Source organism: Gopherus flavomarginatus, chromosome 3 (genome assembly GCF_025201925.1).
Source record: "Gopherus flavomarginatus isolate rGopFla2 chromosome 3, rGopFla2.mat.asm, whole genome shotgun sequence".
Taxonomy (NCBI): domain Eukaryota; kingdom Metazoa; phylum Chordata; order Testudines; family Testudinidae; genus Gopherus; species Gopherus flavomarginatus.
This window is the reverse complement of record NC_066619.1, coordinates 79,903,949-79,976,037: the sequence shown is the minus strand read 5'-3', so window position 1 is coordinate 79,976,037 and position 72,089 is coordinate 79,903,949.

The window sequence follows — 72,089 nt, the reverse complement described above, 5'->3', positions numbered from 1 at the left end:
GGACTGCTGCCTGTAGGGAGGCGCCCTGACTCCTCGCCGTGCCTGAGAGGGACGAGCCCCAGCACCGGACCCTTACACCACCCCTACATGCGAGGCCTAAACAGCTTAATTTATTATGGGGCTGTTGGGATAAAAATCCTTCCCCAAGTTGTGGAGCAGCTGCTGAGTTCCTTACAGTTGCTACCTTCAACTTGGTACAGCCACAGTAGTGTCCTTGGAATTTGCATTCCCCTTCTTTAAAAAAGTAGAGTACATTTGTGGATCAGCCAGCCTCACTGGCAAATCATCACTCACAGGAACACCCCACACCCACACCCCAAAGCTGAGTTTACCTGTAAACGGAGTGTGAATTGGCTCCTCATATCCTGACCACTCCTATGCAAGCACAGGGGAATTGTGTTAGTTCCACAGTGGCCTGGGTTCCCACAGATATATAGGAGATGGCAGGATTTGCTTTCCAGTGAAGTGTTTCTTCACAAATATAGGAGAAGTTCATACTGGTAAAGGACTCACCACATCACTTCCTGTATCCTATTTTCTGGTCTATTTCAAGTTTTCTATCCGTCATTGACATGGAGTTTATTGATCATGCCCCTTTCACCCTGGAAGTAGAGGCAAGGCCTCATTTTACATCAAACCATACTTGTTTCTTTGTTTGTTTTTCACCAAAAAGCTTAGTAACAATTGGACATCTAACTTAATGAATGTCAGTGAAAATGAGGTAAGATCAAAGGCTAAACAACATGTTAAAAATTACTTAGACAAGTCACGAGGGCCTGATGAAATACATCCTAGAATACTCAAGGAGTTGACTGAGGAGATATTTGATTAACTAGTAACAGCCATGCAGGGCGTGGTGCAACCACAAAATTGATTACTGTAATGCAGTGCATTTACTGTGTATGACCTATTACACATGACCTATTGTTATTACAAACAACCTCTTTATTTGATTTTTTCCCCCCTTCTACCATGAAAATTGGAATAGTTGTATTGAGATTAAATCTATTTAATTTTGTACAATTATCAGTGAACGAAGCACCTTGATGAAGGTAATGACAGGATATTTTAGAAATAAAATTATTTTAAGATAATTAAGAAACTGTAGCATCTCTGACATCATATACCTTAGTCTTGAACTGAAACTTTTTTACCATTGTGTAAGGAATCTACAGCCTTATTCATTTTCCTCATCTTTCATTTCCTTTTTGCTTTTTTCACTGCTTGAATTCACAGAAAATAATAGTTCTTATTAAAACAATGGAAAAGAAAGCATTCTAATGGCATCTATGTGTCTTTGATGTTCCAATGATTTATTATTTGCAGATCCATTTCAAATCTCTGAAGTCTGAGACACTGATTTATTCTTTCAGTATCACATCATCTGGCTTTTCAATCAGCACAACATAGTCCTGATCTTATTTGTAAATAGTATGTCTGCATGAAAGAAAACTGTGTTCACTTTCCATAGATATTCATATAATAAAGATTTTACTGGTACAAATATGTGTAGAAACCAAATTTCAAATCTGAATTTGGAAATATTTATGGGAAAAGAACATTCAGTTTACATATCTGAAAACTTGCTCCAAAGACGGTTGCATATTCATTCACTCAGAAAACAGAAACAATACCATATGACTTCTCTGAAGATTAATTAAAGCAATGCAACTCAAGTGTTTAAATATTGATGTCAAATACTCACAAGCTTTCCATGGTTAAATCAGAAATAGATTTTTAATTTGGGGAATAAATACTGTTGCCCCTTTTTTGACCCAAACGGCTGGTCAAAGCTTAGGCCATGGGTGTGTGTCATTTGGAAGTAGAAACTGATAGTTTGGTATTTTCTTTGATGGATTCTTCTTTATTACAACCAATGTATAAAGTCCTGTTCCTCCAAATGCAGGAGGAAACAAAAACAGGTTCTTAACTTACAGGCCCAGAGCATCTCAAGCCAATACCAGATCCAAAAGTGCTCTCTATAGGTTTTATTCCAGAGTCACGCTGTCAGAGACTCTGGAATAAGTAGTGGTTAGAGCAGGAATGAGTAGGCCAGGAATAGATGCCCACTGTCCGAGTTGGAGTCAGAACCAGAGTCAGAAATTGGAGCTGAGGGTCAGAGCTGGGTTATAGGGAGCAAAGCAAGTCAGAAGCAAGGTTGCAGTTCAGCCACTCCATGAGCCCTGTTTCAGGCCATTATTAAGCCATGCTCCTTACATAGACTATCTATCATATAGAATCTGAGTGTCTGGCAATCTTTAATGGATTATTATCACAGCCCTCCTGTGAGGTAGGGAACTGAGTCAGAGAGAAACTAAACAACTTGCTTAAGGTCACACAGGAAGAATATGGCAAAGCAGGAAATTGAACCCAGGTCTCCCAATTAGCACCTTAGCTTCTGGACCATCCCTCCTCTGTTCTTCTTCTGGACTCTATATGGCTGTGGATTCCATGTCTTTTTCCAGGCCTATTTCCCAAAACTTCAAAACACAATGGCCTATTTAGAGTGAGGACATAAAAAGAACCGCCCATGTGGATGGCACCAACTCTGGCTTAATCATCCCCTTTCAGTATAGACCCATTGTGCACATCTGAAAATAGGCAGCCAAAAAAGGAGGCAACCAAAATTAGTCACCACTTTGCGAAATGCTGGTTTTGATCTTTGCTCCCAATAATATCTTCAGGCCAACTCTTTAGTTTTATTAGGAGGTCAAACATTTGTTTTGAAGTGTGGATTGCCAAGCTGAACAGTCAGCTCAAAGACAGACTTGCTTTGTTGCATTGGAAATGTACATGCAAAGATTGTGATCTCCATTATGAGTATTAGAGTCAATCTAGCATAAGAAATGGGTTCTTCAGTGTGGGGCTTTTTTTCAAAATTAACTATGTAAGAATATTAATCAACCAGCAACATAGTCTTGAATGAACAAGCACACTGAAAGCATTTTAGCAAAGCCCACCTAATTAGCTTTGAGCAGTGGCATCGACTAAAAACACTTCTTAAGCACGGCTGCCAAAATGTGCACGGGGAGTACAGTAGTCATTATAACCAGGCAGTGGCATCTCTGGGACTACAAAACTTTGCTGAACACTGGGAAGTCAGTTATATCAGCCTGCTAAGCAGTTAATGTCTTGTCACACACATCTGTGTTTACTACTATCAGATACTCCCAGATGTTCAAATTGCCTATTTTGATGGTCATTCTGGGACCCTTCTGATGATGAGAAGCAAGTTATTAGAGAAGTACAATTCCTCACTGAAGATAGATCAAGGACTGTCTTTAAGATTGGGATATTGGAGTGATATAAGTGAAAGATTGTACACCAACAAGTATAAAAAGAAAATTAATTTGGTAACCTTAATTAATGCTTTTTATATAGTCTCTTTCTCTCTCCTGATTTTCATAAATACAGTGATTATTTTTTAATTTGAATATTAATGCTCATGAAAGTGAGGAACCGATCGCACTGCCTGGAGCTAGGCAGAGCGCATCAGGAACTGTTTAAGGTTCCATACGCAACTCTACTGGTTAATTAACTTCAAACCTGACCTGCAATATCCCAGCTATCACAGTCCTGGCTTTCTCCTGAAATGACTCTGCCAACAGTGCTAAATTGTTCAATGGTTTTGTCATTTAGGCAAACCTGATGAAACCATCAAACACATTTTAAAGAGTTTTGAAATGTTTCCTTCCACGTGTTGCGATATGTAAACACTCACATATTCTTTGTCCACTACCAGCTAAAGCTTCTGTATCCTCACAGTGCAAACACGCATGTAAGGAGTTCCATTGAACATAACAGGAATACTTGCATGTAAAGTTACTCACCTGTATATGTGCCTGCAGGATCAGGATATAAAAATGTACCTACTTTTCACATAATACCTGCTTAGTTATTCACAGACTTCTGAATTGGTTGTTCATTATTCAAATAAGCCTCCAGAGGAATATATGCACCAAGTGTTGTCTAAAAGAACATTTAAAATACTGTGTTCACATAGGTAATATATTTTTTACAAACAAAAAGCATTGGGTTTCTAGGTATTTGACTTCATTGTCTATAAAATGGATCCAAACATACCAAGATTCAAAGGCCAGAAGGGACCACTGTGATCACCGTGTCTGATCACCTCCTGTATTATTCCCAGAGCATACCTTTGTGAGTGATGTAGAATCCACCCTGACCCTTGGTAAATAAAAGACTTTCAGAAAGTGCCCATGAGACTTTTTGTATTCATTTTAGTACTTGAAATGAGTAGCTCTGCAACACCCATAGTCTATTACTAGTGGCTTCTGAGAGTGCTACCAAATATCTGCAGGAACAGCATTATTTTATTCTGCCACTTCTTAGAACTGTCTTCTGGGAATCATACCTTTAGCCAATCAGTATTTCTGACATTAAAATATTCTTGAAGCATCACTTTCCAGGACTTAATTTGTAGGAAAAACATCATTATGCCACTGTGGGTGTGCCTTGCCAAAGACTAACAACCATCCTATCTCACACAGAGTGGTAGGCACGCCAGGATTACAGGTATCTGAATCCTAGTCAGGTACTTTGATTGCTACTGGAATCTTTTCTTTAAGGGCCACATTATGATCTCATTCACACTGTTGTAAATCAAGAAAAATTCCACTGAAGCCATTGGAGTTCCTATAGATTTAAACTGGTTTATATATGAGCAAAATTTGGTCCAGTGGATTTATGCCACTATGAGAGCAAAATCATGCCTGTAGGAATCCACATGAATATTCTAAGCCACCACCACCCACCCTCTGCATGACTTTCATAGTTATAGTTGTGACCGGATATGGTGAAAAAAGCAAACATTTAATGAAGATTTTGGGTAGTTGTTTACTGAAAACCACATTTTTTAAATAAATGATTGAAAACACAAAATATAGAAAAAACCATTACCAGCTCTAGTTGTGACTCATAAAAAGGCACATTAAACAGCTTTAAAATCACCATGGTTAGGGGAGAGATAGCTAATTGTGAACCAAAAATTGTATGTTCATTTTTTTCCTTATTTAAAAAGACTCAAATGAGAAATTTAGGGGGGAAAACCCAAACAACAAACTCACAGCACAACTTAAGGGTATTCCTAACACAAGTGAGCGTTAAAGCTTATCTCCCAGAACTCACTGGGAGAGAAGTTCTCACCTACTCCTCTACATCCTTGCTCCCGGTGCCTGGGCTCTTATACTACCTTGCTGCTAAACTCTGACCTCACCTGGAAGAGATAAAGCTTCTTCTTAACTTGGAAAAATACCCATTTACTCACACAGGATATAAACTGAGCAACTAACTTGCCAAGTCTACTGGTTTTTCCCAAGGGAAAAGAACATTTGCAATTCCCCTCATAAGAGGAGAGGCACAACTCAGGTGTAGTAAAGACAGAGGGAATTGTTTATTCAGATGGTAGTCACACAAACACTTGCTCTCCCTATCTGTCTAGGCCATAGGCTGAAGAACACAGCTTGTGCTGCACAGTGATAAAACACAGAGTCTACCTAAATCTTGGCCTAGGTTAAACAGTCACCAGATGGCTTGTTGACTGTACTGTAACTACCTCTACAAAACCTTTGATCCTGCTTTGGGCATCTTACAGCTATGAGCTTCTGCAGGAATTTAAACCACTCTGTTTGGGTCAGAGCAGTTGATACAAATAAGTGTGGATCATCAGAGTAATTCATCACTCCAGATGAACGGGCAAAAGCAATTTTAAAAATCACTGTGCTGAATTACACCAATTACAAACACAAATCTAAAAGCAATATGGCTACCTGTCTCCTAAACTACATTTCCCATAACACCAGTGGCTTATGGTCAAGGGTTGAAGCCTCTTCCCAGCTTTAAAAGCACCTTCTTGGAAGAGTTTCTGCCTTGTGTTTTCTGTGGTAGATACTAAGTGTGGGCAATGTTGCCCATGTATCTACTAGCCACAGTATAGTATAAGAAGTTTCCACACAAGCAGCTTCAACATCAGCATAGCAAGGTACCTTATTGACAACTAATGCATTGTTTCTGATAAATACTAGCTCTAGCATATAATCAGGAATGCTCTATTGTGAAAATCAAAGCCTTCAATTCTAATTATCAAGTTATGTGAAATAGAGAGGGAATAACAAAAACACTAAATGTTAAAGTCTCTATTCTGCTTTCTTTTCAGTTTAGTACCTAATAGCTCAGTCCAGCAACTGTTAGCTGTGGAAGTTAACACACTGAGCTTAATTCTTGTTTCATAGCAGAATAAATCAGGAGCAACTCCACTGAAGTCATAGAAGTGATACCCCTGCAAAAGAATGACTGAGTCCCATATTACCTCTAATGGGATTATTCGTGCAAATAAGAACTGCTAAAAGAAACAACTTAAAGGTTTGGGCCCTACATTTTGAGGACACACTTTTGCACATAAATGTCATAGTCTGTTCTGGTTCAGATGAATATTTTAATGCTTACCTCACTATATACCTGCAAGGTGATACTTTGCCCCTTTTTGCACTGAATGGGAAAAAGGTGAACAGGGCTGTGGAATTCATGAATGTATTGCTAAAATGGCTTCCTGATTTGAATATCTTTCTGCTATTACTAAAGCCACAAAAATCTGGAGTAGAACAGGAATGAGCTTATTCAACTTGCTATCTGTTGATATGTGACAGGATCTATACTGCTTGAAGCAATGTCTTTTTTTTCCTTTCTTTATTATGAAAGGAGATTAGCAAGTTTTCCTTCCCTGTTTGGCTGTAGCCTTATTTTGCTTTACAAATGTTTCTTTGGGTATTGTCAGGGCTGTTATTTTTTTTCTTTGCTTTATATCATATATATGCATGGTGAACACACTACAGAGAAGTTGTTTACATTACCCTGTGTGATCATGATAGATTGTTTATTTTGACATCTTGAGGAAGTTATAAATATGCATAGGTTTTTAGAATGGGTTGTCGGTCAAAATGGTAAAAAATGGCTGCTGATTTGGCAACTGTTGAAATAATACAATTTCAGTACAATAGGACTATGGAATGAGAATAATGGAATTGTTTTGGAATGCAGTTAAGAACTATGCCTGTAGTATGATATTTTTGTGTTCATGCATAGCTACGTCATATGGAAATATTGGGTTTAATTTTCAGAAGCACCTACAGCCTCCATTGTGCAAACACTTGTTCTTAACTCTGACTGCGAGTACTTCTATTAATTTCAATGAGACTAGTCATGATAAGACAGATGATAATACACTCTATCATCAGTAGTTTTCTAGCCCACAATTTTACAGACAGGGAAAGTAAGGCATACAGAGAAATGATTTGTCCAAAGTCATCCAGCAAGCTAATGGCAGAGCTGGGAATAGAATCTGGGTCACCAGAGTTCTAGTTCAGTGTGCCATGCCTTGGTACGCACTGCCATACATTTGTTTGCAGGATCAGTGCCATAATGACTTAGTGGCCTCAGTCTTTCAACCATTTAAATGCTGTTCAAAAGTGTGCCCATGGCTACTAAGTAAGGCCTCTACTCTGAAGTTAGATCCATGCAGGCAGATCCAATGGAGCCCCATTGATCCTAGGGGGTTGCCTACCTGGATCTGACCGCAGCTTTGGAGCATGATATGCTACTTTAGAGAGAGATGATTTTATGGAAAATAAGAAATAACCTTACCTTTAAAAAAAAATTGTTTAAAATGTTTCTGACAGGCCTAGTTCTTGTCAAGTATGTTTCACAAAACTTGAAGCAATTTACAATAGAGACTGCATAAATCTATTTGGTAATTTTGGATTAAAACTGTGTTTGAAAACAATGCTGCTATTAGGAAATATGCCTTTTCCACTGATCAAGTGATGCTATAGTTTTGTTCACTGAATTTACTAACATTTAGAGAGTTAGAACAGCAGACTCTCTTTTCAGAGAATAGCTACATAATTTCATGCACCTACCATAAAAACAAGCAAATTGACACCCTGCCAGGAGTAGCCAGAGGAGATCTTAGAAGGGAGTTCATAATGATACTGTTGCCATATTGCATGCCTGTAAATAATTCATTAAGTCAACCACCCTTTTGTTTTAAGCAAACATGAGCAGATGCCTTTTCAAATTGGATGCAGACAAGAGTTTTCCGCATGTGATTGTAATATGACTCCTAAAGTAACATTTTTGTCTTATTGATTTTTGTAGTGTTATTGACTCTGATGATTCACAGTGATTATGGCTATTAACCAATGAGAGACAAGATGGGTTTCCCCTGCCCCTGCCTTGTATTGTTTTCATTGTTTTGTGTGGGTGCTAAATTTCATAGTGAAGCATAGCAATGCAGAAACTAACAAAATTTAATTCATAAGCAATTAAGTAAACTAAGGAGGCTTTCATGGTCCTGAAATCTTAGCATTATTTGTATAATATGAAACTTGCTATTCAGACATGTTTAGCCCTGTTTCTGAAATCTTTTTGCTTTCGTGTTTGGAAAATAAGTATATAGGAATAGCCTATTCATTAATAGACATGAAACCATAACAGGGAATGGAGAAGAAGGTTAAGGTAGTATTTGCAAAACTGATGACTCTTTAGTATGCAGTTCATGAAGTCATGTAATACCATGATTATAAAGTGTGGAGGTATATAAAATATGTCCTTATCTCTAACCTTGCTCTATGTCCTTTCCCCTCCCTGCAAAGACCTAAGTAGTAAAGCATTGCCTCTTCATCCAGTTGGGATTTTACAACCCCCTTTTTTACATTAACATATTCCCACTTATACATTCACATAGCATCAATTTTCTTTAGAAATTCTGATTCTAAGCATGTAGTGAAACATTTATACACACAAAAATAGATACCATGTGTATCAAAAATTAGACTAGAACCTACTGAAATGTGGCTTGCTTTAATACATAAACATGTATATTTATATGCTAACTCTCTTTTAAAAAGATTCTTAAATCCTTATTGTGAAATATTCTATGGTACAAATTCCATTCTATTTTGAGTAGCAAATAGTATACATTTTAACTTTTTACTGACATAATTTTACCATGAAAGCTTGCTATCCTTCAGAGTCTGCTTTAAGGATAAACCCCAAACAGATGTTGAGTATTATTAACCAGAAAATAAAATGGAATGTTTTATTGGTCCAGCTAATGTTTCAGAAAGGTTACAGTCTTTTTACCCATTTGTAAGAATTTATGAGCTATAAACTACAAATCCTTTTGCATATGGGTTACACAACTTCTATGCTGTAGCAAAAGCACATTAAAATGTTTTTTAAAAATCATTGTATTTGATATATTGGAACTAATTCATCACTGCCTTATTCTGGTTTTATATCAGACCAACTGAAGTAAAGCAGAGGCTAATCAGGCCCATTGTTCCTGTTTCTTTTTTTATATTTCCCTATTGTTGTCTGGCTTTTAAGAACTGAATGGGAATATGCCATTTCATTCTTCAAAGGAACTCCAATATTGTGGACAAAGAACCAGAAATGTAACATAAAATATATAATACATAATTAACAGAGTCATAGATTCTAATGCCAAACGGGATCATGGTCATCTAGTCTGACCTCCTACATAACAGAGGCCATAGAACCTCACCTGATAACATCTGCATCAAGCCCATTATGAACAACGCAGGCTAAATGCCAATACAAAAAATGCAGAACTTTATTAGTCTAATTTGACTGGCATACTGGCATAGGGTAGTCATGAAATACTGTGTTAGGCCCTGACCCTGTCAACACTTACCCATGCGCTTAATTTTAGAATCATGAATGATCACACTGACAACGGGTCCACTCACATGTGGAAAGTTAATCAAGGCTAAGTGTTTGCAATTTCAAGGGTTTAGTTAAAATTGAAAAGCAGATTAAGAGTAATTATTCAGTTAAATTGTACAAATGGTGTAAATCAGTCTCGATCCATAAAATTCTACAGACAAGAACGATCAACTTTTTGGTGTATTAATAAAAATGTCCCAATCTTCTTGACTACAATGGGTAAATCAGGCTATCATGTTTATGAGAGCTGGACTTGATGCTGACCAACTTGAATTGATAACATTTGTTTTAATTAAAAAATCATTTCAATTTTTCTTAAAACTGCCTTTTATTATATCCAAGGTTAAAAATAAATGATTTAATTTTTTTCCCAACAGAGCTTGAAATTGTGTCACTTATGTGAGATGTATAATATGCTGATTTTCTGAGTGCATGAAGAACATGTATTGAAATCTCTTTCAGAAAGATTTACAGTATTAACCTCAGGCTGTTTTAAGTCACAGTCAATCTTTATGAAAACAGCACAGAGATTACAAAGATCCTTTTTTTCCTTGTGATTGCAAACCAATATTTTAAATGCAAGCTGTTTGAAGAAAATAGTTCTGTATGTTCATACTTTGAAAATACTCCCGAGGTTGTGACTTTTTTCTTTTTTTTTTCTCCTTAGATGCTTGAACGTTACATGAGTAAGAGAGACTGTTACCTTGTGTCAGCCAGAACTGAACAAATGGCTTTAAAGTAAACTGATTCAATTGAGAATCAATCATTCAGTTTCAACTAGATTGCACTTTGTGTGAACTAGTAGGTAGTCCTAAAAGGTCATCTAAGTATGTCTATAGTTAAAAACAAATGATGAGGTTATATTTTTTCAGCTACCTTTACCATGCTTAGACCCCAGTCCTACATATACTTTTGCTGAGATGTAAGCACTGAAGTCAAACGGCATATTTTCACATGCGTAAAGTTAAGCACAATATAATTTTTTTGTAGGATCATGGCCTGAAACTACAAGCTTCAAGCATAAACACCAAATGTGGGGGAAACCTGACTTCTCTGAAGACACTAGTGAAACTCCCATTTACTTCAATTGGGCTAATATTTCACCCTAGACATGCAAAATAGTCTTCAAAATGTAAAATTCAAATATTGTTCTTCCTTTCATATATTGTTATGGATTGAACAGTGAGATAACTTGAGCAGTGAGACAGTGTCCCTGAAAAAAACTTCCTACGATACAAGGACTAATGGGGCAGTGAAGAGAAGTTTCTCTTCACTGTACCAGACCTTAGGTGCCCCCAAGGCCCCTTAGGTGCCTCCAGCTTCTTTGGGAGATGCCCTCTCCTAATCTGCTTCCAGTTCTGGTTTATCAGAGAACTGGACTTCCTACTAAATGGTAACCTACACTGTGCTATGCGCCTATCACAGTGCAACAAAATGAATTTTACAACCTACTTGCCAGGTCCTTGGCCTACCGAGGGGAAGGTGACAAAACACCACACTTCCCAGAATACTCTGACAGTGAGGGGGAAATGCCTTCCTATCAACAAAAAAGTGACTAGCATGATAGCCACAGCCAGCAGCATATTATTGCCTAGGCCAACAAGGCCAAGACCTAGGCCTAGGGTGGCAAATTTGCAGGGGGCTCGTGACCCCTCCCCAACTCCATCCCTTCCCCAAATCCCCGGCCTGCTTCCTCCCCCAGGCGCGCCGCGCTTCCATCCTTCCATCTCCCTCCCAGGCTTGCTGCGCAAAAGCTTTGGGAGGGAGGGAGAAGCGAGTAGCGGTGTGCTTGGAAGAGGAAGAGCAGAGGTGAGCTGGGGCCTGCAGGCGTGGGGAGTAACCCGGGAGGGGCCGGGAACCGCTCCTTGCCCCAGCTCACCTCTGCTCCACCACTGCCATTCCCCAAGCATGCCGCAACTCCCCTTCTCCCCGCTCTTTCCCAGGTTTGCTGCGTGAAAGCGCGGGAAGGAGGAAGGGAGGGAGAAGCGAGTAGCGTCACGATCGGAGGAGGCGGAGCAAAGGTGAGCTGGGGCCAGCGGGCGCGGGGAGTAACTCTTGGGGGTGGGGGCAGGGAGCTCCCCCCTCCAGCTCATCTCCACTCCACCGCTGCCATCCCCCAGTGCGCCACAACTCCCCTTCTTCCCCCTCCCCCCCCAAGGCTTACTGCAGGGGAGCAGAGGTGAGCTGGGGGGACGCAATTTTTTGAGGGCCTAGGGGTGCCAAATTTGTTAACCCACCACTGGCCACAGCAAAGTCCAAAAATATGGTCCCACTCTAATCCCCAGGGGAGGGGCTCAGCAGGGAGTTTTTTTTATAAGCCTTCCTCTTTGGTGCACTGAAGCCAATAGGATTATGCTGCACTCTTCTGTCCAATCAGTCAGCCAGAGATCCCCTTCTTCCTTCCTCAAGCTTACAATTGTCCATGAGGAAGGAAAACGGCGGTGGTGCAATCCTTAAAGGGGCCAAGGGTTTTGTTTCTCTGCTGCCTCAGAGACTGCAGGGACGGGGCATTCTTTTACCAGTGTTGATGCTTTTCTTATTTCACATCATACTAAATTTACTTTCCTGAGGCTATGGCTACACTACAGCTTAAATCATCATAAGTTATGTCACTCAGAGGTGTGAATTAGCCACCCCCCGGACTGACATAACTTATGCCGACTTAAGCACTGGTGTGGACAGCACTATATTGGCAGGAGAAGTTTTTCCACCAACATAGCTGCTGCTGCTCTCGGGAACTGAAGTAATTAAGTTGATAGGAGTGCTCTCTCCCATCAGCTTAGAGCACCTGCACAGAGAGGTTACAGTGGCACAGCTACATTGATGCTGGTGCTGCACTACTGTAAGCTGTCTAGGGTAGCCATAGCCTGAGATAGGTAACCCTTACTCCAAAGCCTTGCTGGTACCAAAACTTATCAGAACATCTGGTAGGCAGGTTGTCCAATGCTGACCAACAGAACTGGTGCTGATTTCTGTGAAACGTGGTTTGTCTCAACATGACTCCCTCAAACACTTCATTATTACAAAGCTGTTGTTTAGTTTCCTGGAGGCTGTTACCACCTGCAATTTTTATAGCATATCAAAGTTTCAGGGTGATCTGCCTTTTTGTGGGCCATAGTATAATAGATAATAAAGTCATATTTTTGCAGTTTGTAATGAGACTGACAGCTTTCTTGAGTCTTAGTTCAATGTGAGCCAAATTCAACAAATATTGTATTTACCAAATGTTTTTTTTTTGACCTAGATATTTTTAATCGCTTATTAAATACTCTTTCCATATTGTTGGATGCAAATGTGAAGTCGTCTTACAAAATTTTGAATGACATAAAAGCAATTTTTGTTTTTACTGTCGTTAGCACTCATCAAAACATTAAACCTGTCTGTCTCATGCACATTTAGTTGGCTTGTACTCTCATTGACTGAGAACACTGTGTAGCTAACCCACAAAGACTTCCGAATGGCTGATTTCAGCAACATTGAGGAGTGCATCCACCTCCAACTCAAGACAATGGTCAAAGCATTGAGAAGTACACACCAAAGGGAACTTTTTTTTAATAACATGTACAGTCTGTTCTCTTTCTAGTCATTACTGAGGTCCCATCTGTCCATTCATTCTGCTGCTTAAATCATTCTTCATTAGCTTTCTGCATAGTTCTCATAGACAGTAGTTATTGAGTGTTGCCTTTGCTGTAGGGTTTTATTACTTCCACACGGACAAGAAAATGTTTTTACTGTTGTTCAGAAACAGCACAAATGTCAAAGTATGATGGCTGATATTCCAAGAGAGGAATACTCTCACTAAGCATGCCAAGAACAGAGTTGGTATTAACAGCACTTTCACATAGCTTATTTTCCATTTCATTGGCAATATGGTATGCTTTCTGATGCTCAAATATCTGTAATGAGAACAGTGGATCTTCTCAACCTGTGCTTTATTTAATCTCTCAACTCACGAAATATACTGTGTGGAAAAGGAAAAGGTTTTTTTGTGTGTGGGGGGGGGGTTTGGCAACTACTTTGCAGTATGTAAATTGTCCTAAAGCAGTATTTGCTTTCTGCAAACAGCTTGGAGCTGTATCTACCGCAGAATCTGCCAAAATGTGCCTACTCCTTTCTTCTTGCTCTAGGAAGAAGAACTTTTTGTGAAGTTTTATGCCTTGTGTTACTCATAGACTCATAGACTCCAGGACTGGAAGGGATCTCGAGAGGTCATCGAGTCCAGTCCCCTGCCCTCATGGCAGGACCAAATATTGTCTAGACCATCCCTAATAGACATTTAACTAACCTACTCTTAAATATCTCCAGAGATGGAGATTCCACAACTTCCCTAGGCAATCTATTCCAGTGTTTAACTACCCTGACAGTTAGGAACTTTTTCCTAATGTCCAACCTAAATTTCCCTTGCTGCAGTTTAAGCCCATTGCTTCTTGTTCTATCATTGGAGGCTAAGGTGAACAAGTTTTCTCCCTCCTCCTGATGACACCCTTTTAGATACCTGAAAACTGCTATCATGTCCCCTCTCAGTCTTCTCTTTTCCAAACTAAACAAACCCAATTCCTTCAGCCTTCCTTCATAGGTCATGTTCTCAAGACCTTTAATCATTCTTGTTGCTCTTCTCTGGACCCTCTCCAATTTCTCCACATCTTTCTTGAAATGCGGTGCCCAGAACTGGACACAATACTCCAGCTGAGGCCTGACCAGCGCAGAGTAAAGCGGAAGAATGACTTCACGTGTCTTGTTTACAACACACCTGTTAATGCATCCCAGAATCACGTTTGCTTTTTTTGCAACAGATACATGATGATCACAGTGGTCTTTTCTGGCCTTGGAATCTATGAAATGGGTAAGAGCAATTTACCTTTGAAATAATGAAGGAGAGAAAGGTAGAACCATGTTTCCTTATAAAAGGCCACCCAGATCACTGTTCACTTGGATATCAACTACCCAGATACCTGCAACCTGCTCAGAGCAGGTTTACACACCTTAGTGCTTCAAATGCCTTAGGCGACTGGTAGCTTGTCTATACTCATGGTTTCCCCATTGCTATCACCACTGGAGCTGAATCAGTGGGAAATTTTAGTAAAGGCTTCCTATTCTAGAGAGAGGCTGTAAGGATATTCCCCCTGAGCAATACTAGTGCTGAAGCTTTTGCTCTGCCCATTTAGTGTAAAATACTATTAAGAAAATTTATTTTTCTTAGATTTTGTTGTCGTTGTTGCCTTTAGAAAGTTTATTTTTAACCTACGTGATTGATGTCAAAGGGATGGAATAAGACTCAAAAGTGTTTACAAATGTTCACACTGTAGGAAATTGTATTAATGGTCATATCAACAAGAGAATAAAACCTTGAGTAGAAGCAGAATGAAATATTTTAGACAACATTCTTTTTAACTTGAAGAGAAACCGATTTTGAAAGCAAATTACTTATCTTTTAAAGGTACCATTTGTGACAGAGGGCATTTTCCTGCAATATTCTTGGAAGATTATTGACTTATGTTTAAGTAGATTTGGGATCCATTGCATGAAATTAATGATTTATGTGTTATTGAGGTTACTGTGTAGTGGTATTGAATGTAGAGAAGAGAGATGTGAGACATTGGGGGGGGGGGTTCAAAGGTCTAGGTTGAACTGTGTGCCAGACAAGAATGCACTCTTAGAACAAAAAGTTTTAAGTGTTTTTACTGGGGAATATCTAAGGACAGGTAAATGAAAATTCCCCACCTCCAGTTATGCAAAAACCCAGCCATTTGAGTAAGCCATTGTCTGCTGATCAGCTGTTACATGAAACCAAGCTCAAAGGCCCAAGCTGTATAATGGAAAAGACTGAACTATTCCTGGTGGTTCTGGTTCTGAATCTGAAAGTTAAGAACTTGTAGCCCTGGGCAAAATTCATTTGTATCTTTTGAAGGATTGACACATACCAGAGTCTGAGATTGAAGTTGGAGTGACCTCTGGAAAGCTTTATAGCATGTATAGGTTCCTAACATTTTGTTTTTCCTAATGATTTCACCTTATTTGCTTAAAGAGCTGTATGGTAACTTGTAACTGCTGGCAATTAGACTGTTTATGGCCTTCAAAGATAAAGGAAAGCACAGACAATAACCTGTTTAGGCAGACTGGCCTGCTGGGCACATTGCAGTGTAGACAGGGAACTGTACAGCCTGGAAAAAATTCTGGGCAGAAGAGAGTAAGCTGCAGATATCTACCCAAGAGAGGTGATGGCTGAGGAATCAAGAACCCAGAGTGGGTGCTGTTAAGTGACCATGGAGGGAACATATAGGTGCATTTGCCTTGAACTGTGACACCATTTAAGGTCTATATTTTCAAAAAACTGGGTTTTTCATTTTGTGCATGTAAATTTCAGTCCTGGAAGAGAATAAAAGAGGTGGGATAGGGGAATAATCATTCACAGGAAGAGCGGGAGGGAGGGGGTGTTTAAGTTGCAACATGCATGCACACATGCACAAAAATTCCAGCCATTTTGTGCCTATGTAGCTGAAAAATTTACCTTTAAATAAAGTAAGTCAATCTTCAAAATTAACTTCAGTGAATTTTTGTTGAAAGTTCAATAAAATGAATAGATTTTTTCAAAAAATTCTTTTGAATATATGTACCTTCTTTCTCACCTGCACTGCACTATCTCCTCGTTTACTAGTTAGGCAACTGGAATATATTTTTAAAGCATTTGAATCTTGCATATTTTAGAACAATAGCATACGAATCCTACCTGAACAAAACTACTGGCATGTAGCATTGGTAGAAACTGAGCGAAAACATTCAACTCTTGTCAATGTGTACTGCAGTCAAAACTGCCTTCATAACAGTTCAGTCTGTCTCTTACACATCCTTTTTGTATCAAGTTACCTCTTTGCAAATACTGGTGTTTCAAGATGCAACCTATCAATCACAGCAGAAATCCAAGACTTTTAAATGGAAAATTAATTTTAGTACAGAGCAGGACATCATCTTCAATACTGTAGCCCCTTAAAAAGGGGAGATCAGGATATAATAGAAGCCGTCAAACCTACATGAATCACTTAATCATGTTTATATATAACGTGCATATTAAAAAGCAATATCCGATGTCAATGGCTCAGATATAAAAATATCTTAATAGTCAGTAACTGACTAATGAATACTACAGTAATAACAGTTTAATTTGAAGAATTCTGACAGCTGGTTGCCTTGATGAGAGCTGTTACCAAGGAGCCCTAGTCCCATGCTGAGAACATCCACAGCATGCTGATTTATAGCAGCAATGCAGAACTGTTTAATGTCAGCACCTCTCAGCTAAAGTAATAATAAACGGGAATGTTATGGTTTATTTTTCTGTATGAATTGTTCAGGTGCTGTATGGTAAGCACCAACTCAATAGGGGATAATAGCTGCCATTCCCCAGGGAGTTGTAACTGAGGTTTAGGCATTTTTATTGGCAAGGTTAGCGTATCAAAATGAATCCAGAAGAAGTTGTTTTTCTTCTCTCTCTCTCTTTTGATCTCTTGTCCCATTCTGGTTAGCAAATATAATTCTTATGGCTATGAAAGCTGGCTTTAGGTTTCCACTGCAAACATCTCCTTGTAATAGTTTAACTGTGTGTTGTGAAATATACTGCATACACTCCTGTATGATTTTTGCCTTTGACATGTAAGCTCCACCGACTGTGACTTCAGAACATTCACTAAATTCATTGACTTAAAAGCAGACTATTACTGCATATATGCCAGAAACTTCATATTAAGAAATAGTGTGTTGAAGAGCGTAAGGTGAAAAATAATTTTTTGGATGGCTTAATTTTGACTGTTGTCTTTGTTCTTGTCCAACATTACAAACATGTATTCCTGAAAAGCAAACCTCTAGAATCCATTTTAGTTTAAATCTGCCATCTTGAGCATTTAGGTTTTCAGAGATTGGTTATGAGATTCTGCATGACATAAATAGATATGAATATTTTCTCAAAGAAGCATTAAGATTTTGGTGTTTCAAAGTACACTGTATTTGATTATATAGGCAGGCACATACTTACATTAACTAGAGTCTCTCATATTTTGCCATAATTTTTGGCTAAAGATGAAAACTGCAGATTAGTAACAGGCTAATGCACAGATTAAATTCATATTTTGCTGTTTGTCAAAATTGATGTCTCCTAGCTACTGAATTGGGATTATGCCAGGACCCATTAGGGTTCAGCCCCAAAAGCTTGGGTTAGAGATCCAGAGGCTTTGAGGTTGTGGGGGAAGAATTTCTTTCATAAGCCCCTTTTATTTTACTGCTGTTCTTCATTTTCAGCTGAGCCACTAACTTCACTGATGTGACAACTTCCACAGTGGGTATTTATGGATATTTGGGCATACGCCTTTTATCATTCAAATGCATATTCATGGGGGCAGAAATAGCAAAAACCAGTGAAATTCACATTTTAATACTAAAGCACGGTGGTTATAGCCCTAGCAAAACATTTCTTTCTTGATTACAGGAAGGATGCCATCTGTTGTGGAGGATAACTGTGGAGTAAGCACTAAGACCACGCCCAGCATAATATATGTGATTGTAGAACTGGAAGGGAAAAGGAGGTATTACAAGGAAATAAATGACAGTTAACTGGTACTGAGAGGGGACTATAGAGATGTCCATGTGGTTAGAATAATTAGATCTTTAAAATATTTGACGTATGGTACAGCATATCTTCCAACGAGATTTAGCCTCTCTTTGAAACTGTGCACCGCCTCTTTGTTAGAGGTGTAAATTGCATGCAGATGTTGTAACCACAATTTGATGCCAAGTCAGAAAAATACTTAAGCCCTTCCCTATTCAGGAAAGCACTTAAGTGCATGCTTAATGGTAAGCAGTTGAGATTTCAACTCTTCTTTCTGTCTGTCTAGGAACTGCTATGACCCACATCACTACCGTGTCTGAATGCAGCCCTTTGGGAACCCTTCTTTAATTTTGTGAAAAACCCTGCTCCCTGTAGAAGTCTTGCCATTGACTTCAATGGGATTAAAATCAGACATAGGAAGAAAAATCTGTCTCTTTCTCCACAGCACCAAAGGCTCTAATGCTACTGGTTCCAGGGATTGGGGGTAAGCTTTGGATAGCATGTGTGAATAGATCTTCTTTTCCTCCTCTTATTACACATGAGCCAACACCCCCAACCCTGGAGGAACAGTTCTGTCCCCTGCACATAGCCAGGCTTTAGACATTATTAAATAATTGACTAGCTTGTACTATCATAAGATATATCTAGTTCATTTTTAGTAGTTATGATTTATTCCTCAGTGTTTAACCTATACTTTTATTCCTTAGTGTTTAACCTTGTCATGGTATAATTCCCCACTCTGAACCTTAGCGTCCAAAAGATGGGGTACCAGCATGAATTCCTCTAAGCTTAATTATCAGCTTAGAACCTGTAGCGCTGCCACCAACCAGGAATTCCAGTGTCTGGTACACTCTGGTCCGGGGACCCCCAAGACCCAATCCCTCTGGATCTTAACACAAGGAAAGTAAACCCTTTCCCTCACTGTTGCCTCTCCCAGACTTCCCCTCCCTGGGTTACCCTGGAAGTTCACTGACATTCAAACTCCTTGAATCTTAAAACAGAGAGGAAAATCCACCTTCCCCCCTCCTTCTCTCTCCCCGTCCCAGATTCTCCCTGAGAGAAACAGTAATCCTAACACAGAGAGAAATTAGCCTCTCTCTCCCCCTTCCCTCCTTTCTCCCCACCAATTCCCTGGTGAATCCAGACCCAGTCCCCTGGGGTCTCACCAGAATAAAAAAGCAATCAGGTTCTTAAACAAGAAAAGCTTTTAATTAAAGAAAGAAAAAACAGTAAAAGTTATCTTTGTAAATTTTTAAAAAATGGAATAGGTACAGGGTCTTTCAGCTATAGACACTGGGAATACTCTCCCAGTCTAATTATACAAGTACAAATTAAAATCTTTTCAGCAAAATACCAGTTTGAACTCCTCCCAGCCAAATACACATTTGCAAATAAAGAAAACAAACATAAGCCTAACTCGCTTTATCTACCTCGTACTCACTATTCTGAATCTATAAGAACCTGTATCAGGGAGATTGGAGAGAAACCTGGTTGCACGTCTGGTCCCTCTGAGCCCCCAGAGTGAACAACAACCAAAACTAACAGCACAGCACAAAAACTTCCCTCTCTCAAGATTTGAAAGTATCCTGTCCTCTGATTGGTCCTCTGGTCAGGTGACAGCCAGGCTCACTGTTCTTGTTAACCCTTTCCAGGCAAAGAGATATGAAGCACTTCTGTTCTATTAACTCTTACTTATCTGTTTATGACAAACCTATACATTCCAAAGTTTTATTTTTCTTCTATTTTCTCTAAAAATTACATTTTATTGCTTTTATGTTGTGTTTAAAGCATTAAATAAATGTATATATTAAAATAGAAATATTTAGATATTTTTAAATGGTCACTCTTATATTAAGGTTCCATTTATAAATTAAAGGGTTAATAAATATTTAACATGTTTTAATAAATGAATCCTCAACTGATTCCGACTGTTAGAGTCCAGCAAATTAGCAAGTTGCTTATAAACATGGCTTATAACCATCTAAAACACCTACTGATGTGCTTAAAACCATCTGTAATGCCATGTCTGCAACATGCTTATAACTAGTAATTGTCTGATAACCCTTTAAAATAATTATAAATAGAATCCTAATATAAAGTCTTAAGGTCACAGCTTGATTTTAAGACAGTTATGAAGAGCTCTTTCGGTGATAGGATCATTACATCAGAGATAATTCAGCCAATTACTGTATCATACAACTGACTTTAGTTCATTTTATATTGCAGTCCTATTGGTTCAAGTGATGTAAAACTTGTCTTGAGCACTTCTGATATTTTTAAGGTGTCATATTTCACAACCATAAAATATAGCTTTCTGAAGGCAACATAGCCATGAATATAAAATGACCTTTAATCTTTAGCTAGCATCAAGCGCCAAAAAAAAAAAAAAAACCCTACTCATAACTATGATTAATCTGCCAGCTATGCTTAAAATCTGAGGAACAATCCAAGTCAATTTTGAAAGCATTTTTCTCCAATGGTTGCAAAACATGAAACAGATTGTGATTTCAGAAGTAACTCGAATCAATAATCTCTCCAGCGAATAAAAGCTGTTTGAAACTTTCTTGAAATCAAATTAAAGTGATGAAAAAAAAATTCTAAGGGGTAACATCTACTTATCAGTTATACCCAAACAATCATTGTGGTTTGCATCAGTGTAATAGGGGGAGGTAGGCGAGAGGAGAGGCCTAAATATTTTCTCCATAATTCTCTAATAAATAGAACTTTCCAAAAATAACATTTTCTGTAGGAGGTCAGAGAAATTTTCCATATGGTTATAAAACTGCAAAGAAAAATATCTGAACATGCTCCAGATGTATTAAATGTAACGATCTGAACACATTTTGGGCAAAATACTACTTGTTTTCCAAAAGTAGAACTTCTAGTTCAATGAGACTATCCATGTGAATAAGGCAGATTGGAATTTAACAATGGTCATCAAGGCAACAACAATGTAAACTAAAGGCTGGGAGAGGAAATTAGGGCCTCTTCGCATCCCTCTCCCTGTTTTTTTGAAGGTCTGAGGAGTGCAAGTTGCCCTGTTGGAACCATGACCCCTAAAGGAATTAGTTGCCCGATTTACTGATGATGATTGACATACACACACAGCTAACTCTTTAGTTGCAACCTACCAACCCTTGAATAAGATCCATATGTGTAGAATCCACAGTACAAATATGCAAGTCTCTTTTTTTTTATCCCAATGACCTGCACAAGGTAAGTTGAATTAAGAGAAGCCCAAGTCACTGGGAGCTTTCCTGAGTCTGGATGACAGAGTTTTTTCAGCCATACATAGCAAGGCTATTTTTCAGATATCTTTACACACAGAAAAAATTGCCACTTTTAAAATTAAGATATTCAGAGCGAGCTTCTGATTTTTAAGACAGGGCCTGGGCTGGAAGTGTACAAAGGAGCCATCTGAGATCTCCCAGTGGAAGTGCCCAGACCCAGAAAGAATTGTGCTTGAGTCAGCCATAGGCACAGTTTCACTGCTATATTTGTGGGGGGCTGCATGCTGAAGTCAGTTCCCCTGACTCACTGGCTCTCTCTCCCCCTGCCTGGAGTGGTATCTGGGCTGCCAGTGCTAGTGGGGGAGGAGATGGGCTGGCTTAAGGGGGAGCCTCAGCTGCTGCTCCTGCTGCTGTCCACTGTGGTGACCTGAGCATGGGAGCTGCGGCCACTCCAGTACCAGCTGCTGCACCAATGCCACCATTCTGGTGTCTCCAAGTGCTGCTGTAGGCGCCTTCCTGTTGGGGCGGCTGCTGCCACCGAGGGGATGCCACAAGCCAGGCTCCTGTTTCCCCTAGATTTCCTTATCCCTTTCCCCTTACCACTGCCCCATTCTATCCCCCTTCCTTTCTCCACTGTCCCCTCCCCATTCCATCTCCCTTCTCCACTGCTTGTTTTTCACCCACCCCACCCCCCTCCAGGCACTCACCATTGTACAGGAAACAGAATGGCGGCCATGTGGGATACCTGTAGAAGGCAAAGATGACTGGCCCTAGGACCTGGCAGAAGGTGGCATCCAACTGCAGAGGCAACGACCCCAGAGCAGACACCCTCGGCAGGAGAAGTGTCTCTTTCCCACCTCCTAAACTCCCTGCTCAGGCCCAGCTGCCAGGGAGAGGGGTGAAGCAAGCTGGAAAAATGCTGGGGGGGGCAGTGTGGGAAGGACAGAGCCTCTCCCTACCATTCCCCCCATCAGGCTGAGCAGAGCAGGTTGGTGCTTGCAGAAATCGGGCTGGGGAAGTGGACAGTGGCATGTGACCCCTCATGCCCACCTCTGTTTTGGGGGTTGGGGTTAATGCCCCCACCTGTCCCCTCCCCCCAAACTATGCCCATGGAGTCAACCCAAATTCTTCCTGGGAGCTCTTAGAGAAACCCATGTGGCAATGGCAGCTGCACCACTCTTTCATTGCTGGGCAGCTCAGAGGAGTGGTGGGAGCCAACAATCTACTCTTCTCTCGCCCCTGCTGGGTAACTAGTGTCTGTGGGAGTCCCAGTAGAGAGCTGAGGCCTTGCTTCTCTGCACACAGTTCCAGGTTGGAGGGGAAGCACCTTGTGACCTCTCTGCTGTTTGCATGTTTGAGCAGAGGTCAGCCACAATTGAGTCCTCAGTCTTTGCTGCAATAACATTTAAAATGCTTCATTCTAACAAGTACAAAGTGACACTGAAATCATGCATGCTTTTAATAAAGGGCTAGAGATTACTTGGTTCAAGATTTTATTGACAATCTTTGTCTGCCTCCTTATTAAGATGCCTAAGTTTACACTTTTCTGCTACTTGACGATTAATCTGTAACAGAGTGGACATTAAGGGCTTTAGTCTGGCAGACACATTTTTCACACTGGAGTTTACCTCCTGGTTTGTGCATGACTTTGACCCTGCCAGCAGGTAGGGGATCTTGGGGGACAACTACTGCACTGGTGGAGTGCAAAATAAACTTTATTAAGAAAATGCAAAAACAGGGAAAATTCAGTAGTGAGGGGTATGGGGTTTGTTAAGGTAGACAATTGGGGAGGGGTTTCTTTTAGTAAATAGTATAGGGGGTTTCAATAGTGGGGTACAATACAGTTGGTAACCAATTAACACTGAAGTATAAATGTAACAGGTAGCTAACAATTTCTATGTAAAGGGTGTGTCATAGCAGCATATACCCAACTAAAAGTTATGGGTAAAATGTGTTAAATAACCAACAACTCTAGGTAAAAATGTGTCACAGTGGTGTAAATGTAAAATGTGAGATGTGTCAGAGAGAAAAAGGATAACCAATGGGGTTTTATGCTAGACTTCAGTAATACAATTGAGGTTTGGCAGCAATAGGAGTGGGGTGAACATGTGGGGGAAGGGATTAAAAGACAGAGAGAGAAAGGCAGTGGTAGAGGAATGAGGTTGGGGGATGGGGGAAGAGGAGCACGTGGTGGAGCAGAGACCAAAGGCAGAGGCGCTGCGGAGGGAGATTTAAACTCAGGGAGACACAGAGAGCAGACAGGCTGCAAGTTTAAACAGCAGAGAGATTGCAACGAATGACTGGGGAGCTCAGGGGGAGACATGGGCAAGCTTGGGGTGGGGGTTAGGGCAGCAGGAAGACAGACTTAACTACAATTATACAGAACACAGCAAAATCTTATTTATGATCTAACTTAACCAAGACTACACAAATTAGCAAGTAACAGAACACAATGCAACAATTCTTTTTTAAACCTAACTTACAGAGCACAATACAAACAATTCTTTAAACCTAACTTAAACACAGTTATGCAAAATGAAATTACAACTTATCTAGACTAAGACCCTGATTCTAATAGGTGCACCTTACACTATGCCAATTCTTTGATTGGGAGGGGGAGCAGTTCCAGAGGGCAGAGTGTGCCCAGGGTACAGCCCCGGGGGTGGGAGGGTCGCTGTGGCAGTGGGGCGGCTGCAAGCCGGCGGCCTAGGATACAGTCCAGGAAGGCACAGCTTAGCAGCGGCACAGGCTTATTTTTAGCAGCAAAGGCGCTGCGGAGCAAGAAGCAGATTACAGATACAGACCAAGGAGTTAGCTTGGGTCTGTCTGCTGGGGAAACAAGGCCAGCAGTTAGGACAGGGGGAGTCTGCAAGAAGGAGTTCTTACCAATCCCCAGGACAGCAGCAAGCACAGAGGCAGGAACAGCAGTAGCATTGGAGGATGGAGAGAGGACTCGATTCGCTTACAATAATCAGGAAATCTCCAGGCACAAATTCGTTGTTCGTGGGAGGGGAGTTTAAAAACGGGGGTACGCTCAAAAACAAATGAGAGCGGGGAGAGGGCCCCCCAAAGACCCCTAGCTGATCAGACCAGGTGGCAAAGCAAGGACCTTCTCTGAGGTCTGATCAGAAAATGTCCGGCTTTAAAGCCAAACTCAGGCAGTTTCCCACCAGTACTTTTGATTGGCTCCTCTTGATACAGGGGAGGGGAGAAGGCAGGGAAAGGCTGCAGGTAAGCATAGGCATGCCTGGGCATGTTCTGAGCCACAGGTATGACTCATATGCTTAATTAGTTGGCCACTTCAGGTCTTGCATTTCTGAGCAGCACCCCCCACACCGAGCCCGGGTCTGAACAAAGGAGCCAAACAAAGAAGCAAGAAGCCCCCTCCCTAGGCAGAGCAATGGCTCCAGTTAGTCTGTACAAGCCATTCCTACAAATAGGGCTGTGACTTTAGTTAGCACAATGGCCGGGAGGGCGGCCACACAGGACAAACAGAAAGGAGAGAGGAAAAAAGAATGCAGCAGGGGGACAGCTGTAACAGACAGACTTGAGTTGTTTCATTTACACACACTTTTATGGCTTGTTTAACAAACAGACCCACTCACAAATCTGTACAAATGATTTTATTTTATATATTATACTGCTCTTGGTATAGTTTGATTCTGTATTCACTGTCTACACTTTCTTGGCTGAATTACCCTGTAGAGAGGACAAGAAAAGACCTTTTCTTATTTTCCATGGTTCAGTGGTTAAAGAAAAGGATGAGGAGTCTACTACTGACTTGTGGGATACTGTAAAGACAAGAGAGATGGAAATGAGAATGGCTGAAGTGGATGGAGAGGGAAAACATCAATGTGGGTATAGCATTGAGAGAGATGGGATCTTGGATGAAGGAACAGGAAGGATGGAAGGGGAAGAATAGGTATGGGTGACTGAATGTTTGAGGTAGATAGAAATAGAGATTGGGGAAAGGAAGTGTGCACAGGAAGACCAGATGTAGAAATGGGAAGGAGAGAGGAGATGTTTACATTTTTTTCTTTTGAGTGGGAGGAGAGAGAAATCAGTATCTTGACTATTAGTTTAGTTAAAACTGATGTACACCCCTGTGTACACACTCTTATTTCAGTCCCAGTGGCTTACTTTGGCTTAGGTCAAACCTGTTGTTTATCAGTGTAAGATAAGCTGAAGCAGGTCTAGTTTAAAATGAAATCAGGCTGTCCACACCACCTTTTCCACTGGTTTAACTAAACAGGTTCTAAATAACACCTTACATTAAACTGAGGCAACTCCCTAAAAAGAAGGAACAGGAGGAAGATAAACTAAGGGAGTCAAAATAAATACAAAGGAAAAAATCTAAGCTAACAATGCTGATATGGAAAAAGACAGAAGAAGCTAAAGAGGAAATGACCTAAGATTCAAAGTGTGCCTTTCTGGAGGTAGGGGTGTATGTGTGTGTGTGTGAGAGAGAGACAGAGAGATTATTCATTTAGGGTTTAGATCAGTGGTTTTCAGCCTGTAGTCTGTGGACCCTTGGGGGTCTGCAGACCCCCAAGGTCTGCACCTCCATTTGAAATTTTTTAGGGGTCCACAAATGGAAAAAAGTTGAAAACCCACTGGTTTAGATCATTACTGTCCCTGTGATTCTCTAGAACACTCTTGTGAAAATGTATTCAAAGTGTGTTTTCTTTACAATGATAGTTTATGAACCTAAACACAAACTGACAGTAATGAGAAAATAGTGTTGCTAAATCTATTTTTACGTAAATTACCACATTTAAAATATTCTGGAAGTTGTAAGGGCACTTAATGAACCTTACCGATATTCTTGTTAGAAATGCCTGACTTAGACCCTGATCTTCTCTTTCAGCCTTGATAATGATCATCCTTTCATAGTTTAATGTGTTTGTTTCCCTTCATGATACTGTAATTATAACAGTTTGTCTCCCTGACACCCCAAGCATCTAGCAACCCCAATTTGAATTAAAAATGAACAAATCTTTGTGTGTTAAATGTAAATCTACCTCCAAGGCTGTTGTTTGTTGTGCACATAGCGGAGGAAATTATGATGTAAGAAGCATAATTTGTACCTGTACCTCCGACTGCCTTGATAGGGACAATTCTGTCAGCATCTCCACAATGAATAATGATATCGGTGCCATTAATCATATTAAATACCTTTCTGTAGTGGTTTTCTTTCAAAGCAGCTTTGGAGTATTGCATGGAGTATCAATTTAAAAAATAAAACTTCATTGGGCAAAAGAGGGGAAAGGAAGTGATCATGTGGCAGAAATGATAATTATTAACTCAAAGACCCCTGTCCTATGAACACTTGCACACATGCTTAACGTTAAACATGGAAACAGTTCCCCTGAGATCAAGGGACTACTCATATGCTTAACCATTTCCATAAGTTTGCAGGATAAAGGCCTATCTGACAAGAGTTTATACACAAAATAATATGTTTATTATCAAACTTTATGGGCTGGAATGGTCACATTGAAAAATGGGTAGCTGTTTTTCTTTTTGTATATAAATAAAGATCATTGCATTTATGCTGTCTAAGGAAAGAGTATATAGATAAAAGGAAAAGCTACGTTTCTGAAGAATTGTTCTTCTAGAAATATACAAATTAAGGGCCAGATGGTGGTGTGAGGCCACAGAATTTCTTTGGGATTAAGAACATGCAGAGAAGCTGCAATGCTTCCCTGGAGGAATTCTGGCTCACTCTGTCCTTTCTGCTACCATGGGTGGTACTATGTCGGGGAACCAGGTCAGATGGGGGTGGGTATAAAGGCTCTGCAGCACTCTTTCTCACATTCCTACAGAAGCTCCTGCCTAGGTACACTACAGTGTTAAGGCTCCACTGGCTGGAGGGAGGTAAGGATGTGCCTGCAAACCAGTTGGCATTCATATATGTATGGTAATGTGGATAGGGTCAACCTTATGGCTATCCTTTCCCCACCTTTTCTCTGTAAAACTATCCCCTGAGTGAGGTTCAAGGGTATCTGCCAATGGGGACTGTATAGGAGCATGGGATGAGGCCTAGAATTCTGTTCAGAGACACTGGTCCTGAACTCCGCATGTGTCTTGAGAGAGACCTGTATTTCAGCTCATCTGTGGGTTTGAAGGACCAACCCTCTTGCCAGTTCCATGAGAGAGAGAATACACATGAGTGCGCACACAGACAATTCAGCAGAAACTCCAAACAATATAGCATCTCAGTGTTTCCAAAGCGATACGTTCCATCCATAGCTTTCTCTGTGAAATATTGCTGTCCTTTTGTATTTAAAGCAAAATCAATAAACTGCCTTTGCTCATAAGCATACTTTTCCCCATGAACATGGAAGTGCACCTTTGAATTCACAAGTCTTTTCTGATTTCTGTTCATTCAGCAGAGTATATTATCACTCAGGTTAATTGAGGACAGGGACTGTAATCGATACAAGAATTGGTTTAATAAGATTATGTTTATTAAATTGATTAAAGAACTGTTCGTCCTTATAATCAACTATGAGAATGTTGTTTCTAGAATTAGAAATGGATTAAGAGACACTCAGCCAAATTAAATGTTTTCTATAACAAGTTTTATTTGCAGTGTGTGCAGTGATGTTCCCCCGCACACACTGTAGAGCAAGGTGCATTGGCTCTCATTTACTTAGAAGGATACAATGTCATTGTCCCACTCTAATCTTTCAGCTGGGCAAATGACTGGTCTCTAGTAGTGTGACAGCATGATGATCTGCCAAGGGACTGAATTGCATCAGGAAACCTGGCACAGCTTCCCAGTCCTCCACAGAAGGGGGATGGTAAGCAAGCACAACACAGAGGTGGCCATTATGCCTCTTAAGAATCTGTTATAACTGGCTCTGTCTGCAGAACATGAGGAGTTAAACTCAGCTCTTGGTTCCTTCTTTTGCTTTAAATTGTCCAGTTCTTTTCTGAACCTGCAACCCATTTTGAACAGTGGAGTTTTTAATTGCTACTTAGTCTCTGTGCTGCTCTGACCTATATGCAAACACTGGGGGTGAACTCAAGCTTTGGTATGAAAGCACAGGATATTGACAACCATAGGGTGGGAAACTTGTCTACTCATATCTAAAAGCTTTTTCAAGTGCCATAATGATCAGGTGAAGGCAAACAAAAGGAGGGAGAATGAGAATTTGCAGATTATTGAGAGGAAATTTTAATAGCTTTTGTTCATCTTGTGCTGAGAACTCATTTCTCTGATTTTTCCCCAGTTTTCTGCTTTCTTAATTTCATAATCAGCTACAATAAAGTGAGTCACTTAAAACTGAAATGTCAACTGTAACTTTTTTCAGTGAAACACTTATTTCTGTTCAGTCCAATGAAAACCCAATAATTGTTTTGGGGGTAGAAAAAAAATTAGTGGGATATTCTTATTCAGAATGTATGATCAGCATTAATGAGCCAAATCATAAAGGCAGGGAAAAGGAGTAAAGAAATTCTTAGGCCAGAAAATGATAAAGGTGAAATTCATCTTAAAAATGTAATCTACTATCTTGAAAGGGGAAGTGCAAAACACAGATCTATATCTATTGAGAGGTATGAACCTGGAAAGAAGGAACACTAATCCAGAGTTGATGGTGAACAGCAAATTAGACATGAGCTTTCAGTATGATTCAGGGCTGCATCAGCAAAAACATCATGTTATGGAATGGTAATATTTCCAATTGAAAGAGCCACGGTGTGACCACACCTGGAATATTGCATTCAGGTCTGGGATACCACATTACCAGAAATACACTGAAAAACTAGATGGCATTCAGAGAAGAGCAGGGGGCTGAAAGAGACTGTCTTACGATGAAAGAGTGACAGAGATAACTGTGCATGGTTAGGTTAGATGTAGAGCTGGCCAGGAAGTGTGGTAGATGAGAGAATTTGAAATGGTAATCAAGGATTCTCAAGCAGGCAAAGAAATAGAAGAAATTTGTTCTTAAAAATACATTGTGAATACTCCCTTGAGTAAACAGGGCGACTGTTTTGAAGATAATCCTATACTAAAGTCTGGAAAGAATGACCATTAGATTTTTCTTTTTAGCAGTAATACCCAGGTACAGTAAGCACTGAATGGCAGCTGAACAATGACAATGGCAAAGATCCTTTAAAATCCTCAGATATATAGCTCTCATTGACTGTGATGGGTACTGTGTAGCAGCATCCAATGGCAGAACTTGGCCTTTAGTCACAAATCAATTAAAATGTCATGTCTCAGTAAACCCTTAGTAAGTTTGACATTATTACATTGTTTATGCATTCTTGATACATTTAATTAGAAACAATATAATGAGCCTAAGCTTCCAGATATAGGCTATTAGTGACAAACGGTATTCATTAATGGGTGTCTTCTGAACTTTTGGGGTTCGACCTCAAAGCCACTATATGGCTTGAGGGTTTTCATGCTCTCCAGTATTCTGAAGTGTAAAATGCCAGGGGCTGTATGCGTTTTAACATACTCTGTGTATGGTCAGCCTCACAAAGTACTCCTAATAGTAGAAACCATTAGACATTTCCTAAGTATTAGTACGCAGTTACCTCTGTCTCCTTCTCTAACTGCACGGAAACTGTGGTAGCTCAGACAGTAGTAACTGAGGGTAAATGCTAATGGCTCTTTAAATGACAATTTATTCTAATGACAAGACTTTCAAAAGCCCAGAGTCCGTGTAAATGCTTCCAAGATGCTGCAGCATGAACAACAGTGAGAGTCAAGGGAGGTCAAGTCTGATGATTTGCTGGCTGCCGCAATTTTGTCCACTCATTGTAGGCTCTGCATTTGTTTCCTAGCTTATGATGTTTCCTCTCCTACACTCAGTGCAAAGCTACTTTTAGTACCTCCTCTCTCTGCTATAAGACTTCTTTCTCATACCTAACCTTCTCCTGTATCCTAATATGAACCTCCAAGTTACTCTTTCTATCCTCTTTAAAATGTGCTGTGAGCTGCTGCTCTCTTCTCCAAACCCCAATCCATTAACCTCAGAACTATACCTGGACTACCTCTAGACCAACACTACCACTGCCTGTAAATCCATTGCTGTTCTATCGTTGTCATTCTTTTACGACCGTTATTGTAAAAGGTTTTTTTTTCTTTCCTCTTTTATTTCAATGCTGTAATGTAGTTTACCCATTGCAATGTGAGCTATGAGTAACTAACACTTAAATGTTTTCCTTCCAGCCAGTCTTAAGGGATTAGCTTTTCTAAGAGCTCTCAGATCTCTAAAGTTTTAGTTCTACTGGGAAAATCTTGAGCCTATGACTTCCAAATGGGTTTTTAAATTCCTATAAAGTGATGTCCTCATCTTTAAGATTCTCGGCTTATTACCTTGTGTCAAAACAAATCCGAAAAGTGAATTTTCTGTTGTTCAAGATACTTAGATTGTGTCTTTTTTTAAAAAGACCAACTTGAAACATTTTCATTTGTTCTTGTGAAACACACATGGAACATATGCTCATTAGTTACAGGAACTAATTTAAATGATAATGTTTTCAAATGGCCAACATCAAATAAACTTAGGGAGGTAAACATCACTGCAACATGGTAAACAAGCTATGAAATGCAGCTGAGTGTGAAGATGATTATCAAGGGACAGAGTTTGTGAGTACAGGGCAAGTAAACCAATCTACTTTCAGATAATAATGTAATTTTCTCATGCAATATGCCAGATTACTTCTCCCTCAGCTCTGCCCTTGCTCCTCTCTACTTCAGTAATATCATCCACTTTGTTCACTCAATTCCTGAGCCACGGCTGGCAAATCTTGAAGCCCATCAAACTGTGTGGGTCTGTGTGCATGCTGCTAGTATACTAATGTATCTGGTTGCTGTGAGATGTTCACAAATGCCAGAATAGCCATTGATTTTCTTCAGCAAGCAGAAGCCACTAAAGGGCTTGTAAACCAGAGCACATGAAATGTAATTAATCCTTCTCTACTGGTGGAAAAGATTATAAATAAGGCCACCGTACTTAAAATAACTTTTATTGTATTTTGTTTCATTTTTGGTTTAATTTTCATGTACTTAATAATTAGACAATTAGAGAGCAGTTTACAAAATCTTATATATAGTACCGCAAGTAAGTTAATGTCACTTTTGTAGCAAAAAGTAAACATGTTGTAGGGTACTACCAAATGCATTTATCAGTTTTCCTGAAATTAAAATGCATTTCTGCAGCCTGTAAAACTAGGATATTAACTTGATCCAACTTTTGCTTAATGTTGGCCTTCTGTAGTAATTTTCTATTTATTTTGTGCCATTCATCTGATCTCAAACAGCTGTACATCACCAGATAATCATTACCACAGATAATTGTTGTTGCATCCATTTTACAGATTTGCACTATAAGGCACAGAGAGGTTAATGAAGGAATTTACAGAAACTTGCACAGATGCAAGTGGTCTATTGTGTGCTCCAAATGGGGCCCCATGTATTTTAGGAAGCTCACAGCAGTTTTTTAGTCATTCTCAGTTTAGCCTGAGAACGAAGTCTGAAGCTGAGCACTTCAAGGCAATGTGTCCAGGACCAGGTTAAGGTCTGGGCACTCAACTGGGATTTTGCAAATGCAAGCTGAAGCCTCCTCACTCTTGGCCAGTGATGCAGCTGGCCAAGTCCTGGCAGGGATGTGGCTAGGCCATTTGATCTTCACAACCACCTGTCTTGGAAGCCCACTTCACACTGATTCCTCCTATTATTTATGAGCGTTTAGGTGAAAGGAAGATTTTGACATTCACAGCGAAAGGAAGTGTGATGTTGCACTCTATATAATTTTATAAAAATATGCCAATGAGTGAATATAATATAACTGGAATATGCTTCATGAAAAAGGTCTCTTGTAAGGTATCATTACAAAGCTTATAATCTACTGAGTGTGATCATCCTATTTGTATAAATGTATCACTCTTGTATCTGAAACTAGAAATACTAAATATAACTCTGAGGGCCTATTGTAATTATGCAAAGTTTGGGCTATTAATGCTGGTTTGGAATCTTGATGACTCCCATTAACCAGGACAATTGTCTGCAGATGGGTGTGTTTTACCTGTAAGTCTTGTTGTATACCTGTGTGCTGGCAAGTGGGAATGAAGTCTTGCAGTGACATGTGATCATGCCACCTGAACTAGAATCCATCTTTAACCTGGTGTCTTTCTATTGAGAAGGAGGGAGTGGGAACCCAGAGAGGGACAAAGGATTCCTGCCTTATGCCAAAGATATATAAAGGGGTAGAACAGAACAAAGAGGAGAGAGGAACCATCATGAAGAATCCCCTAGCTACCATCTGAGCTGGAACAAGAGCTGTACCAGGGGAAAGAATTGAGCCCAGGTATGGAAGGTGTCTAGTCTCAGGAAAAAACTTATTGATGCATCTATAAGGGTGAGATTATCTGTATTCGGTTTCATTAGACATAGATTTGCACATTTTTTTTATTTTGCTTGGTGACTTTGTTCTGTCTGTTACTACTTGGCACCACTTAAATCTTACTTTCCATAGTTAATAAAATCACTTTTTACTTATTAATTGACCCAGAGTATTTATTAATACCTGGGGGAGCAAACAGCCGTGCATATCTCTCTATCAGTGTTATAGAGGGTGAACAATTTATGAGTTTACCCTGCATATGCTTTATACAGAGTAAAATTGATTTATTTGGGTTTAGCCCCCATTGGGAGTTGGGCATCTGACTGTTAAAGACAAGCACACTTCTGTGAGCTGCTTTCAGGTAAACCTGCAGCTTTGGGGCAAGTAATTCAGACCCTGGGTCTTTGTTGGAGCAGACAGGAATGTTTGGCTCAGCAAGACAGGGTGCTGGAGGAGTCCTGAGCTGGCAGGGAAGGCAGGGGTAGAAGTAGTCTTGGCACATCAGGTGGCAGCTCCCAAGAGGATTTCTGTGATCCAGCCCATCACAGGAAGCAGTTTTCAAGGGGGTTTTGAGTTGGGTTAGGCTCAGGATGTGCATTAGATTAGTCAAATTTCTGGGAGGGAGCTGCACCAGCTATTGGCTACAGCACAATAGTCAGCTATTCTAAGGTAGTACATGTTGAGTCAAGCAATGGATAGGAGGAGGTGTGCAAGACTTGCCCTGACTCAGAAATGGAGGAGATGCCAATCACAGGCGCCGACTTTCTCCTTTCCCCAGGGGTGCTCAACCCTCCCCCATTCCACCCATTCCTCTAAACCCCCACTCCCACCCTGCCTTTTCCTGCTCTGTTCCCCCCCTGCCCTGCCTCCTCTTACCCAGTTCCACTCCTTCCCCCAAGTGCACCCCATCCTCGCTTCTCCCCCTCTCCCTCAGTGCCTCCTGCATGCTGCCGAACAGCTGGTCATGGTAGGAAGGAGGCACTGAGAGGGAGGGGGAGGGGTTGATTAGTGGGGCTGCCAGCAGGTGGGAGGCACTGGCGGGAGAAGGGTGAGTTGGCTACCAATTGGTGTTAAGCACCCACTAATTTTTTTTCATGGATGTTCCAGCTCCAGAGTACCCATGGAATTGGTGTCTATGATGCCAATAATCTCAACTGAGCATCTGTGAACCAAGAAGGACCTTCCTCACTGCAGCTCTGAAACCCTGGATAGCTTCAAACACCTGTTTATTTTTGATCACCTTTCCTGATCCTAAATATGGAATATTCCCTCTCTTCTCCCCCTCCCCCGAATTACAGACAGCTGTGGCTGAAGCTGAGAAATACGCAGATCTGGGTTATTGATAGTGGATTCTAAAATGCAATAATTAAAATTCTCATCTCTGTATGAGGCCAGTGCAGATGGACTCATGGCATTAAGGCAGAAAGATTTGAAAAATGGTCCCAACAGTATTTCGAAAAATGATCTGAAACATTTCTGAAATACTTCTGAACTTTATGTGGACTATACAGAAAACAATGGCATGGATAGGTCTCTGGGTTTTATTGGCACTATTTGAGAAGACTTGTACTAGGGACTCATGGTTTCATCATTTGTGTGAAATGCAGCCATTCTAAACACATGCCCATAAAATTTTATATCACACTATCATGTGAATTCTCTCTGATCAGTGTGAATTTAATACAGGTTTAACCTCCTCCATGCATACATACATCCCTTTGTTTTTTGAAAGAAAGCCAGATGATGGATTACAAGAAAAATTTAACACTTGGGTTCATGTGGTTCCACGCCGCCTCCAGCTCCAGCTCCGTTCATAGTCTGCATGCAGTGATTGGTACTATATAAACATCAAATCTAGCTGGCTTTTGTTTAAACAGTGCCTTGTGTGAGCCAGAATCTAGGGTGCTTAAATTTCAGTGTTCTGAGAACACAGGTTTGATCCTTAATACCAGGCAGCTGGGGATATAAATATTAACGTATACTTTTTTTTATTCCTAAGGTAATTTCCAGGACACCCGTCACATGAGATCAGATCTGACCAGCACAATTTGAATCAGACTCAAAATCCTGCCCACAGCACTTCATAATCTTAAGTAGTTTGTTTGCATTAACAACACTAACAGCCATATCTGATAGGAACCATTTGCAGGGAGCAGAGCAAATATCAGCAAGGAAAGGGTCACGTCTTTTATACTCACAGTTCATTTCTGTCAATAACTTACTACTGCCTCCGCCCTCCTGAAAGGTCTGTCCAACAGCTTTTTGCAAACATTGAATTTTACGTGATCTACAATGCTATGATTGTTCCATCTTATAAAAAGTCACCAAGATATAAACTGCAGCTTATAGTATTTATTTAGCTTGTAGTTGTCTAGTAGAGTAGCACTTATCCTTTTGGGATCATCGGTTATTTTTGTAAATCTCAGGGGATTATTTTTTATGTTGAGCCCGCAGGGCTCTTTGTTTGAATTCACTCTCTTTCGACTTTGCTTGCCTTGCCCTACAGCTTGCACTGTTTTAATTTAAAACTTTCTGTTCACGCAACATGTTGAAAGGTAATGTAGATTAGAATACACTTTGAAGTGGAAAATGAAAAGAGAGATCTTTATACAAGGAGGTAATTTTGCAGAGTTTAAAAACTACTAGTGGACTGTGTAGCTAATGTTTTATATTCTAACTCTACCACAGAATGATAGGTAGGCAATGCTTGCCCTGTATTGGCTCAGTGGTAAATGGTTTCAGTTCATTAGGCGAGATCCCTTTATTCCAAGCTCTGCAAGCCAAAGAAAAAGTCAGTCCTCAATCACTATGGAGATTTTTTTTCTCTCCTTGTTCTTCATTCACTCTGTGAAAAATAAGTCTGTTTGAGAGCACACAGCAGTGTAATTGACTCTGTGGAGCAGCTGTCATAGGGGGTTTGCTATAAGAAATCATATTAGCCTTCCTTTTAAACTTGCTGAAGGTAATAAGTCATTCCTGACATTGACAATTCATACAATAAAATGTCTCTGTTCAGAAAGCAACACTGAGCATGACAAATAATTAATATTGAACATGTAAATGACACAAATTAGGTCCATTTTTAAAGGTAACCACCAAAGATATAAGAAATGGGCTTATTGGTTTTCCCCCCCCCCCCTTTTACTACTTTGTGACGTATAACAAAGGTCCTAAAAATTTGAGGGCAGAAGGTTTTTTAATAAGATTTTTTTTTTTTTGCCTGCTTGATTTTCCCAGTAGAAATGGATATCTTGTCTTCCCCAGCAAATATCATGACTGGGAATTATAATAGAGCACAAGAAAATTTATGAAATGGCTGCCTAGCAAGGGATGAGAGTGACAGGTGGGTAACTGGGGAATAGATATTTAGTCAAACTCTGCATTTTTTTTTGTATGTGCATGTGTTTGCTAACACCTACAGTTAAGGTACAATTTAGTAGAGCTGATCAGGAAATCTTAGATTAAATGTTTTTTTCATAGGAAAATGTTGACTTTTGAAAATTGTGAGTGTTTGTTTTTGGGAAATATCAGTTTTTACAAAATGTTCTCAGGTCCAGGATGTAATATGGGGCAAGGGGTCTCCCCAGAACAGCACATACAGCAGAATAGTCAATAGCCAAGTGTCCAGGGCACACATTTTTGAGGCCCGTGTTGAAGTCTCTGCTCCAATTCAAGCACAGCAGGGATTTGAACTTGGGCCACCTACATCTCAAGTGAATGTTATAACCACCAGGTTATTGGCTACTCTGGGCAGGTTCTGTTTTGCTGCAAAAAAATTCAAAAGGTCTTGGTTTGTACCTCACTGGCATAAAAAAAAACATTGAAACCTCTAAAATTTTTGTGAAATGGAATTCATAATTTCTAGTCTGCCCTAGGTTAAGAATTCTTTTCAGGAACATGCAGGACATACTTCAGGAAAACCTGAGAGAACATGACTGTTGCTATTAACCTACAATGACCTAGGACTTACCTCCCTGAGAGATCACTTCCCTCCCAGCAATGTACTGCTGCAGATGACGTTGGCTGGACCCCTTTGATATGAAGAGAGAGGGGTCTGCCAGCAGAGTGTTCTCCATGATAGCTACAGAGGTTGAAATAACCAGAATCTGACATTCCAGGCATGCCACAAAAACCCATCTGTTTGAATGGGTATTGGCAAAGGGCAGAGACAAGAAAGGGTGTGATTTCCATCTGGTGAATGGTAGAGATTGGGCTGGTGATTAGGTGAGGAGAGGTGGAGGAAAGAGAAGTGTTGCTACTTTCAAAGATGTATGCTTTGTAACGCCTATAGTATTGTGTTCTAAACATATATCAAAGAAGCCAGGGCTTTGGGTAGGAAGCTTTTGGTGTGGAATGTTTTTAGATAAATAAACAAATATGTTTTAAAAAGCAAAGCCACAAAGGCACAAGCCCTTTTTAAAAAATCTTTTGCTTGTCACCTTGAAGTCTTGAGAACAGAGTCCTCGGATTTCATTCAGCCTCATCTACCTTACCTTAGACTGTTGACATCTTGTCTACACTTGCAGCAGCATGTAGGATATGTGCACCTGCATGCCACAATGAAAGACAGGTTGCATCCGTGATCTCTGGTGTGTAGCTATGAGCAGCAGTGAAAAGCTCTAGCGGGGAAAGGCAAAGAGGAAAAGCCGTTCAAGCAGGGAGGCAGCAGGACATTGCTAAAAATAGCAATAGTGTATATGCGGCATGTAGAGAGCTGTGTAGGGTATATACTCTAAGATTCAGATGTGCAGGGCTACCTACTCTACTGGCCTAAGCCATGCCTCACCATCTACGCTAATTTTTATTCCCGTGCTAGCTGGGTGTGCAGTGTCTGGAGTCTACATGCCACTGTAAGTATAGACCTATGGGGAGCGGTTACAGCATGTTTGTGCTTGATACAGCCACAGTAGGGTGAAACATTGTAAGGTAGATGGGACCTAATATTATCCCTGTAACCATAGTCAGGTTAAACTCCAGTCTCAATCACAAATGACTGCCACAAACTTGAATTCAATTTGTCCTTGTCTTCACTGACTTGTCAGTTGAGGTCACCCTAATCTTAGTTAACTCCGTTCTTCAGTGTTGTGCTCTAACATGGTAAAATTTTGTAGTAAAGACATGCTCTGAGAAGTTAAAGCTATACTATTCCAATCCCCAAACTGGAGGAGGGTTCGAAGGGGGGTGAAAGTGGTACATAACATTTGGCTACATTCTCTGATTAAATCAGTTTTATTTTCCCCTAAATAGTCTCAACGTCCTTCAAATTTTGTCAAATGTTGCTTTAATTTTACATAAATATTTTCCTCAGTCTGCCTGATTTCTTTCTGTTTCTTTTTAAAGTTAACACTCATTCAGATTTCTGTGATAGTGCCCCCTCAGACAAAATACTGCTATAACTTGCTTCACAGTTGGTTTCAACTCTATACCCTTCTTATGACAACACCTTAAAATACTCATGACACCAGCATGTCATGGTTAGGGCTGTAATGAGCATGGAGTGTATCATTGAAAGTCTCATTCTGTCCAATCTCACCTCCCAGTTTATACTATTTTAGAAGTGTTATTTCAGCTGAATGATCATTTTGTAACCTTCAGATTACTGCTGGGTGACTTCTTTAGAAAGGGAATTACAATGCATTAAATTTGAATTAGCTCTCAGAAATCATGCAGATGTGTGCACAGAACATTATAGCAATACTGTCTCCAAGGCACTGCAGATTTGCTTTTATGCAGTTTTAAAGAATCACTTGAGCAACCCTTAAATTGCACACATGGTGAAGCTGAGCCAGCATCTTTACTTAAACACACATGTGCGCAAGCACGCACACAGCAGAGCAAATACAGCATTGACAGTTGTCTTTCAGGGAAACTTGATCACAAATTGACTGCAGCTGAGTGGGCCATTCACGCTCAGACCTGCTATACTGGAGAGCACTGGCACACATACGGCAGAAGTGTCACTTTGCATAATTCATAATCATTAGTCTGAGGGTCACATCCTTTTAGTTACAAGTCATCTCCACGGTTTCCTTCTAGACTGCCTAGCCTAGTTCAAGTTTTTTTCCCTTTTGTGCCACTAGCAAATACCACAGAGAATAGATGCTAAACCCTACATTTATTGACATTTTATTTTCCCTCCGTAACTCCATGCTGGCAAGACGACTGAACAGTTTAAAAAAACCTGCCATTGGTGGATTAGATTAGGAAAAGATTTCCACATTCCACTAGGTCATTTAGGAGAAATAGTACAATAGGAATCTGTGGAAGCCATGGAACTTGGGGTTTCTTACAGATTTTGCCATATATCTCAGACTTTCATGTAAAAAGATGAACTCTTACATCCTTCTGACTGGAAAGGTAACAGTTTGCCTTTTGGAGCCACTAAAATAATAGTATTCCTCTTAGTGGGGTATTAACCTGAAAAGGTAACTAGCACCATGTTTAAATTGAAATGTTAGCACTGTTATCAGATCTATTACTGTATGTCGTACTGAATATGTACCACAAACACATTTATCCAGCATGGGCAGGTGTATCTTCTATGTCCTGATTTGCAATGACAATGCGCCATATTCTGATAGCAACAACAAGGCAATAATCTGACAGTCACAGATTGAGGTACACTGGAGGGTCAGGTGTAAACAGGAAGCCCTTTACTTGCCCTAGGACAGAATCTGCTTTCCCGTGGTGCACACCACAAAGAAGAGGGACACTAAAAGTGTTACCTGCAAAATTGACTGGCCTCAAATGAAATGTTTCTGGATGGGACGATACCCTCACTCCTTTGCATGCTGAGATTGCTGTAGCAGAAGGCATTCTTGCTATAAATGTAGTAAGGCCTACTCACCTCAAACATTTGACAGGCAATAATGCCTCCTCCCATCCCCTGGGGAGACTTGGCCTTATAGCTGAAGATATAATTTGCACTTCAGCTTTAAGGAAAGTTTCCCAAATCCTATGTAATCTTCTGTGCATTTCTATTGGCTTTTTGTTTCCATTTACAACTTTTATTTTGTTGTTCAGGAGGTGATTAAATGTTCCTTACTGTGGTTTCAAGAAAAGGAAACAAGCCCCTTTTCCCCTGCAAGTTTGCAGCCCCAAAAGATATGCACAGATTTTGGAAGGAAACTTCTGTAGATTTTGCTAAAATTCATCTTATGTGTACGTTGCCCAAAGTCCAATTTATTTTCTGTATAAGAAAAACAGCATCATCCATTTTTCTCTGACATTTGCTTTGTAAAGACATGAATTCACTGTTTGCACTCCAGCAACCTTGCTGACTAGAGAGTGGGACGTCTTCATAAAAATTTGAACAGATTGTCTAGTTGTTCCATGTAGCAAACACTTTCAGCTGACACAAGACTGCTTGTTCATAGCTTGCTACCTATATTGCTAATTGTCATCATGGAGCCAGATTTAAAATGAATACCCAGGTTGAAAATGATTTATATCACATTTTAGATTTATTAAGGCAAAGGTTCTCCCCAATAATAGTGGAAAAAATTAGGGGAGGAGGGGAGGAGAAAGGCTGGCTGTGTTTGCTTATATGATTTATAAAACTAAAGATTCACCCAGAGACGGTAAGTACAAAGTTAAAAATATAAATAAGTTGAGCAGTTCACACACTGAGTCTATATCAGATAAAGAGCTCCCTAATATCCCAAAGAGAAGAACCTCAAATCCCCTCTGGCAACACCTGTTTCAGTAGATAAACTTTGCAGTATGCCCTGAAGGTCAAGAAATTTTAGCTGCATTGGGTCACTGCTCTGAGCAAGGTTACATGAGACTGTGTTAAAGATGTTGGTGACAACCAGCAGCCCACCTATAATGTAGGCTTCCAATTATCTTACTGTAGACAGGGACTATGGCAGACAGGATCAAAACATTTACATTTTCTGAATTATGATCGTTTGTTTCTGGCAGTGATTTCCAAACAAAAGAGGACACAGTCCCTGCACACAAGTGCTTACACTCTAAGACAGACAGACAATGGGAAGAGATAAGTGATACAATATATAAGTAAAGAGGCAAGTCTGGTAATTTGCTATTTAAGTGAATACAGCATATTAATAAGGTTATCAATTTTCTCCTTTGGTATCTAACTCAACCATAATCAGCCAGTTAATTTCCTGTAGGCACCATCTGGAAATAAATTAGAAACCAGTGCAGATTATGGAGTGCAGGTGTCCTCTGTTCTCAGAGTGAAACACAGCTAGGTAACTTAGCCCTGGCATTTTATAATCTGGTTTTTAGTAGCCTTAAGGATTAAGCTGAGCAGAGCATATTGCAGTAATCCATATTGGATCTTACAAAGATGTAGATGATTGGAGAGAGGTCCACCTCCAAGAGAAAAGTCACAATATTTTGGCTACTGGGGCTCCTTGACTATCTGAATCCCTCTGGATTGTGCACATTACTCATATAATAGGTGGACCAACCCCCCCTCTACTAAAAGGGCCAATATCATCTCATTTCCTCCAGATGTTCCCCTAACTGGCATCATAGCCATTTATTCTAGACTGATCTTCAGATCTGATTAAAAGGAGTGCTATCAGCATATTGATGGCACTGCTGCCAGTGTGTGTGTGGGAAATGATACACAAGTTCATATTTTAGTTATGAAGCGACAACCATCATATATAAATGCAGATAGATAGTGCATATGATGGGATGGTGAGGTGCCGTTCACTATACTTTTAATAAAAGTTAGTGTGAGCAAGTTGTACGCAGTTTGAGGAGAAACATTCTTGATCTCAGAACAAAAGATTCATTTTTGTTTTGTAACATTTTATGTGCACTGACTTTCTCTGATGTTCTGTTTATTTTCATGCAATGAATCATGCTTATCCAGCAAGAGAATTGAGGGAGATGATAATTTAATAACAAAGCTAAATCAGAACTGTGTCAGCACTCTGGATGTAAATTTGAGAACAAAGACTTTTTGAACAGTACAATCCATTATGAAAAATACAAAATTATTTGCAAACCAGACTATCCCTAGCCATTTATTTCCATTTGACATATGTATGTGATCAAAATGTAGTCCTAGTAAAATGCTACATTTTCCTTTACAAAACTTGAAATCTTAAAGGAAAAGAGATCCTGTTTGCAGGGAGATGAACTTAGGTGGTCTAATATGTCTCTTCCTTCTCCAACTCCTATGGTTCTGTGATGATTGACAAGTAGTTTAAGCCTCAAAATGTAGGGTTTGTTTTTTAAGTGTTTATTTTGGATTTTCTCATTTTCTACTGGAAACTCAAATAAAATGGTACTTTTCAGGAATCTTAAATTATGACTCACCATCCCTCTTCCCAAAAGAATCTAGCCTTCCATGGGAGCTCAAAGGGAAAAAGGGAGCAAGGAGCCTTCTCTTTCCTTGCACCAATGTACAGGGACTGAGAACAATCACAAGCTTTGCACACTGATCACAAGGGTTGGGCAATCCTGGGATTGGGAGCCATCACAAGCTTTGCACACTGATCACAAGAGTTGGGCAAGTCTTGCACTGGGAATGACGCTAGACTGGCCAGCAGAGCTCAGCTACCTCAGGTAGGGTACATGCTATCTCATGTTATAGGGTGGTAGAACTCATGCTGTGGGGGATGGTCCCCCCACACCACCTGGAGGAATTCTGACTTAGTCTGCTGTGTGCAATTTTGCTGCCGGACTCCTTCACACATCCCTCCCAATCCCATTTCTGCTATGGCTTAAATCCACAAGGTAGCCATAAAGCTATCAAAGGAGGGTCTTGGAAATACTGCATACTTGGTGCATCTTGGAGGACAATTCTTAACAGGTGGATGAGGCAGCTGGAGCCCAATCCCAGACAGTCAGCAGGTGCATAAAGCAGCAGGAGGGCAACACCAGATGCTCAGCAGGTGGAGAGGGCAGCAGGAGAGCAACATTACTTTGTACTCTACTTGACATTAATTACACTTGTTGGAATCCTGCATGCCGTCAAAAATGTCATAAGTGTTAAATTGCAAATGGCATTGGTTTAAATTCTGGAAACAGGAATTTTTTAAACAAGTGAAGATGTGGAGTGAAACTTAACATTAAGCAAAAAAGCATCCTTCTCCAGCCCTACACCATAAAATAAGGTTTAGATCTGGTTTTATACAAAGGTGTGAGCTGCAGTTTTAATTTGCCCCGATTCATCCAGGCCTTCTAGGAAACCTTTAGAAACATTAATAAAATATTGGACTTTTTAATTGTTGCTTTGCATTGAGCAGAAGTGTGCACTGGGGTCTCAGTGATTCCTAGGTATTCACAGATAGTTTAGAACCCAGTAGCACTTCCACTTATTCCTTTCTATTTCCATTATCTTGCTTTGGTCAATGATGTCTTTTATTATCCACCCTACGGTGCATTCACTTAGCTCTGTTAGGCTCCTTTGGAGTTCCCTTCTCTTTTCTAACTTAAATAATTTTGTGTCCTCTGCAGATTTTCCCACTGCACTGTTCATCCTTTTCCCCTAAAACATCAATAAATACAGTAAACTCTAATCATACTACAGAAACCTAGAGATCCCCTTTGTAAGCCTTCTGTCTTGTTGAAAACTGACCGTTTATTCCTACTCCTTGTTTTCTGTTAATCAGTTTCTAATTCATGACAGTCCTTTAACTCTCACCCCATTACTACTTCGTTTCCTCAGTGGCCTCTGGCAAGGTATTTTGTCAAAGGCTGTTTTGAAGTCCAAATACACTATATCTATAGTTATATCTATTTTATTTCAACTATTTTGTTGCCATGCTCAAAGAATTCTACCAGATGAGATGAGCATGATTTTCCTTAACTGCTCTTCTTTAGCTGCTTTGCCCAGCTCATCTTGTTCAACTCACTGTTGTAAATTCCATTTTTAATTGTTGTTCTATCCATTTTCCTGGCACAGAAGTAAGTTTCACTGGTCTGTAATTCTCAGGAATGGATTACTTCTAGGTATGTTAAGTAAAGCATTTGCTAACTTCTAGAGGATGCAGCCTGGAAACCTAGTGGAGCCATCAGTTCCATGGGAATACCTGACTCCTTAACCATGTATGCTGGACTCCTCGGTGCTTCTGCTTTGAACCCTCCTCTTGCTATCAGCACAGCTCCCTGAGTATCTGTGTTGCAGATGGCTTTTCCATTCGTGCCTGTAGTTTACCATTTCTTCTCTGTTTTCCAAATGGAGGTATAAGGCAGAGGAGAAGTATTAGGAATATTAATTACTCAGCAGTTTTCTGCTAGGTCTGAAGGAGAGGATGCGCTGCAGCAATGGTGGATTTAAGCTCATGCAGCCTGAGAAGTCCATTGGTTCTGCTTTTCCAAAAACTGCTTATCACTTATACACACGACTTATCACCCAGAACACTGTCATTGTGTCCCTATCCAAGGTTCTGTTTTACTTGGTTCCATTGAACCATAACAGAGGCTACGTCTTCACTACCAGCCGTATCGGCGGGTAGCAATCGATTTCTCGGGGATCGATATATCGCGTCTCATCTAGACACGATATATCGATCCCCGAACGAGCTCCTGTCAATTCCGGAACTCCACCAATGTGAACGGCGGTAGCGGAGTCGACGGGGAAGCCACGGACATCGATCCCGTGCCGTGAGGACGGTAGGTAACTAGATCTAAGATACTTCGACTTCAGCTACGCTATTCACGTAGCTGAAGTTGCATATCTTAGATCGATTTCCCTCCATAGCGTAGACCAGCCCAGAGAATGAATTCCTTAACTCTCCTTCCATGTTCATTGTTTAAAAACTGCACAATGGCATCACCTCATGCCTTCCTGGTCCATATAAGGGTTGTCACATTGTCTGGAGTTGTTCATGACATGAGTGCCAACCTCAGGGCAGACACCCCAAATGGGTTTTATGTTCTATCATTAGATTTCACCAACCCAGTAACAAATGTGAACTCCTGAAGCTCTATAACAGTCATGGAGTCAGACAGTCACCTTTGGTATTCCAGTCTATTTTGCAAGCCAGGCAAGCTGAACTTAGTGATAATTGGTTGCTATACACCAAAGATCACAAAAAATTCAGGTTGTTTCCAGTCCCAAGAGAGCAGCCACTTATCCCAGGTCAATTTGCACTTCAAAGCTCACCCCAAAGACAAGGCTTATGGTGAATCCTATAGTAAACTAACTAAGGATTTACTAACTAAGAAAAAGCTAGTTATTGTAAAAAGTTATTTACAGGTTAAAGCAGCCAAATACACACAAATGAGTTATCCTATGGTTGTAAAAGATCACAGGGCTGTAGTTGTCTGTCAACAATGAATGTCTTTTAGGGCTAAACCCAAGTTGACTTTGGGGATCTCTGCTTGTTTGACTCCAAACAGCAAAGAAATGAAAAATTTTCATGTCAGCTTGAATTCTGGAAGAAGGAAATAAAGATAGCTGATGAAATGAGCACTTTTTTTCACACAGCCTGTGCAGGGGTAATTAACAAAGTCTTCGTATTGTGATGTTCCACAATCGCCTTTTCGTTTTGATAGTCCTTCCTGGTATCCAAGAGATAATACTTTTCATAAGGATTAAGCACTAGGTAAAGTTTCTTCTTTTTCTTTTGTTTGGTAAGTTACATAGTTCAGAACAAGTATTTTGCAGCTATATGACAAGCATTACCTTATAGCATGGGATACAGACATTGTAATTTTCTAAATTCAAATTATAAACATTTCATAAAACCTCATCACATCCTTAGCAGTTCAACTCCCATCTTAACCATACTAACACACCGGTGAGCTGGACTAGAGGCCTAAAGCCTTGGCAAGAGCTGGTGCCTGGTTAGCCAGCATCACAATGTTCCAGGAAATGCAGAACTTCATAAATAAGTGGTGACTAGGAGCAAAAGCAGACAGGTAGTGACAAGCGGGCTTTATAAATACTCATTCTGGGTGAGAAAGTAGCTGGATGGGGTGGCTTATATTACTTTATATAGTGCCCCAAAAACAGATCCAGCCCAACATGGAGAAAGGATGCACTCACCATGCTCCATTTCTACCCCCACAATGCCTCATACCAAACTGCAAAACCCTGATCACGTGGAGCTGTAATAGAGGATCCTGTTTTGGCTCCCAGGGATAATGGAGCATAAAGCATGTCTTGATCCCCCCTTTCTGGGCCTCTGTCTCAGTTCTCTTCCTATTAGCTGTTACCAAGAAGTTTAAAAAAAAAGTTCACATAATTGTTTCTGCAAGTTAAAGAATAAAAATGATACATCCCATTTGGATACATGGTTTATTTTCCTCTTACCTAAATAAGGCTCCCAGTTTGCCTTTACCTAGATTAACAATGTTTGACCTGAAACATTGTCTGTTTCTATCTAGCTTTGGTAAAGGGCAGTGCTGGGTTTCTCTCCCCCTTTCCCCAATCAATACTTTATGTTCTGAACAGAAGAATCATGACTCCATCTTTTTTTAAACAATCTGGAGGATGGAGGTTTCACAGTCCTTCTATGATTTCATTTGTGTATATCAGATGGTTTTACTCAGTTCTCTAAACCAGCAGATCCCTTTTATTAAGACCACTTAAAATTAGCCTTTTACGAGCCAGTGCTGATTGATAGTACATGCAGTAAGAGATTTGAGTGTTTGCCTGCCTGATACAAAATGGCCATAATAATTAATTTTACTTAGCACATCTAAAACATCTTTCATCCAAGGATTTAAACCCTTTTACAAACTAAGCCTCAGAACATCCCATGTGTGGTCGGTAATGGATGGAGAGAGATTATGTCAATTCAGCCATTTCTGGGATGGATTACAGCAGCTGTTTGGCAGCGCTTTGCAACACTACAGCACATTTTAGGGCAAATAGTGAAAAGGCCCATATTCAATTGAAACTGCAGGGCCAATGGAAGTAGGTGCTTTGAATAATGTAGTTATTCAAGCTGGTGATTGGCCAGGATATGAGGGTTTTAACAATACCTTAGAGCTACATTAAGGCTGGATCTACCAAAATTTTAGTCTTCACAAAGAAATTCAGGGGAACCTTGAATCAATACTTTATTCCAACCTCATGAGATAGACTTTTGTATACTTCCCACACCTCAGTGCATGAGCAAGTCCCAAATGTCATGCCTTGACCCACTCCAGAAAACAGAATAATCTGTTTGCTGCAGCCTTATTTGCTGTACTAATTCACTATTCTGCCTGTGTCCCATTTGTGTGTGGTATTGAAAACTATGTCAAAATTATAAGCTGTCAACCTAATTTGTAAAGGAGTTCCTGGTCCTGCTTGCAGGCACAGGGCCTCTGCAAGGAAATGTGCAAAATCAGTCAATCTGCAGAGCGCCAAGCTAAAATAAGGTGGGTTGAGTTGTACTTCATTTTTTTAGGGAGCAACCTGTTTCACATGTGTCTGTTTTTTGGGCTTTGGTGAATTCTGAATTTTAAGACATAAAGTGATGTTGCAACCTTCCAGCAAGAGTATTTGTTTTTCATCTAACTTCTCTTTGTATGCTTCAAACATAACATCATTGACCATAGAACCCATATCCAAATGGTTCAATAATGCTTCTTTATTTCCCCTATAGTCTGTTACTACTTTAGAAAGGGCCAGTGGATTACTCATGACTTGTAGCCAGGACCTCACTTTTATGCATAATTCAGGGCAACAGTTGTATTTTATACAGTGCCGAGCACACTGTTGGCACATAACAAATAATAAGTACAGGTCAGCTTGTGCCCATACCTCTGCACATCAAGGGTTCCTTTCTATGCGTGGCTCTGACCCCAGTCATGCATGAAGTGTTCAGCTGCCTTCACAACATTATGCATTTGGACTTAGAGATGGGCTCTTTATGGGTCCGTGGACCAGACGTATAGATGTGAGAAGATGTAACAAGGTCTCACATTGTTTGCCTGGCATCCTGTGGGGATTCTATGGTAAAATCAATATAGTCTGGGTCTCTGTATTGAGGGATCCCTTCTCCCCTCTTAAGCTTTAATATGGACAAGGCATTTGATAAATGGCTCTGGAGGTCAAACAGGAGGAGTGCACCTTCAGTTCTGACTCCTATCACACATTTATGTGAAATCCACATCTAAGACATAACCACTCAGCAAAATGGTGACTAGCCAGTGCAGTTATTTTCTATTGAAACGTTAAACATATGTGATAAATTACATCTGCAAAAGATTTGTTTCATATGTCAAGCACATGTTGCTTCTAAATCAAATGCTAAAACATGCCTAGTTTAGTCAAAATTGAGCAGAATGCTGTAATTTATAAGCTTGAAGCACACTGCAGCGAAAAATGAAAGCAGACTATTAAAATGTAATGCCTGTTCAGCACTCTGTGTTGTGCATCTCTGGCATGTTTGATTCAGTGTGGTGTTTCTCACACCATTGTGTGCACACAGAAAGTCAGTTTGTTTACCAACATTTGTGGAAACAACCTGGAAAAAATAATTTTAGCTGTTTAAAGCTGCCATCAGGCTGGAAATTACTATGAGCACAGATATTCATGGCAGAGATTTTGTCCTCCCTTCCCCCATCAACTTGCTTTTAACAATTGTCTGTTGTTCAAGCTGGCTCCCTGCAGTACAGTTGCTAGCAAATATTCATTGGGGTGTCATCTCTGTTTAAAGTCTCATCCTACACACCTATTCATCTGTGTTAAGTGAACAGCAGCATCAGCTCAAATTAAGCTGGCATGAAAACAGCCACTGTTAATAATTTCTGCTGTGATTCAACTTAGCTTTGGATAACAGGTGAAGATGTTTCATAACTGAGGCAATTACAGCTCTGTAAGCTCTTTCCGGCTGCCTGTTTAATCAGAGGAATGGAATACTACAGCTCCTGGTGCATGTGGAATGGTCCGGGCCCAACCGCCATCAGACCACATTTGTTATCCGCTAGATTGAACAGGCTGCCTGGCAGGGACAGATGCTTAGTGCAGTGATTAGAATGTAAAGTGTTTGGAAAGGCTGAGGGGATTGAAGGGAATGTACTTTATCTAAACTTACTACAGACCTTTCCAGTCAGATAAAAATCTTATAAACCAACATTCTCTTGATTGGAATAGAAACTTTATATATGCACAGAGATGCGCGCGTGTACACACACACACACACACACACACACAGACACTGTCTCTGTGTACACACACAAATTGTTTACATGGAGCTAAAAAGAGATCAAATCCATGGTGAAATCATTTCATATATGAGAAAAATCCTATTTACAGATGGTCATTAAAATGTTTCTTTTGAGATTATAATCAAGTGCACTGATTTAGTGAGCTGTTTAACAGATGTTAGTTAAAATGTCGGAGAAGAAAGAAATAGCAAGATGGGTGGAAATTAATAACTAGCAAAGTACAGATGAAGTTTGTGCTCTCATAAGAGAAGCGATACATTAGTTTGATGGATCTTTGGTAATCTTTTTAAAAATTAAAGAACAATGTATTTCCATCTAATGAGAACGTTGTTGCGCTATTTAAGTGGTCTTTCATGTCAACACCATATTGTTCAGACTATTTTAAAAACCGTCATATACTTTATTGTGTGGATTTTCAGATGGTTCATTTTGAGCCAAATATTTTTTCCTTCGGAGCTGAAAAGAAAACCAAGTAACCTAATTGAATTTTTATACATTATGATTTCCAGAAATGTAATTCTTAATGGTTTCTGATGTGCCTAAAGGCATGAATCTTAAACTACTTTTTTTAGAAATGGGCTTGGGAAAAACTGAAAAACCTGTTAGATATAGCTTTTTTCCCCTCACATTGCAAATACTGAATTTATATTGTATGGATTAACCTACTTGGAGTATAGTGCTGTAATGTTTTCATGAAAATGTTTGTAATAATCAACATATATTTCAGAAGCAATTGATTACAGTTCCACAGTATCTGCAAATGTGTAGTGTGCACAGCTTTTCAGAAACAGTAGGCATATCTGCTTACTTTTCAAAGCAGACTGTTAGTAGGTTTGAAATATTTGTGGTTACTTTACACAGAAGGTAAAATTTAGAGTGACCTATTTTCAAATTTCATTTTTTTTTTCAGAGTAGTATATATAGAAATCTTCTTCTTTCAGTTGAGTACATATTTTTGAAATTATCTAAAACCATCTGACAGATAAAAATGGTTGTGTGCTTCAATGCATATTCAAATCCTAATCTGACCAGCAAGTAATTGTTTAATTTAGTTCTGACAGTCCTCTGTCTATTGTTGCCTTGGAATATACTCTGCAACTATACTCTGCATACTGCATCTTCCTCTGACAATTACTCCTGTTCCTTATCCTTGAAGCTTTTAAAGCTCTGTGTAACATTAGCCTATCTAGCCTAGTGAAAATGTCTTTACAGATTAGTGTAATGTTAATACTACTGGCTCCCTGCTTTTGACCTGAAGTGGAATATATTGCACTGCTGGAACAGATGGAATCAGAGCTTCATTGGGAAACAGAGATTGGTTGGCTGCCTGCCAAAAGCTCAGTGCCAGAGGCTGTAGGATCTCCAGCTAAGGAAAGCAGCCTTGAATCTATTCTGTGCTCTCAGAGAGAGAAAAAAAGTGTCATAAGTTTGCATTGAATTGAAATATGATTGTTAAGGTTGTTCATCTATAGATGTTTACTCAGCATTTTAAAAGTTATTGAATCTTTTGGTGCACAATGAAGGCATCTTCACTGTGTTTTGCTAAAAGAACTGAGAAAAAAGAGAGGAAAAATGCTCAGCTCCAATTAACCTTCTGCATAAGCACTGATATACCAATCAGAATAATACAAATAATATTCATATGGCTTACTGAACTAAAAAAACCCTCACTCCCTTTTGCAGCAAAGTGCACAGAGATTCCAGTGAAAACTATCTCCTTAAACATCTTGGGTTGCATACTAAAGCTATATAACCTCTACTGTATGGAAAACTATAAAGGGACAAATCGTTACAAAATATACATCCTCTGTTATATGTCGTTTAAATACATGAACTGCATTATCACAAGCGCACCAGCTTTCATTTCATGTATATTATTAGACCAAAAGGATCTCTAATTTGATATATTTTTAATATTAATCTGTCACATCACATTTCTATGTTTGTTGCAGTTATATTTTTCCTCTCAAGTACTGCATATCTACAGCGGTAAAACATATGCTGTTTTCTGCCTAAGTAGATGGGTAATATAAGCTGTGATGTGGAGAGTATTTTATTTTTTTTGGTATCCTTTCATTTTTGAGGGTGTAGTTGCAGAAACATATATGTACTTTTATCTGTGATAAGAACTACCATCTGGTAGCTAAATGTGTACAGCTTATTGCTTGGAGTGCTTATACATATTGTGAAAACACACAGCTTTTGTGTATGTTAAGAATATGTGTAGGCAGTATCCTAATAAACCTACATATTAGCTACTTGAAAGTGTCAAATGGATGTAAGAGATAACTAATTCTAGACAAGAGGGATTAGGCCTGGCACGTTGCCAAAAGTGTATATATGCCAATAGTACAATTGTGACCTTTTGATATCACATTGTTTTCAACCTCTTCCAGCAGATAAATTGTTTAGGGGGAAATGGAACCTCTTTGACAAGGAAAAGGCCTTTGTTACATTCAAGGAGTTGAAGCTTTTATCCTTAGTATAACAATTCACAAAGATGTGCAGTGCATGTGTGAGAGCAGAGAGAGAGACAGAACATATAAATTTGAGTTACTTTGACCTTTAATCCAGGAGACCAAGAAGAGAAATGCACTAGGAAGGTTGGTTTGTTGCTGTCTAGAGACTGATAAGCTGTAATAAAGGTGCACTCAGTTGCAATTCATCTAAAGCTTCCATTGCTATAGTCCTCTTTTTTCGATTTTTGTTACCTCAAGTACTTATCTAAATCCCTTTCAGTGCCAGCTTGAATGCACTTTGTATTCTCTCCAACTGTGACTGGTGCTGTCTGTGTGCGTCAGTGTGCTTCAGCATACACTCTTCCCCTTGTTTGACAAGAACCAGTGCCAACACCTAATTAAGGATAAGCCACAGAGCTCTCTGCTCTATCTTTGTCAATTGCTACCTTCCTATCTTTCTGCCTAGTTAAGTTTTCTATGACATGAGCAATGTCTCGGGTTCAACCTACTTTAGGCCCATAGCTTCCCTGCCCTAGAACTAAATATAGAATAATTTACAGCCGTTAAATTTTAGAAGGATGTTTACTGTAGCTAAATCTGTGCATCTGTCTATGAATTTCTCATATAGACACACATGCAGATATTAATAAACAACAAACATATATTTAAATATTGTTCACTATTGAATTACTGTCTTTGTCTGATTTTTCTCAGACTGTTTTCTAGGGTGTGGTGGGAGGGACTGGAAGTGTTTTTCGTTAGAAAGTAGTATATTTCAAAATACAACAGGAGTCTAATTTATCAAAACAAAGTACCATTGGCTCAGTCTCCTGTTGTGCTGTACTAAACATTCTATTTCAATTATACAGATGAATTTAGGCCACAAAGCAATAGCAAAAGGGTTTGTCATTCTAAAACACAGAGAAAATCATATTAACATTGTTGATATGTGAGTGACAGACAACCAATTAAATGGGCATACCTTAAAACTTGTTTTTGCAACTATATATGAGAATTATTTTCCCCTACGTACACACCTAGGTTAAATTATTCACATGAAATTATTCACTCTTATTTGTATTTGCTTTTCCTTCTTTGCCCTGATTTTTTCTATGTATTTCTTATTTTTTCTGGGTTATTGGATTCTGAGGTCCAAATTCTGATCTGAATTAGTTTGGTGTAAATCCAGAATAACTGCATTGAAGCCTAACAGTTATTCTGCATTTACACTGGTGTAACTAAGAGCAGAGTATGGCCTTTTATCTTGTATTTTTTTCACTTGGCTTTCTGGATTAAAAAAATAAAATGAACCAACAACCGAAAGTTCAGGCAGAGTAATAGGAACATCCTAAAACAACAAAAATCTAGTTCTCATTGAAGGCAAGAAATATTCTCAGCGGTTTGAAAATTTGAGAACTGTATTATGGTGTCCTTACTTAAGGAGCACCTCCCTGCTCCCCAGTGGGAATTTCTTCTAAGGCCTTGGCTACACTGGAGAGTTGCAGCGCTGGTGGTGGGTTTACAGCGCTGCAACTTACTCGCTGTCCACTCTTGCAAGGCACATACAGCGCTGCATCTCCCTGGCTGCAGCGCTGGCTGTACTCCTGCTCTGCCTGGGGTATAAGGATTGCAGAGCTGGTGATGCAGCGCTGCTCCGCAAGTGTGGCCACCAAAAGCGCTGTAAATGGCTTCCAAGGTATTCGGAGGCATCCCAGAATGCCTGTTCAGCCACTCTGCTCATCAATTCGCACTCTACTGCCCTGGTCTCAGGTGACCCGCCCTTTAAATGCCCCCGGGAATTTTAAAAATCCCCTTCCTGTTTGCTCAGCCAGGTGTGGAGTGCAATCAGTGAATCTTTCCAGGTGACCATGCCTCCACGTGCCAAATGAGCCCCAGCATGGAGCAATGGCGAGTTGCTGGACCTCATCAGTGTTTGGGGTGAGGAAGCTGTGCAGTCACAGCTACGCTCCAGCTGTAGGAATTACGATACCTATGGGCAGATCTCAAGGACCATGCTGGAAAGGGGCCATGACAGTGCAGGGTTAAAGTAAAGGAGCTGTGAAGTGCCTATTGCAAAGCCCGCGAGGGAAACCGCCACTCCGGTGCTGCCCCCACGACCTGCCGTTTTTACAAGGAGCTGGATGCGATACCTGGGTGTGACCCCACTGCCAATCCGACGACCACAATGGACACTTCAGAGCGGCGGGGAGAGGGTGGGGGAGGGGGAAGGGTAGGGGGGGAGGAAACTGAGACTGAGGGTACTGGGGTTGGGGGAGACACCCCGGAGTCCCAGGAGGCATGCAGCCAGGAGCTCTTCTCAAGCCAGGAGGAAGGTAGCCAGTCGCAGCAGCTGGAACTTGGTGAAGGACAGGCAGAGGAGCAGGTTCCCGGTAAGCAGCTTTTATTTTCAGGATGGAAATGTTTCGGGAGAAGGGGGGGTTAGGGCTGTGTGCATGCATGCCTAGATGTGGAATAGCCCATTGATGTGGTCTATCACTTCGCGGTAATCGGCCTCGGTAATCTCTTCAAAGGTTTCAGCCAGAGCATGGGCAATGCACTTGCGCAAGTTTATAGGGAGAGCCACTGTGGTCCTTGTCCCAGTCAGGCTAACGCGTCCGCGCCACTGTGCCACGAGGCAAGCTGCATAGGGGCCAGAGCGGAATCCACATTGCTGTAGAAGACCCTCCCGCTCTTCCCAGGTGACCCGCAGCAGCAAGATATCTTCCAGGATTAACTCCTGTGGAAAATGTTGGGAGAGTGTTCAGTCTAGATGCCCCCTGCAGCAGTTTGCTTTCCCAAACGCACAGAGACCCCTGCACATCCTTGAAGCAATCATTCCCCCTTACTCACCATTTCCTGCCTCCTGTGGTGGTATGTTAGGTGCGCTCTGTTTGGTATGGGAAAAGTATGCTAAAGTGAAGACTGTAAACTCCTTCACTGTGTGGGAATAACTGTCTGGGTGAGATTATAAACATTGCAGCCTGTGTTAACTGTTGCCATTTTTGTCTTTCAAACAGTGTCCTTGACTACTGGGCTGCCCGTATCATCCATTGGCCAGAGGCTACAAAACCTCAGGAGGAAGCCGCGAAAAAGCGAAGAAGACATGCTGAAAACAGTTATGGATCCATCTGCCAGAGAGAGTAAAAAACTGCAGGACTGGAGAGAAAGGCAAAGCAGGCTCCACCAGAGAAACGCAGCGGCTAAGAAGAAAAGCACAAAGCAGCTGATAAGCATCCTGACGCGCCAAACGGACTGTATCCCGTCACTCGTAGCCATGCAGGCAGAGCACTATCGTGCCGCCCCCCTCCCCAAAGCTCTTTCCCTTGTGCCCCAATGTCAGCTCCAAACCCCCTTCCCCAGCATCCAGGTTCTTACCACCACCAGCTGCCCCCAACACCTGTACGTTCACCAACCAGCCCTGAGAACTATGACCCTTACCCTCTGCACTCAACCCCCATCACCATGCAGTATTTTCATCCTGAAGTGCAGCAGTCATTGCACAGCGCTCCAGACAGGACATATTCAAACCTGTGACTGTACAGGTCACCACCCTACCCCCTGCCCTTTTAGGTTCCCAAAATGTTGTGTGTCTGTCAAGAAAGTTATTTTCTTTTCAATAAATGAATTCTTGGCTTTGAAAACAGGCTTCATTATTGCAGAAAGTGAAAGATAACGTAGCCCAGGAAAGAAACAGGCACTGCAAATCATTTTAGGAAAAACAGATTCCTACTAACATTGTAACCACTGCACTTCACTCCCGTGCAAGGCACCAAACATTACTGTTGGTTTTCAGCCTCAAATTCCTCCCTCAAGGCATCCCTAATCCTTGTAGCCCTGTGCTGGGCCTCTCTAGTAGCCCTGCTCTCTGGTTGTGCAAATTCAGCCTCCAGGCGTTGAACCTCAGAGGTCCATGCCTGACTGAATGTTTCACCCTTCCCTTCACAAATATTATGGAGGGTACAGCATGCGGATATAACCGCAAGGATGCTGCTTTCCCCCTAGTCTAGCTTCCCGTACAGAGATCTCCAGCGCCCTTTTAAATGGCCAAAAGCACACTCCACAGTCATTCTGCACTGGCTCAGCCTGTAGTTGAACTGGTCCTTGCTCCTGTCAAGCTTCCCTGTATACGGTTTCATGAGCCAAGGCATTAACGGGTAAGCGGGGTCTCCAAGGATCACAATGGGCAATTCAACGTCCCTTACTGTGATCTTGCGGTCTGGGAAAAAAGTCCCGGCCCGCAGCTTCCTGAACAGGCTACTGTTCCGAAAGATGCGTGCATCATGCACCTTTCCAGGCCAGCCTGCGTTAATGTCAATGAAACGCCCACGGTGATCCACAAGCGCCTGGAGAACCACAGAAATATCCCTTTCAATTAATGTACTCGGATGCTAGGTGGGGTGATGCCAGAATAGGAATATGCGTCCCATCTATTGCGCCTCCACAGTTAGGGAAGCCCATTTGTGCAAAGCCATCCAGAATGTCCTGCATGTTCCCCAGATTCACGGTTGTTCTTAGCAGGATACGATTAATGGCCCTGCAAACTTGCTTCAACACGATTCCAACGGTTGACTTTCCCACTCCAAACTGGTTCCCGACCAATCGGTAGCTGTCTGGAGTTGCCAGTTTCCAGATTGCAATAGCCACCCGCTTCTCCACCGGCAGGGCAGCTCTCAATCTCGTGTCCTTGCGACTCAGGGTGGGGGAGAGCTCCTCAGACAGTCCCATGAAAGTGGCTTTTCTCATCCGAAAGTTCTGCAGCCACTGCTCGTCATCCCAGACTTCCATGACGATGTGATCCCACCACTCAGTGCTTGTTTGCCGAGCCCCAAAGCGGCGTTCCACAGTGCTGAGCTTTTCTGTTAATGCCACAAGCAATGTAGTGTCATACGCGTCAGGCGAATTGATATCATCGTTGGACTCCTCACTGTCACTTTGGAGCTGAAGGAATAGCTCAACTGCCAAACGTGATGTGCTAGCGACACTCATCAGCAAAGTCCTCAGCAGCTCAGGCTCCATTTCCCACAGAAATCGCGCTGCACAGAAACCGTTGGGAGACTCACAATGGCACCAAACGTGGACAGAAAAACAGTGGCTGCTGGGATGTGAAGCGATGCACCACGGGGCGTTGGGACAGGAAGCTGAATGACCCGCACCCTTCCGTCCCCTTCCTACAACCTACGGCGCCAAAATGGGACGAGGTGCTCCCTGTTGGGAGTGGTGCATAGCTGCTCACAATGCACCACTCCCAACAGCGCTGCAAATGCTGCAAATGTGGCCACACTGCAGCACTGGTAGCTGTCAGTGTGGGCACACTGAAGCGCTTTCCCTACACAGCTGTACGAAGACAGCTGTAACTCCCAGTGCTGTACAGCTGTAAGTGTAGCCATGGCCTAAGTAAGGGCATCAGATACTGAAGCACCATTGCTAACTGAGTTATATTAACGTTCTTCCTAGATAGTCAGTGGTCAGCTAGAAAATTGCACTTGAATGAACACTAGTGATATTTGGGACATCCCATATGCTAGTATGGGAATTTGGAGCAATATTTGGCCAGGAGCAGTGTTATCCCATTAGGCCACCTGCTAACTGTGGACGTTTAGAAGGGATCTCCAGACCGCAGATTAAAAGTTATTTTTACATGTTGGCTGCTCCTCTTGAGAAGTTTCAATTTAATTGGTAATGATGCGGTGGTGGTCTCAGGGCAGTACTAACTTATGTTCCAACTCTAATGTCCTTTACCCAACACACTGACTTGCTCCTTATACTAGAAAGGATGTAGGAAGGGGTTGTTTAGAGCTGGCCACTACCGTATTAGAGCAGTTTTACATGCCCATTGTATTGCTTCTCAGTGCAAAGAGGATGTCTTAGGTCTAGTGACCTAATGTCACTTAGAAAGCTATGAGGAAAATGTGTTTGTATGTGTGTGTATGTTTGAATATAGCATATATATGTACATATATAATGTCACAACAAATAACTTAGTGTCATACACAACAGGATGCTTAAAATTTGTGTCATACAAGAATAGACTCACACCAATAATGTCTTTATTACACTTGATACCTGTGTTTTCTACCAGGAGAATTAACACAAGCTATGGTTTAGAAGGAGGATGTCTGAACATTTCTATTCTAAGACTATGTTTTATGTCACTTATAGCTTCATGAAGCTTTCACCTACTGTAGTTAAATTAATTTCTCCCCATGCATAATGTTTTGTGGGGTCAAGTCTGGGGAGAAATTGGCTTATCTGTTCTGCAGGCAGAGGGAAAGAGGGGAAAATGCTTTCCTCATGTTTTTTTTTAACTTTATTTTTAGCAATTCCAGAGCCAAAAGAGCTGAGGGCTAACAAGTCAAAATCTGGCAGACATATAGATTTCAATGAGCAGACATGCTCTTCTTTATGCCAAAGAAAATAGGGTTTGATTTGGCTAAGTTATGAGCCTTGGAATATCATTCTTTGTGCAAACTCTATATATTTAACAGTAGCAAAATTAACTTCAATTATGTTAAACTCTGAAGGTAATATGAGTAAATTTCAGGGACTCTAAGCATACATAGAAGTATACAATGTAATTAATTTTGTAGAAAGGTATAGGATATATATAATATGAGAAATAATTGTGTGGGCACACCTTAAGATGTTAAATTTGTTGATCCATAAATTGATATCAAAGGAAATCATGCTCATTGATCTCTCTGTTGCCCTGAGTCTAGTTGCAATTATGCGCCTTCTTCTTACTAGAAGATATTAGCTGTCATGCATTTCTGCTAAAATATTTCAGGGTTACTACAGCAGCCAATTGTTTATGGCAAGAAGCAGCCATGTTTGTTCATCTTCTCAAACTACCACTGAAACCTTGTAAATGGCCTACCTCAAAAGATAAATATTTTATTCACAAAGGATAACATTTTATAAAGCACCTAAAAGCCAAATTTTCAAAGACACTTAGATGCCTAGTGCGATTTTCAAAAGTGCCTAGGCAGGTTAGATGCCTAACTTTCGTTTGATTTCAAGTCTTTTTGCTCTGAATCATTCAGAACAGAGAGTTGAATTTGAATCTCCAGGTGAATGTTCAAATGACTGGGTTATTGTCTGTCTTTCTTTCTCCTCTGTTCCCAGGGCCGGCTTTAGGAACTGCGGGGCCTGATTCCAATACCCAGTGGTGGTCCGGGTCTTCAGCAGCACTTTGGCGGTGGGGGGTCCTTCTCTTGCTTCAGGTCTTCTGCAGCACTGAAGGAACCCCCCCCACCACCGAAATGCTGCCGAAGACCCGGACCGCCGCCGGGTAAGTAAAAAAATTAAAAAGGTGCCTAAGGCATGGGGCCCTATTAGGTGTGGGTGTGGGGCCCTCTTAGGAACAGGGCCCTATCTTCCCCCCCTCCCAAGACATTTTATCCTGGACCTGAGAAACCTTCCTGACAAATGTATTTTGTTGAAATCAATGTTTTCTCAAAAAGTAGCAGTTCCTGACCAGCTCTACTACACGCCTAAGTCCCATTTTCCAAGATAAAGCCTGAGTTGCACTGACTTCAAATGAGACTAAGAGCATGTCTACACTTATTGTGGATCAATGCTGTGGTGATCGATGCACCGGTGGTCAACTTAGCGGATCTGGTGAAGATCCGCTAAATCAACCACAGATCACTCTCCTGTCAACTCTGGTACTCCACCAGAAACTGTGTTGTCTCCAGCTATATTATTCACATAGCTAGAGTTGCATAAATTAGGTCGACTTACCCCAGTAGTGTAGCCAAGGCCTTAAGCTTCTAAATGCCTTAGTTATTTCTGAAAACAGGACTGGGGTTCTTAAGTCATTTAAGGACTCTTTCAAATAATTCTGTAAAGTCTCTAGATAAAATTTCCAAATTATTATAGAATTATTAGCTTTTCCTTAATGTGCCCACCTGTGTGACCATATAGTTAGTGAGTTAACTTTTCCCGCCTGCATGTTTAAGGTTGCACAAGTGATCCTAATTTTGGTACTTTTCCATGCTCAACTGTCAAACCTTAATTTTCTTTTCATATGGTTTATGTGCATCTCTTAATGTATGTGCCTGTAGTCAAACTGGTGCGATGTGAGAAGCTGGGACCCTGATCATTGCATCCTACTCTAGGGAAGGGAACAAAATGTGTAAGTTGCACCACAGTGCAGGAAATGATGGGAACGTACACCATATTAGCAATACTGTCATACTGCCCTTCACAATGCAGTGAGTGCACAAGAGCGCATCAGCAGAGCTTAGGTCACACACAGCTCCAAAGAAGTCACCAGAACAAAAGAACAGAGGAGATGGCCCCAGGAAATAGCACTGAACTGTAAGCTTCACACACAGAGTGCACATTCAGAAAATGACATTCCCACCCTGCTCCTAATGCAGCACATGCACACACTGGATAGGATCCAGGCTTACTCCCTTCCTGTGGTTTTCTTTGTTGTTAACTTAAATAACAACAAGATTGCCTGCCAAAGCTTGCTCCTGAGCTTGGCTATTTCTTGGGTTGCGCCCTGCAGGACCCCCTTTGTCCCTGTCATTAGTTTCCTGTGCCTCAAGGAGGCATTCAAAAACCATTCTATATCCTGAGCTGGAGCCAATAGGATTCACCTGCTCTGGCTGCTTAACAGCGTAAATATCTCTACATCTTTATGCAGGGCCTTTGAACTTGATCCCAGAGTGCACCAGCAGAATAACTTGGCATCAAAAAGCAAGGCTTTTTAGTGAGAAGCGCGGTGTTCTGGATGTACACCACGGTATCCATGCTTACAGCATGATTCTGTGAGGCCTGGTGGTGGTAGTGCATTGTCTTGACGGGCTTTTATGAGTTCAGATGCTCGGTGCAGTCAAGGTCCCTATCATGGTAGTATTGTTTGTTTCTGTGAATTGTCCTGAAATCCAACTCTTGACTTAAATTACGTACATTTCACTCTCACTTTATTGCAGGTCATTGCACACATCAGGGTTCTCCTCCTATTTCTGCCTGTGCATATAGGTAGTAACCCAAGTAAAAGTTTTGGTTATAGGTGAGTGCCCTATGTATGCTGCTCCGTTATGCTACAGGCAAAGAATGCCCTTCAGAGATATAAAGACAGAGTTCTTTTTAAAATATCATGTTGTAGTTTATTCATTTTAAAGCTACTACTAACTGAAGCAGAGTCACTGATTAATTTTATTTTATTTATCTTTTGAGACAACCCTGCAGGAGGTAGTAATACAGTAGGAAGAACTGCCTCTCTAAATAATAATATGTAAACTAGGAAAGTGTATTGTTTATAACAGCAAATGTTTATTGAATTTGATTTCATAGTGTATTTTTGAAGCAGGCTTTTGGGAAGAGCTAAGGAGACTGGAGTGGGGTTTCCTTTCTGAAACTGAGAGGGGGAGAGGTTTATTTGATTTGCATTTGTTTTGTTGCTTGGTGTTGTATGTATGAGGATATGGAAAACATGCTGCTGTTCTTAATTTTGAACTAATGGCAAGAGTGCCTAGAGCCTAGGATAAGCCTTTCTTTGTTACTTCAAAATAAATAACTGCTGATCAGTCATAATATATTAATTTAACATATTATGGCTAATTTGGGATACAAAGGAGCTCAGCTAAGTCCAACAGTCTTATAATCTTAAACTAAAGTATGATTCAGTTTTTTTTCTTGGCATTTGTATGCTTCAGCATGCTTTTGCACAAGCACGCCACTACTTAAAGTAGATTCCAGGTTAACTCCTCAAGCTCTTTATAATCAAAGTTAAGTGGTGTATTTAAGCTCCTGCAACTCTTTTTTCTAAAGGAATTCAGTGTTAAAATGCATTCTGTGTGCATCTTAGAATATAGATTACTAACTTTGCTTTGGTTAGAAAAACAAAGGCATCTCGTTACAGTAACCTGCTCAGGGAGCTGTAGGTTAGTTTTCCCTACTGCAGAATCTGATGTCAGTGTGGTAATTACTAGGCACAGTCAATAATACCTCTCCTCAGTATAATTGCAAATCCAGTACAACCATGACCAGAACTAAATTGCTTCAGAACAATCAATAGGAATCTCCTGATTGCATTCCCTGGTGAATGCATCAAATATAAAGAGGAAAACTGTCCATCCATGCAAAAGGTCAATTTTTACAAATAAAAAAATACAGCACAAGTACTAGCACATTAGGTTTGTTTTAGAAGCCTCTTTACTTACTATGACTGGAAGTGGGAGGACTGAATAGGGGAGTATTTTTAATCAAATAATGGAATAATACTTCCGAAGGATAAAAATTTACTCAAGAAACCAAACCAAGCCATTTTGAGGGCCTGATTTTGCAGCCCTTTCTCATCCTGAGTAGCTTTTACTCATATATGAATGTCTGATTTGTCGTTCTGGCTTTGGTACCATTTGTTGCCCTCTTAGCAGAGCTGTCCTTAGCCATAGGCAGAATAGGCAGCCGCCTAGGGCACCACTCGGTCTGGGGGCACCGCTCTGCCGGGAGCCCGGACAGAGGGGAAGCAGTGGAGCATGTAAGAGCAGGGCTGCTGGGTCCTAGAGAGAGCCCAATGCAGCACAGTCTGAGGGAGGGGATTGGCTGCTGGGGTCACTGGGAAGGGGTGAGGGAAGGAACTCACCTGTGAGTGTCACTCTTTCCCCCAGCATGAGGTGAAGCAGGCTCAGCGGCTCTGGCAGTATCCTTTGTTGTCCCCCATAACATCCATTCTTCTTCCCCCTGCCCCACGGAGCACCACCTCCATTCTCCCTCCCCCCATGGAGCACCCCTCCTTCCCCCTCCCCTCCCTGGCTGCTTACTGAGGAATGAAAGTGAAAGTAACTCACTTCCTTGGCAAGCAGCCAGGATTGGAATGGTCGCACAGGTCTGGGTTGGGGATAACCAGAGAGCATGTGCAAAAAATCAGGACAGGGGGTTGGGGTAGAGTGAGCAGATGTTCCACTTTTATAGGGACAGTCCTAATTTTGGTGTCTTTTTCTTATATAGACTCCTGGTGCCTATGTAAGACAAAGCCCCAAATATCGGCACTGGCCCTATAAAATCAGGACATCTGGATCTGGTCACCCTAGCTGGGAAGCACGTCTCTCCCCCGGGCAGAACTGCACAGGGCAGGATGAGCTGCTCCATGAGTGCCCTGTCCCTGAGATCAGATGCTGTGCTAACTTCACCATGGTCCACTGGGCTGGCAGTGGTGCCCATTGACGTGTGATCGGACCCCAGGGTTTGCTGCTGCTGTTGCCACTCTGCACCCTAAGAGGTGGATTTTGGGGTCCTGCAGTTTTCCATCTATCTCGTCCTCTACTTCAGTTGTTGGACCAGCAGGCTGGAGGGTGAGCCAAGCATGAAAGCAGTGCTATGTTGCCATTTAGATTGTCATTTAACAAATTTGTTCGCCAAAAATGCTTGCTAACAATCCTGAATTCAATTTCAATTAAAAAAAAATCAATGTCTTAGCCAAAAACAGAAAATTAAGTTGCTGACAATTATATGTGACAAGTTTGGTATGGGGAAGGGAGTGGGCCAGTTTTCATCAGAGAAACAAAAAATGTTGACTGACTTTCCTGTAGCCCTGTTACTGCTAAATAGAGCCCTCCAACAACTACAATATGCTCATCTCCTTACTAGTGTATAGAGCAGGGGCTCCCAAACTTTAACAGCCTGCGAACCCCTTTCATTAAATTGTGAAATGTCATGAACCCTCCCCAAAAATGAATATTTTCAGGGATTTAAGTTTAAATTTCCTCAGTGTGATGGATGCCCCAACTGCCCACACCGCTCTTCCTGGGGCTCAGGCTGGGGGTTGGGCTGCCATTTCCCCCCTGATGGGGGCAGGGCTCAGGCTGCCAGCCCCAACTGCCCAGCCCCACTCTTCCTGTTACTCGGACTGCCAGCCCCGCACAGAACACTGGGGTTCAGGCTGCCGGCTCCCTTGCTGACCACTGGGGTTCAGGCTGCCGGCTCCCTTGCTGACCTCTGGGACTCGGGCTGCCAGCCCCAACTGCCCGGCCCCACTCTCCCTGGGGCTTGGGCTACCAGCCCCGTGCGGAACGCAGGGGTTTGGGCTGCCGGCTCCCGCGCTGACCGACGGAACTCGGGCTGCCAGCCTAAACTGCCCGTCCCCACTCTCCCTGGGGCTCAGGGTGTCTGCCCTGCAACCGGGTCCCACCTGCTGTCTCCAATACCCGGAGTCCTCTGGCCGCCACTAGTGAAATTTTTCTGGTGAACCCTCTGTAACATTCTGCTAACCCCCAGGGGTTCATGAACCCCAGTTTGGGAACCACGGGTACAGAGCAGGGGTCGGCAACCTACGGCACACGTGCCAAAGGTGGCATGCCAGCAGATTTTTGATGCTCTGGGGTTCCAGCTGCTGCTCCATTGTCAGCTGGGGTCCTGGCCGTTGACCCCACTCAGCACCCGCTGCTGGCCTGGGGACCCCCAAGGAACCCCAGTCTGGCAGCGGGCTAAGCAGGCCGGCAGCTGAGACCCTGGCTGAGCCTCTCAGCCCACTGTCGGCTTGGGACTAAATTCAACAAGATAGGAAAACAAGAGCAACTAAAGACAAAGTGCAAGAACCTAGAGAGCCTCCTGAAGCACAGTGATAGTTTTGATTTAAATGGACTTGAACTGTACGAAGAATTGAGTACACTGTCATCAATGTTGCCACATGCAAAATCAATGATGGACATTGTACAGTTTATTCATACCAGAAAACTTGTTGAGAGATATATATATATATATATATATCTCCTAATGTTTACATTGCCACTCGTATTGTACTAGCAATTCCTGTAATAGTAACGTCAAGAGAACGGCATTTCTCAAAACTAAAGCTCATTAAAAACTATCTCCGCTCTACAATGAGTCAGGAATGCTTGACTGATCTTGCTATTCTTGCAATCGAACAAGACATCACTTTGTCATACTATGACATTACTGATTTTGCAGCCAAAAAAGCCAGAAAGATTGCTTTTAATTAAAAACAAATCCTTGTTTCAATACCTCTTAATATAAATTTCCAATAAAATGTTGATAAATTAAAAAAATTATATTATTTGCATCATTCTGTCAAATCAGAATTTTTTTCTATAGTGCTACTTCTTTAGTGCTAGTCCATCAGGATTACAGTGTGCTTTATTAACTTAAACTGATTTTAATAACATGCATGTGGCAAGTTTTCCAATACTGTAAGCTTATGTTTGTGTTGCTAAGAGCAAGTCAGGCACAGGGGCACCAGTTTAATAATCCCGCCTAGGGCACCATAAATCCTAAGGACGGCCCTGCCTCTTAGTCAAGCTTTTACTTCAAATGTTAGAAGCAGAGATAACTAACAACTCTAAAGTGTGTATATGGTTAATTAATAAAGAATATTGGCAAGATGATGTGCAATGGTTGAGATGTTCCTAAATTTATGCCCAAAATCCATCAGTGGACATCTGAATAAGAGGCTCAATTTTGAAAAGAGCAGAGTACCCAGCAACTCCCATAATACCTCAGAGAGCTCCTGGCTGCTGAGCAGTTTTGCAGACCCAGTCACTAATTTAAGAGATGTTTTTCAAAGGCAAAATTGGAATTAGGCACCCAGTGTCGATAGGCTTTTCAGTGGGAATTGTGTTCCTAACTAACCTTTGAGCCTTTCAAAAGCTCTTCTAGTATTTGACAGCATAACTTCAGGGAACCTATTTTTGAACAGCTTGACCATTGTTTCCTTTTAATTTTGGATCAGCTGAATAGCAACTACTAAGTGTACAGAAGTATGCTAATGCTTTTTCCTTATGACAGCTTTACTAGATGGGCTTTCTAAACTGAGTTTTTAGATACAAAATCTTCTTTAGCATAAAATTGTTAGTTTTCTCACTACTGCAAATTATGCTGCCCACACAATGCAAAGGAAATACACCCACACAACGGTGTGGTGTGTGAAACATCAAGTCTACTTCTGCTTAGGCTGTGCTGACAGAAAATGTTTTCATTCCAATGTAACTCTATCTTTGGGTTTGACATATCTTTTGTTACAGACTGCTGAGCCAAATATTTTCAACAGGTGTCAGATTAAAAAAAATATTTCCAGATGCATTTGTAATTTTAGAATAGTAGAAAACAGCATTGCCCCATGAGAATACATTTTGTATGGATTGCTTGGTATAAAATTCTCTTCCTCACTATACTTTAAAACAAACAAACAAAAAACTACACGTATTTGCATTATGGTATGGATTAAAGAACTGTAGTCAAAAGGCTGTTAAATAGCTGATAATTTCCTTATATTGGAACTGAATGTGGATGTACAGTGTAGCTACATTAGCACTCAAATGCTATGAACATTTTCAATTTTCATGCTTAACCTTGCTAAGAAGCTAAACTGAATGCTATCACTAGTGTGCTGCATAAAATAACACAAAGCAGCACACTATTTTCTCTGGCTTTCTCGCTCCCTTTTTCTCTCTGTTCCTCCCCTCCCCCAGTAATGGAAATATGTGGACTGTTGCCCACACCAGTTTTAAATTGCTCAAACAATTGTTTCCTGTAGATTAATTTGTAATTCTAAGTCTTGAGAAGAATGAAATGTGAGCATGTACCTCCCTCGGGCCATTTACAGATCTGGAGCTTTAATGTAATCTAAAGCAGAGGTTGACGACCTGCACAGGAGAGAATGAAAAAAGGAAGAGGAGGAGAATGTGGGGGGAGAGACAGACAGAGACCGTGATATGGCTGCCTGGTGATTTCTACAGTGAAGGATTTTCTTTGCCAGACAAATACTAGTTTCTTGTGTTGCTCCACATTTACAGTTGCATGCTGTTTCCATTCATGTAAAACAGTCTCACATGAGCCTAAATACATTGAGTATGTGTACATTGACACGTACATGAGACTGTAGGGAGGCCTATATTCAGTTGGATTCTTTGTTTATACTACTAGTTTGCTCTGATGGCAATGAATAGCTACATTTAACAAATAGTATTCAAAAATCAAAATCCTTCTCCATCAGAACCACTTGAATTCCACCATTTCATATACGTGACAGTTGGGGCAAGGTTTTTAAAGATATTTCAGTTCCTAAAGATGCAGGTAGGTGCTTACCAAGATTTTCAAAAGTGCCTAGGTATCTACTGGAGTTTTCAGTGGCCCCAGGATGACTGATCGAGAGAAGCAAAGTGTCTAGGAGCAAATATGCATTTTTAGGAGCCTAAATACCAAGGCTCATTTTTTAAAGGTAACTTCCTTACACCCCAATCTTCCTTATTCCCCTCCATCTGTTTTATTTTCCAATATGATTGGCTCACCCCAGCTTGATCTTTTATTACAACTTCATTTCAGTCCTCCTTATCAATGAACACATTTTTAAGTTCACATCAGGTTAGTACAACCACAACAAAGAACATAGGAAGGAAAGAAATGAAGCAATGGAGATACTTAAAATAATCCGGATGTGGTATTAGAAACAACAATGTGGTTACTTTGGATTTTTGCAGAGAGTCACCCAGGAATTTCCAAAGGATATATTAGGTAATCTATGTAGGACATGGCCTGTATTCTGAGAGATTTTAGTACAATAGTCTGTGCATGGGTTTCATTAAATAGGGGTGTATCACTCTTTCCTCTTCCTTGGGGTTAACCTCCCATGGAGTGGAACCATAGACTCTTGTGCTAATATCTCTCAGCACTAAGGTGACCAGACAGCAGGGGTAAAAAATCGGGATGGGGTGGGGGGTAATAGGCGCCTATATAAGAAAACGTGCCCAAAATCGGGACTGTCCCTTGAAAATCGGGACATCTGGTCACCCTACTCAGCACACAGGACAAATCACTTGCTGGGAGAATGGGGAAGATGGGAAATCAAATGACCTCACTCCTTCATTTTATCCTGCTGGACCTGTTATGCTTAGGTCTAAAGTCTCCATGACAGTGGGTGGGACTGAAAATTGTTGTTTTTTGGTGGGGGGGGGGGAGGCTATGCAAACACAGCTTAAGGTGGAGAGAGATCATTTAGGAAGCAAACATTTGTATTGTTATCCCTGGGATTTCCGCCAATGTTTCTTTATTTCTATATTGGCAAGAGCTGGTATTCATTTCTGTCTGCTTGGAAAAATTTGTTGTCATAATAAACTTCAAGGAGTATTGTTAAATAAATGTTTAATATTTCTCTTAATTTTACTCTGAGTGTGTGCTGCGCATTCACAGCAGCATTAGTTTTCCAACCATTCTGTTGCAATGCAGTGAGGTCTAATAAGGATCTCCCTTCCCTACACAAACATAGTCACTCCTGCCAAATTCTCTTTGCTCAGGCAGTGATGTCAAAGCCCATGCTACTCTGTTGTCAGACAGGGAGAGTATAGGATTGAGCTGAAGGGAATACGAGAGGTTGGCCAAGTACTACTCTGGAAAGGCCTCTCCAAGAAATATCTAGCACTGACTCCAGGAAGAAAAAGTCTTGCCACAGCATCCCATGTGTATTTCAACTACGTGCAACCCACTCTCCATTCTCTGGACAGGTAGGCTCACATTAATAACAAAGGAAATTCACATGAACCAATTTGAACATTAGAGCCTTGGGATTGCATTTGGAACAAATCCTGGTGGTTCAACACAATGCTGATAGAAGGACAGGGATAAGGGTCTTTCTTAATGCAGGAAAATGGAGTATACCTAAGAACCATGTGAGTCCCCTTTGGCACAGGTTGGGGTGTAGTTGAAACGAAGAAGGAAATGTTCATTCCCAGATACCTAGGTCTTCGGCAAAAATTGAATTGTCATGATGTGTCTTCCTGGGATCTTACTACAAATACTGCAGCATTATCAAATATAACCAGGATACTAGACTAGACTGATCACTGTTCTGTCCTAATATGGCAATTCTATTTTTAAAAGTAGGTGGTGTTATACTTTGCATGGTTCAATGTTTCATTCAAAGTTCTCAAAACGCTTTGCAAATGTTAAACAAGGAAGAATCTCCTTACCTCTGTGAGTAGGGATTTATTTATTTTATAAACAGATACAATGAACCCTAGAGCTGTGAAATGCCTTGTCTATGGTCTCTCAACCAGTGACAGTGAAAAATGTGACCCAGAGCTCCCACGTTCTCTCCTAGACCTTGGATTGCTGTTTTAGATTAGGAGAAATACTTTTTTTAGAAGCAAATAAGTCCCAAATGAAAGCTTTTTTAGGCCACATGGGACCTCTTAAAAAAAATCCCACTCCTAACAATTCTTTTGAAAGTGATTTTTCCTAGTTTAGAGACCCAGTTATTAAAGCTGCATTTTATTTATTGATGTAATGGAATTAAATTACCTAAAACAGTTCTAAATTCTGCTTCGAAAGTGTGGTGGGAAATATGGTTAGGAGGAATGTACGAGCTGAGCTAAGATAGTATTGCTGTGTTCTGTAACTACCACCCCATCAGTGCATTATGGACAAGCATTAGGAAAAAAGGTGTATTTTTTATCATGTGTTAACTAACACATAATAGCTAACACCTGGTAACACTCTAGTGTGGACAAGGCAGTCATAGTTTTAAGATGCATTAGCAGACAACTGGCTCTCCCTTTATGTTAGCTAACACATAGTAAAAATATAGGGTTTTTTGCACAATCTTTTTGGTCTGTTTGTACTGTACTTAGTAAAGTGGGGTCCTGGTCCATGACTGAGGCTACTAGATGCTACTGCAATAGAAATTAATAATATCAAATACATGGTTTAAATGTTATGAAAAGTTCAGCAGTATCCCTAATTTTCAATGAGACACATAATCTTCTTTACTCCTGAAGTTTTCCAAGGCAGCATTTCAGAATTGTCAGATTGTTTTTAAAAGGACAGCTCTGATATAGTACTCCAATTCTTCACACAGAATGGCGTCCATATGGTGAGCTCAGTGAATTCTGACCCTTCACTTATGATGATCCCACTTTGCCAGCCAAAAGAATGCTGTAGTAGGAAGCCAATAGACATCCCTAGCAGCCAAACAATTGAGCTTAAAGGGCACTCAGTCAGTTATAAAGATATTATATGGAGCCAAAATTTGCTATATTAAACAGCTTTTCTTTGTGTCTTACTGAGAAAATGTGCATTAGATTTATATTAAAGAGATTATAAAAATGAGAGTTCTGGAAATTACACTATAATTGCCTGATGTCTTGAAATATGAAATGACCCAGTTCTTCCATGTGGCTTTTGGATTGCCTGCCAGGTGTTGCTCAACATTTCAGCACAGCGCTTGATTCTTTGCCACATAACTCACTTTTAATTTTTCCTGCTTGGGAACTTCCTGTCATCTGACTTCAAGAATGCTTCATAGGCTTCTGATTGTTGAAAGCATTCAACTCCCTTTGCTCAGCATGTTCACTCCATTTTACCTGCCCTATAGACTTGTTTTATTGTTGTCAAACATTGCTGTTGCACAGTTTCAATATAGTTCTTAGCCTGTTTTTTTTTTTTCCGGCTGCACTGGATCTTTGAAAGCTGGCAGGATGAATTGCTTGCTTTCCAGTCCTTAATGTTTATCTCCTTTTAGATCTTGCCATCTGCTGTGATTTGGCAGCTCAGGTAAATGAATTTTTTCAGCTTCTTTCAGTTGTCCTGTCTCCTACAGATATTACCTTACCTGCCTTCTCCCTCTCTTCAGATAGCATCAGCTTGGCTTTGATGGCATTTATTGAGCTGATACATCTTATTAGTGTTTCCATGCTGATTGTCATTCTTGAAATGTAGTGAAGGATGCTAGTGGAGAACAGTACAGAGTCATCTGCAAAGTCAAGATTGGTTAATATTTGCCCTTTTTTTTTTTTTTTTTTAACTATTTCCACTTTATTCCTTTTAACTACTTACTTTTTATTGTATTCTCATTGTCTATTCTCTGGGCACAGCAACAAATTACAAACCATTCTTTCAGGATCCCAGTTCTAATTTGTGTGCGTTTTATGTCAGCACAATCATAGGTAGTGCCTGGCTCACAGAAATCATAGATGGCAATGGCCTATTAGTACATTGTGTGTCCCAGTATTAAGGACCATGTATTGTAGTGGTAAGAGAGACAATCTCAAGCTTTCTTATTTTATTTTTATTTTTTTTATAGTCAGGTTCAGGATGAGCTTAACTTTTATATACTTTGTGCCTTTAGATTGAGTCCCTGACCCCAAGATCCCACAAAGTCCAGTATGCCCCTTCACTAACACACAAGGAATCAAAAAGAAGCAAAGATAAGGCATGGAATATGGAAGAAAGGGGCATTTCTGGATTTTTTTATTATTATTTTTTAATACTGGTGTCCTAATTTTGAAACACTGCCTCCATTTCTGAGGCTACCCTATGGAAGAAGGGGGAATTTGTGGGTATAAATGCTTCCTTTTAAATATAGAAGTAATTGATTTGCACAAAATGGCTGCCAGGTTGTGCCTTCATAATATCCTCTATGCGATGTATTACTTTTGGTTTGTATCTCTGTATTTTTTATTGTTCTGACACCTGGCATTGAAATTAAATAGAATCAGCTTTTGGTGTACGCCAAGTCGTGTTCAATCAGTTATTGAAGGGAGGTTGAAGAGCTCCTCCGGGCAAGAATTAATTTGAATTAAAAACCCATCTGCTGTACTTTTTTGTAATTTGTTAACTGTTCTTGGATTCTCTTCTAGGTCAGACCTGTGTTGTAATTTGGCAGGTGTTGCAGTCTGTCCACAATGCCTGTTGACCAAAAGTAATCTCTATATGACAGCTGTTCTGTAGCTTATATGAAATGATTTGGTGGTCTCTGTCCAATTCTGATAGGTGTCAACATCACCAAAACCATCAACCCATTTGGTGCTCTTGTTGTGAGTCTCAAAGGAGAGTCCAAGAACTGAATTGGAATTGATGCTAAACTACCCTCTTGCCTGTAGAATCAAAAGTCTTAGCAGTAATCCCTATAACTTTCTTTTACCTCGGTCTACTTTGTTAGGTTTGGGGTAAACTAGACTGCCAGGGGATTGCATGGGGTTTCATTGCATTGCTGCTGTCCGTGCTTCATCTGTTCTGTGGCTAAAAGTTCTGTGACTTTTAAAGAGTTGCGAGCCAAGCATCTGCAACCGCAGGCAGTAAATTAGTTTTAAAAAAGGAAGTTGTTTGGTACTTTTACAATGATCCCTTGCTTCTTTCCATATTTCAGGTATTTGCTCTTCAATAATTTTTGGCAGCTCCTTTTTAACTTTATACAGTACAGTTCACTAGCTCCTTTCAAGAGCATGCATATTGAATAAAGCTAAAGAAGCACCATAAAATATTGTAGAGGAGCATTTTGACTAAGGACATTACCAATTTTTGGGGTGATGGATAGCTGTTTAAAACACTTCATTCTCTGACAGCTCTGTTTCCACAGCTACTCCTTCATATTTGTTCTCACTTAAGAATTTTTCAAGCAGTTATAGTACATCCCAGAAGTTAAAGATGTGAAAGGTCTTTGAACTGCTTAACTTCTTTCTAATCCTTTTTTGTGGCTCTGATTTCAAGCTGTTTTAAAAATTACAATGATCAGATTATTGAAGGTTTTATATTTGGTAAACATTTCCTGACTTCAGGCTTGTTCATGTCTGTTTGATTCACAAAAGCTTTTGTTTCCTCCAGACAGAACAAATGGTTTGGT